This window comes from Thalia democratica, chromosome 7 (assembly GCF_965202585.1).
Source record: "Thalia democratica chromosome 7, ktThaDemo2.hap1.1, whole genome shotgun sequence".
In the NCBI taxonomy this organism is placed as follows: Eukaryota; Metazoa; Chordata; class Thaliacea; order Salpida; family Salpidae; genus Thalia; species Thalia democratica.
This window is the reverse complement of record NC_139171.1, coordinates 62,707,212-62,779,300: the sequence shown is the minus strand read 5'-3', so window position 1 is coordinate 62,779,300 and position 72,089 is coordinate 62,707,212. Positions and strand designations below refer to the sequence as shown.

Below are 72,089 nucleotides of genomic sequence, written 5' to 3'. Positions count from 1 at the left end.
AAGTCCTTTAAAGTCAGAAAAAATTCCAAAATTTTTCTAGAAATTGACAAAAATATTTAATTTTATTTCCAATGCCTTCATCTGGTATAAATTAAAAAAATATCCTTTATAAAACTGCAATAATTTTCTATTAACATATTAAACAAGTACCCTACTTGAACAAGTAGATTTTGTAAGCTTTTTAGTATTGATGGATTGTAGCAAGGACACTTCCATAGTGAAACTTTGGTATATACACAAAAGTTTATCTAGCATAATTTTAGAATCAAAGTGTTTTTTGTTTAAGTAAATAATTGAGTTTTTTATAACTAAGCATTTAGTTTAGTATTTTATGTAACAAGTTAATGTGTATACTTTACATTTATATATGTTTTCAAAATTGTTTTAATTTATAAAAAAAAGTTATAAGAGAGGTATATGCCAAGATTAAGTTTATTTATTATTTGTATTTTTTGTAGAGTTACTTAGGTTTTTAAAGTAAATAAGAGTATATTTATTTGTTACAAATTTTATACTAAATGATAAGAGGAAATATTTTATACAACAGATATATAGTTTACTTTTCTATGTCTATTTTTTACAGTTACTTAAGTATATTCTTTTTTAATTGATTTTTAATTTAAGGACCTTTTATATTAAATAGTTTGGGTAGTATTTTATTAAACTAAGTAAACAATTTATATAAGTAAAACATGTTTCAAGTAAATACTTTTTATTACTAGATATTTAAAACTTCTAGGTTGTTTTACAACTTATATGCTAAGTCTGATTAAAGTTTACTTTTTTAGTTAGATAAATAGCTTATTACTGGTAGAGAGTAAATTTATTTTTCGTATTAAGGTGTTAGATTAGAATTATTTGTACAGAATACTATTACTTGTATTGGGTTTTCAAACTCTGACTAACCATTGTTTTTTTTCAGATCAGTATTTCATAGTTTTTTTATATTTTAATTATGCCAAAGTTTACATATTCTAAAAATATGTGTTCTTTATTTTTTAAGGTTCAAATGTAAAAGTTTGTTATTTTTTCTAAGATTTTAGTTGTGAAAGTTTGTTATTAATTCAAGGTTTTAATTGTAAAAGCTCCTTATATGTCGTTAGTTTATCTAGATACATTCATGCTAGTAAATGCTAAAAAGTTGTGTCTTTTTTCAGACAAGCTGTGTTTTTAAGGTAATAACACAAGTATTTTGCTGATAGAGCTGTTTATTACAAACATCAATCATACACAGATGGTTTAAGTGATGTACTGGAAGTTTGATGATAGAATTCAGCAAAAAACTGTTGTTTTTAACCTGTATTAAAATTAAATTGAAAGCTTTATATAGTTTCAAGTTTAGATTATGTATTTTAGAATAAGTTTAATTTAAGAGTTTGATTTAGAAAAGTCAGGAAAATTTTGGTAAAAAGTCAGGAAATTTTTCTCAGCTTGATGAGTGGCAACCATGCAAGCACCTGGTGCACAGAGTAAACTAAATCTGAAATTGTATTTAAAATATACATATTTAGTAAGAAATACTTGATACTTTGAGATTTCCTTTAGAAACTAATATTAATTTTTGTAAAAAAATGTTTGATAATCCTCACACATGCCTTTGCAATATTTTTAGTTGTACTAGCTGATTAATTGTAAAAATTTCAAGTCAAAAACTGTTTCTTTGAATCATTGACATAAATTAGTCATCAAAAAATTCATTAAAAATAAAATTATAACTTTAATCAAGGTTAGTTACTTATCATTGTAGCATTTTAACAAAATAACTCTCAAAGTCTCATATAGTATTTTTTAATCCTGGAAGTCAATCCAAAACTTAAGAGCTAAGTACCTTAAGGGGGAACGGGTCAAAATTGCACTAAGACAAAATTTCACCAAGGGTCAGTTTTGCATAAGTTACACTTATGCACAAGAGTAAAATAAAACAAAAAAATCTATAAGATAAATTAATATAAAAACAAACAGAAAAAAAAGTTACTGACCAAGGGTAAAGGTTAGGGGTAACAGTGATAGTAAAAATAGAAATAAATAAGTTAAGAGAAAAAGTAAAATTTAACGGTGCAAAATTTACCATTTGTGAAAAAGTGTCTTTGTGCAATTTTATACCCTTGTGCAAAAGTATCTTTGTGCAATTTTGACAGCTACCCCCTGATAGAATTTTGTTTAAATTTTTTTGTCTATCCATATTATGATTTTAGTTTCTTTAGAAACCTTAAATTGTATGATTAAACAAAACAATTACCTAAGCAACATACAATTTATTTAAAAAAATTACATCAATATTTTTCTTTAACTGATCAAACTTTCACCTTTTTTTAATCAGCCACATATCTTTTTATTTATTAGAATTTAAATTTTATAACAAATATTTATCTTTAGTAAAGTTTTTAAAATTAACAAATTAATGAAGCCAAAAAATATTAGAAACTTAATAGAAATAAATCTCACAAAATCATAGTTTTAAATCCTTTAACGTTTTTAAGTAAAAAATGTGTGATTGTTGTTTTTAATGTGCTTAAAATATTATGCTGATGTGTAGAACATTATTTTCAAAACTTGTTTGAATTGTAACCGACCTAATTGTGTTAAAGCAATAGTGAGCTATGAGCGATTCAGCATTTTAATTCCAAGAACAAAAGTTTGCTCTTATCTAAAAGCTTAAATTACTTAAGGTGCTTTTTATGCAGTAAAAAAAATAGATTAAGTTTTGAGATATAATCCGTTTTGTAAACAAATTTCAATACAAACATAAATAATAATAAAATTTCATAACCAGTTTTTTTGTAAGTATTTAAAAAAATACAATTTTTAAACAACTAACCCCATATTTTCATAAATGTTCTTGCACTATTCTAGAACATCCTGTATGAAATAGTTTTTGTTTTATGTCAAAAAAAAGGCTTTAATTTGACAATTTGTATATTGTTTTACAATAACTAGACTAAAAATTTTTAAAATTATTGCTCAGAAAAAGTAGTTTTTGTTTAAAAAAAAATATATATATTCCTAGTGTCTACTTAAGGGCATAAGGGCGGTCTACTTTGATTTTTACATGTTGATATTATTTTATAAAGCTTTATCTGAGCTATCAGACATTTCTAGCTGCTTGAAAAAATTCAAAGTAATTTTTGAGATATGAGCGATCAAAGTCAGTGACCTCAATAGGTTCTTAATGAAAGGCGCCAACTAAAAATGCAAAAAGATACCATTTCACTAAAAATCTATCTCCTCCTTCATTTTTAAGCAATCTTCTTCAAGTTTTCACAGACTGTTTATTATTAAGTTTAAAAAAAATTGAATGTAAGAATTTTTTTAATTTTGAAAAATAAAATTTTTAACAATAAAAAACCATCTTTTTTTATTTGTTTTTTTAACCTAAAATTTTTATTTGTAATATTTTCAAAATTCTAACATTCAAAGTCTTTTAAATTATAAAAGGAACATTTCCTGAAAGTTTGAAGCCTCTAGCTCAAAAACTGAAGGAGAAGATAGATTTTTAGTAACTTTTTTAATTTCCAAGAAAATTAACCCCAAAAAATGTGCAGTCCGTATATTGTATCAGAAACTTTTTATAAAAATTACAATGTCTCAAAAGTTAAATAAGATTTTTTAGTTCTATAAAAACTGGCTTTTAGTTTGTACTTTAAGTTTCATTTAAGATCCAATTTAATTTTTATTAAAAAATGTTGGAACCCCCCACCTATTCCCTTAAATTTACCACCATACTGTTATAACTATAGCATAAGCTGAAATTCTCTAGAAATGTATTAATTTATTCCACACCTTTGTATTGTTTTTGTCTGCAATTTCTCTTTTGTTTAAAAGTTTTTGAAAACTCTTAATGAAAACAACAAAAAGCTGAAACCATCCCCAAAAAACTTATTTTTTTTAATGAGTAGTTTATAGTCTTAGAATATTTTATCTTTAAGTGTGTTGCTTAAGATTGTGTTTTCTGTCAATACTTTATAACACAGTATTTTTTTATTATAGTTATTGATTTTGAATTTAATGCAAATTTATTTCACTTCCTATTAATAATTAAAAGTTTGATATGCCAAAATTAAAATAATATCAAATTAGATTACCAGTTATTAGGTTTTATGAAACTCAAAATCTTTTTAGTTATAAAAGGAATCTTTCCTGAAAAACTTAGGCTCCATTAAATTAAAAAGAAGATTATTTTGATTAATATTTAAGTATCAAAAAAAATATATTTATTCTACTATGTATCTAAAAGATTTATTTCAAAAAATACTTCATCTCAAAAGTTAAATAAATTTTTTAATTTTTATAAACTGGCATATAGTTTTCATTTTAAGCTTTCATGTGATAGCTGGTTACATGACAATTCAAATCATTAAAAAAATTAAGAGGTTGTATCTCAAAAAATAAAACATCATTAAAAAGAATAAAAAAGTTTTTATAGATTTAGTTAATAAGATTCTGATAGCAAAGCAAAACTTACAATATAAGGGCATAGGGGGGGGGTAAACACCCTTTTTTGGTTTTTGATCTTATTTCATATAGTTTTTACTAAGCTACAAGATGCTTTTTACAGATTTAAAAAATTCAAAATAATTTTTGAGATATAGCAGGCCAAAGCCGGAGCCAACAATAGGATCCTTATGGGAAGCGCAAACTAAAACGGCAAATAACTAGAAATCACTAAAAATTTATCTCCTCCTACGTTTTTTGAGATAACTGCCTCAAATTTTCAGGAAATGTTCCTTGATATATTTAGAAAATTCTGTCTGAACAGATTTTTAAAAAATTAAAAAATAAAAACTTTATAACTAAAAAAATAAAAAAAAAACTGTTTTTTTTTGTTTATTTTTTATATAAAATTTTTATTTTTAATTTTTTTCAAAATTCCTTCCGACAGAATTTTCTAAATATACCAAGGAACATTTCCTGAAAGTTTGAAGTAGTTATCTCAAAAAACGTAGGAGAAGATAGATTTTTAGTAAAATAGTCAAATTTTGCCGTTTTAGTTTGCGCCTCCCATAAGGAACCTATTGTTGGCTCCGACTTTGACCGGCTCTATCTCAAAAATTATTTTGAATTTTTTAAATCTGTAAAAAGCATCTTGTAGCTTAGTAAAAACTATATAAAATAAGATCAAAAACCAAAAAAGGGTGTTTACCCCCCCTATGCCCATAATATTTATTAAAAAACTACTGAAAATTAGTATATATAACACTTATTTAACCCATATTTCATTGAATAACAAAATTTCTGCATAAAATTTTTTTGTAGGTAATTATTAAAGTTACTATTTTTTGAGATATGGTCTGTTAAATAACTTTAGGAACTTAAATAGTTGTGCAGCCTTAATAACCATTATTAAATATTCTTAAAATTTCCTTACCACCCCCACAACCCTTAACTATATATATATATTTTTTAATCTGACACAGAAAAACATTTATTTTCATTAACCAATTAACAGAACCTTCCTTGTTGATTGGAAGTACAGATGGGCTTATCTTTGTGGACATCGGAGACAAGCAGCTATCATCAACAAAGTAGCCACATCCAAGTTCGTGTTGAGTACGCTGGAGTGTGGAGTACACTAGAGGGGTGACAATCTACAACAATCATGTTGAACAAGTGCTAAGATGAGAACCACTTCAAATTAATATTTAAGTTTTATTTGTTTTTACAGCAAGAAGCTCTAACCTTTTATTTGAGTAAATTTAAAGTTATTTTGTATGATTACTAGTACATAGCTTGAAGTAAAAATTATTTATTTCCCCTCTTAATAATTTTAAAATGGTAGAAATTTACTATATAATAAATTCTACTAAATAATTTTGATTAAATTATTTTAATGATATTAGAATTTAGATAATGTGTAATTTAATACATATTTTTTGTAACTATTAACTATTTTTTACTGACCTATAAAATTTAAACTACAAGTACACATTGTGATAGTATTAACACGACTCATTTTTATGTATAATTTAAACAGCTTTTTTATGTCTCTTTTGTAGTATACTTTAAAAGGGAAGTATAATAAATTTTAGGTCCAGAGGATAATGTTGAAATGTTTCAAAAAATCTTAATATGGAAATAATCATCATAAATTTCAATTCCCTTTCACAGATATCAATTAAAATACTTTCCTGTATATAAGTGATATAAGTTATAAGTTTTGCTTATTATATTTTAGAATAGATCTATGATAATTTGTTTCTCTCATCTCCTGTAAAATATTTAATGTTGTCAGCTGTAAAACCTAGGATCTTCTGATTGACTTAAATTAAATTTCTCATTATTATGAATTTTAATTAATAAAACTTACTTTTTGTTTTACTTGTTATATATTAAAGAAAGGTGGTTTAGAAGTGATGGTAAAGATTAAAATTTTTGGTAAAATACATAGGGGTAAGATTTTAGATATCATTTATGTACTGCTGTATTATCTCCTTATTTCATTTGCATAATAATGTATAAAAAATAAACAAAAATTTACCACTGCAGCCGACCCGTTAAATACTGTAAATTATGTTTAACGTTTTAATATCTTTCTTAGAATAGCAAACAACTTCTTAATTACATTTTATAAATAATTACCCACGTTTAAAATTGTTTTAAACAAAACTGACCCTATTTAACCCATTATATTTTATCATATGACACTTAAACCTTGAAACATATTTGTTTAAAAGAATTTTAAACATGAGTAATTTCTTATAAAATGCAAACAAGAAGTTTTTAGCTGTTCTAAATGTAACTTTAAACATTTTAGTTAAAATTTCGTACAAAATTTACAGTATTGACTCATAAAATTATTATATAAAATAAAAACATTAGTAAGCAATTCACTTTGTAAAACTTATCTTGGAGTGAAAATTTTGTATACTCTTCAAACTTGATTAAATTTACTATTTAAATAAATTGTTAACTAAAGTATTTATTTATCTTACACATTTATTAGAACCATTCTTTGAATGTTTTTAAGTGTTTTGTTTGATTATAAATTCTTTAGAAAATATATTGGTTTAAGGCCATAAGTAGGGTCTTTTTTTACAAAACTAGCATTAGTTTTTATATGAATGCTTAAAGTAGAAACTATAAGACAGTTTTTAACTAATATACAAAAAACTATTTAGCGATCAGAAACTTTTTAGCCATTACTGACAAACATTACTGTACAAGAAACTTAAGACTTTTAATATTTTAAGGCCATGGTGGTCATCCTGTATTTCAAGTTGATCTTTGTAGATTTTTATTTTATCAATAAAAACTTTTTAGCGCTTAACAAAACCAAAGAAATTTTCGAAGTATAATAGATCTTGTAATAAGTCTCTTATGATATTTATTTAAGTTTGCGCATTTTATTAATAACTTATTAAATTAACAAACATTAATCTCGAAATTTTTTTGAGTTTTGTTAAGCGCTAAAATGTTTTTATTGCTAAGATAAAAATCTACAAAAGATCAACTTGTAAAAACAGGATGACCACCATGGCCTTAAAACATTAAAAGTCTTAAGTTTCTTGTACAGCAATGTTGTCAATATCATTTAAATTGAATAACATCATAATAAGCAATCAAAATCTGCTATTGTCGAAACTTTGTATTATCAAGTGTAATAAAATAAATTAAATTTTACAATCTGCCATCCAAAATGCATTATACTATTGACCCTTTCTAAAACTAAACTAAAAATGAGTAGTGTTAATAACTAAAACAAACTTACTTTTATACTCAACTTAAAGTATTTATATAAAAATAGCATTAAAAATTAATAATATATAACTGTCAATTTGTTTAAAAAAGTAATATTTTTGAATAGAAATGCAATTTAAATAAGTATTAATTATCAACTTGTCTATTAACTTTGTCTATTAACTTGTCTATTAAATGACTTACTAAGTAAACTTATTATTTTAGTTGTTGGTAGTTTATGAGAATAATCAGGGAGATAACTTGTTTTTTTTTAATTGAAATTTCACTATATAGTTTAAAGTATTCATAGATTAGCCATGCTATAACTTCAATTTATATTTAAAAAAAACAATATTATTATTTTTCAAGCTTCTTTTAAGCTTTTATCATTTTATACTTGTTTTTACATTGTAGCATACTGATAATTATTTTTTAGATACTAAAGTTTTAACTGTAAAAAAGTGTATTTATCCCTCATTAAATTTTAATCGTTTATAGATACATAAAATTAGTTACTATTATTTTCTAAAGCTTAATCAATAGGTATATTGTTTTAGCTACTTGCTGTAAATAACAAACAATCATTATTGTGTTTTTTTTTCGTTTTCGCTGTTTATGTTTTGTTTATCCGCCTGAGTTTGCTATATATACTAAATTAATCACTTATAAGGTTTAGTTAGTAGTATCCTGGGTATTTGTTAGGATGTAGGATTTAGCTAAGTTATCATAAGTTGAAAAAAATTAATCAATTTTGCAGTGTGCAGTATCATACAAATTGTAGTTACTAAATACTAAAGAAAAATATTTTTTTTTTACCCATTTCAAAACTACCCAAAAATCAAAGCTAAAATGACTAAATTTTATATTATGCTTTACAGTATACTGCAAGTAACAACTGTTTATTTATTGCCAATACCTTGAAATTTGCTTTTTTTAATTAACCTGAAAATTATTTAATTAAAATGATTTTTTTTACTTATTTGCTTAAATTTGATTCAAATATTTCTTCTTTGAACCCCTACCTTTTATCTTTTACCAAAGTGACTCTCAAACGAATGTAAATTTTTGGTTTTTATCATTAGATAGACTTCTCTAACCCTGCATTTGTGTTTATTTAAGCACCAATGACAAATTAACCCAGTGTCATTTCTGTTGGTAACATGAAATGACACTTACTATCCCCTCATTTGTGAACTAGCATATATTCATCACAGTTTTTCAGCTGAATGATGCTCTTTATGTTAGCGCAAGTGTTATATTCTCCTTAGAGTCTCGGGTACTTTTTTTAAATCTTCTAATTTGTATCCACTAAAAAATTTCGCTATTTATAAAGCTTCTAAAAGATATGCATAGAGTTTTCAGCAGTTTTTATTGGCAATTTAAACTTTTTCCAAAGTTTATTCTTATTGTGAAGCAATCGTTGAGAATCAAGTAACATTATTTACAAAATTTAAACCATTCTGAAGTATATATTTGCAGTATATCGTAAAGCATAAAGATTTGTGTTGAGACCTTCGGTTCAAGTAGAGGTACCTACAGATAATGAGTACAGAATTTTTTTTTTAACTTAAACAATATATATCATAACAAAACTTTTACATTCAAAGTTTGAGCAATTAGTAATTTTAAGTTGCCCCATATAAGGTTATTAGATTATATAACTCTTAAATCATTGATTAAAAGCAAAAGAAGTACATGTAAATGAATCAACTAGTACGTTTTATTAAACGACCATTTGAATTATAATAGGCAATATAAATTAAAATGATAAAGTGCTATTAGTAACTAAATAAACTCTTTCATTAATTTTTTCTTGTGAAAAAATTTAATTTCACCTCATAGAGAAAGAAAAGCATTTAAAACTTATTAGTATTAAAATAGTAACCACAGCTAAAAATATCAAGAGTACTAAAATTGATATGACTATACAACTTGTATAAATGAATTTTACTTAACAAACAACAGATAATTCAAAAGGTTTGCCCTGTTGTACATAGTTATAGTCATCTGCGCACCACTTTTTACTACGTAAACTGTGCATTAAACTACAAAGTTTCTCATCAGCGATTCACGTACTCCCAGCTTGTTATGGGTGCACAGCTATTCTAATTCTTGAAAAAAATTGAAAGGGTCACTACTAAAAGAGTAACGTATATTTGTACAACACATGTAGGTCCTTGTAATATCTGCAAGCTATTTTTTCTTTTTGCAGAACATTAATATATATTGAGATTTGGCTTCAGTAAAAACATAATTTTTTTAGTAATTTTGAAATTTATTGAAAAATATTTAACCTTTTGCGAAAAAGTAGCTTGTATATATAAATAAGTCTACCTATGTATTTTTTTTCAAATTTATATAATTTATTGAGATAGAGTCTTTTAAATATTTTTTTAAGAATTTGAGTTGTCCGAATTTGAACTATCATGTAACAGCTTGTTATAAACATGTAAAGCTACAGCATAAGGATGGGGAAACCAACATTTATAGCAGGTGGACCATATTTACAATCACTGCTTTGCGGACCGATACAGTAAAATAAGTTTAGTATTATAAAATAGAATATCTATTTATAAATAAAAATATTGTATTACCTAAATAAACATTTATAAACAATGAACTTTATCGCAAGATTAACAATAACAGCATCCGAGACAATCCTTGCTGTTGTTGTTGATCTTGCGATAAAATTCATTGTTTATTATCGATGGCATCTAACATCTCAACTTTGTTGATGATGGCCGAAATAAATACTAGCTAATTATACAAGTGATTTTTAACTTAAATTTTAATGCTGGTTGGTATTTCCTAGTCTAAACAGTAAGAAATATAAGTAACTTTGATACATAGGAATTGCTCACCGCACATTTTTTAACCGTACCTGCAATTTTGAGGTCTAAACTAGTTTCTTTGATTAAAGAAAACAGACTTACTTTTTAATTATTAACAATGTTAGCTAGTAATTAGGTGGACTAGATCAGGTTTTCCGGAACTTATTTGCAAATGGCTCTTCAACAAGATTACTCCAAAACTACCATTGAAAACACCTAAGACCTTTTTTTTTGCTTCATCTGCAACTCTGAAATTTTAAAATTATGATTTCATGGCCCCCCAGTGGCTCCTTTGCTGCTCGTTGCCCTTAAGTATCTGTCATGGCCCACTTTGGGAAACCTTCATCTGATAAATGATTATTTTAAGTTAATTTTATTGCAAGTTGTTGTCTTACGCTAGACTCAGGCCTTGGTCACTTAAACGGAATTACAAATGCCCTAAAACTTTTTTTACAAATTCATAGTTTTGCAGATTAGATACCGAAAATTTTATTAAATACCAGTACGTTTTATTAAACGACCATTTGAATTATTATAATAGGCAACATAAATCAAAATGATAAGGTTCGGTTAGTAACTATATAAAACTTTTTCATTAATTTTTCATGCTGAAAAATTTAATTTTATCTCAAAGAGGTAAAGGAGCATTTAAAACTTATTAGTATTATTATAGTAACCACAGCTAAAAATTTCAAGGGTTACGTTATGATCTAAATAGTCTGTAAATACTAAAATTGATATGAATAAACAACTTTGTACAAATGAAATGAATGTTACTTATTAAACAACAGATAATTTAGAAGGTTTGCCCTGTTGTACATAGTTAAAATCTTCTTTAAAATAAATGAATCGTTTTACTTAGAAAAAGATACTGAGCTAATGTTATCAATTTATGACCAACTGCGCACCACTTTTTACTACGTAAACTGCTGCATTATACTATAAAGTTTCTTATCAGCATAACACTACCAGCCTGTTATGGGTGAACGACTATTCAATTTCTTGATAAAAAGTTGAAAGGGCCACTACTAAAAGAGTAATGTATATTTCTACAACACAATGTAAGATCTTTGTAATATCTGCAAGCTAGTTTTTTTTTTCGTTTTGCCAACCAATAAATATTTGTTGAGATTTGGCTAAAGTAAAAAATATTATTATTTTTAAAATATCTTGAAAAATATTTAAGATTTTGCAAAATAGTGGCTTGTATATATTAATAAGTCTACCTATGTATTTTTTTTTCAAATTTATATAACTTATTGAGATAGAGTCTTTTGGATATTTTTTCAAGAATTTGAGTTGTCCGAATTTGAATTATCATGTAACAGCTTGTTATAATCATGTAAAGCTACAACATAAAGAATAAGCAATCAATGTTTATAGTTGGTCGACCATATTTACAATCACTGCTTTGTGGACCAATATTGTAAAATAGGTTCAGTATTATGAATTAGAATGTTTATTCATGAGGAAAAAACTTTTATTACCTAAATACACAAGTGATATGTAACTTAAATTTTAATGCGGGTTGGATTTTTCTAGTCTAAACAGTAAGAAATATAAATAACTTTGATACATAGGAATTGCTTACCGAATATTTTTTAACCGTACCTGCAATTTTGAGGTCTATACTAGTTTCTTTGATTAAAAAAAAACAGACTTACTTTTTTATTATTAACAATGTTAGCTAGTAATTAGGTGGACTAGATCAGGGTTTACGAACTTTTTTACAAATGGCCCTTCAACAAGATTACTCCAAAACTACCATTGAAAACACCTAAGACCTTTTTTTTTTGCTTCATCTGCAACTCTGAAATATCTAGTGTAATTTTAAAATTATGATTTCATGGTCCCCCGGTGGCTCCTTTACTGCCCCTTTTACCCCTTTGCTGCTCGTGACCCTTTAAGTGTCTGTCATGGTCCACTTTGGGAAACCCTCATCTGATAAATGATTATTTTAAGTTAATTTTATTGCAAGTTGTTGTCTTACGCTAGACTCAGGCCTTGGTCACTTAAACAGAATTACAAATGCCCTAAAACTTTTTTTACAAATTCATAGTTTTACAAATTAGACACCGAAAATTTTACTATGTACTGTACAACCGAGTTTAAAACCTAGTGTATTTTATTAACCAGGTCATAAAGTTGTTATTAAGGACCGAAAATATTTAAAGTTTGAAGTGGTGTAAGGTGTGGATTGTGGAACAGTTAACTTATTAGTATTATTCATCATAACTTAATCCTACCTTAATTAATTACTATCTTATAAATTTTCTATTTGAGACTACTTTATATAAATTACACAAGACAGTTTCAGTAATGTAATTATTATATAAATAGCCACAAACACTATTACAAAATATCTATTTTAAAAATATAAGTTACTTATATAAATAACTTGGCAAAAGTGAAACTTAATAATAAATATAGTTTTAGTGCAGTAAACTATAAAATACTTAAAGAACTATCAAATGTATAAATTTTTTAAAATATTTAACTATTGTTTAAATGAAAATTTTTTGTGAACAATAATATAAAAGCTTTATAATCTCTTAAACATTTAAATCTAACTCAAACTATTTAATGCAATTAACATACAATTTAAATATTAACTCTACATTTAAGCAATACCTACAATAACATGCACAAATAAGTTATAAACAAGATTTCTTTCAGTAGATTTTTCACCAGCTAACACAATAACAACTAACTGCATACATCAAAATGTATTTTTTATATTTTTTGTGAAATTTCTTATTATTAATTATCCTATGTTTTTCGTTGGATCATTTGGGTGCTTCAAGAATTAAGTCCACGTATGGTCATTGTTGACTAGCTGCAAGTAATAGCAGCAAGCTCTGAATGTTCTCTTAATATTCAACGTTCAAACAATGAATAATGCAATTAATAGCAGCAGTTCATTACAGCGGCACTTTGTTCACAAATCTTATAATTTAGATTAATTGTAATAATCATTTATCTGGATCCAAACTTATCGGACTCGGTAAAAATTCGTATAAAATTATCATCATATATCACTTACGTTGTTGAGATACGTTACTTAATATTGCTAACTTAGACGTATTTACTATCAATGACACAAGATTAAGCTGTTAAGTTTTCGACTATTTTTAATGAAATGTATTACAATACTGTTTTAATTTGCAAATATGACAAACTAGTTTATTAAGTTTTCACAATTTAACACAAATAAAAAAGACTAGTTGTAATGTTGAATTTATTACAAGAATAATACTTAATTTGTTTATAATATAATTTTAAAATACACGCTGTATTATATAGCATTAAACTACAAGTTATAGTTAACTAATTTTACTATTTAACCATTGTCATTTATACTTAAATTTTTTTTGCTGCTTTGCCCTGAGCCTTTTACTAGCTTGCAGTGGGTTTCAAATTTTTCTTGTACATGAGGAAGGAATCGTTACTCTGTCTTACAAAATATATAGACACAAAAGTAGTTATTAGGTAGAATTAAAAAAAAACTAACAAAATATAACTCCTAAATGTGAAAAAAACTTCTTAAATAACTTTTAGTTGGTAAACTGTAAGAACATAGCTAAATAAAAACATAAAACCTAAAAATTTTGGCTGATTTATTGTTGGAAATTTGTTGGTTTTCTGTTTTAAAAAAACATTTTTAGCAGCAAAAAGGGCACTAGTTTGCTTAGGCTTATATCAAACTTTCTAATAAAAATTTTCTGTAACCTGAAAACTTACATGTTAATACGTTTTCAAATAGAGCTAACTTGAGCAGTAAAATAATACTGTGATTAGTCAAAACGTAACAGCAATAAATCAACTAAGTACGACTTCTTGTAAAAATCTTAGTTGAACAAAGTTTTAAGGTTGTAGAAGCCATAATTTTCAAAACTATTAATGTACGGAACGTATACATTTCGAATGATCAGGCTTTAACTGTTTATGTATTATATATATTAAGATGTTAAAATTTTCTAGTACCTTGACAATATAATGATGAAAATTGCTTTTGTTTATATTTTATCTAACTATAAACTTGATAAAAACATTGTTCATCGGCCTAACAAAGAAAATAAAACTTAATTATAAGTTCTGAATTACTTAACCAAAATATTAATTTACATATCATTAAAAAATAAGGTAAAAAACTTAAAGAAATTAGTTAATTATAAAATTAACTCGTAGCTAACGTTAAATTTATTTGTTTTTTTAAGACATATTTTGGCCTTTTCTTTTTACACTGCAACAAAAATAAGCAAAGCTTATGGATGAAAACATTGATATCTTGGCTAGTTTTTGAATTTTTTGTATATGATTTGAAGTTTAAAACTTACTAAAAGATTTAAAGTCAAACGCACTATAACCCTTATTAATCTTCTCGGGCACACTTTTGGTTTAAATAAGAATGTTGGAAAATTTATGGTATACTAATTTTATCTTTTTCAATGTATATCATTAAATTTTTAAAAATTTATCAAAAAAGTTTTCAATAGTTTTGTAAGGTTAAAAAAAAAATAATTTTAAATACAAAAGGTAATTTATTAATAAAAACACTTGCAAACACTATGTTCGTTTTATTTTATAAATTTAGCTTATTTAATAACTGATAGTTTTCAATACAGCAAGTCCAATACACTGTATGTTGACAAGCAACTCAGCTGTTTTAGATTAACAATATTTCTTTAAAAAAGTTTTAAAACACCTTACCTGAAGCAAGAATACTTTTTTTTAGTGACTAAATGAGAATAATTCAGATAACTTTTTAAAATCGACATTATAACACGAGCTTAAATTACGAATCTTGCATATATAACTTATACAAACTAAATACATCAATAGCTACAAAATTGCTTAAAAATATTTTTATTGACGACATCTACTTTTACTTTATTTACCTTTTTATTAGTTTTAATGATTTTTTTTTTCAAACATTTGTTCATTTTGAGTGTTCAGGTTGTTAAGCTACTTAACTTTATATAGTTAATAAACTAAAAGTCTACTTGAATAAACTTACTTTTATTTAGTCAGTTTTACGACAGTCTAAACTTTATAAACTTTGTTTTGTCAAAGTTTTAAACAAAAACTAACCATTTATATTAAACTAAAAAATAACAATTAAGATTTTCGTTCAAAACAACTTGAAAATCCTTAGTTTATATTAAAAATATTTGATAAAATAAACACAAACGATGACTTACTGACTACAAATATTTATTTTATTAGAAATATTTACACTGCTAATATCAGATGTTAAGGAATTTAAAAATTTTGTAACAAATCGTAATATAGCGTGTTTACAAAACATCTAGTAGAAGTTTATATTCGTTTGAAATTGATTAAATAAAAACTAAAATTGCTTTAAAAAGGTAATACAAAGCAAATCAATATACAAACTTTTTTAAATTTATTGTTTAGCAATTTAAAAAATAGTTTTTGAAACACACTATCTTTTCAAAAAGTCTAATATTTTTTACTATTTGCTTGTAGAACATTAGAAAAAACTAAGAGCTTAAGTATTTATAAAGTAACTGTTACATTACGTTATGCAGTTAATTTCTTTTTATTTTAGTTAAATCAAATCAAATAATTTAAAGAATACATTCATTTGTTTTTGTTAATCCAAAGTGACGTCACTCACAAACGCTTCCATTTTCACTCTATATATATAATGAGTTTGCAACACTAGTGCGTGGTGCTCCTGTAATTTCCTTGAAAGAATCTACTCGAGTACCAATGATAACTTACTTAGGAAAAAAGAACATTTTTTTATTATCAGCCTAGTTAGTCACTAAATAAATTTAGATAGTCTAATATTTAGTGTTCTTATATTTAGATGATTATTGGTCTCGATACTTTTGGTATAAATTGCTGTTGGTGCCTTCGGCGCTTTTGATCCTGACTGTCTTGATCTATCCCACCCACACCTCCCTGAACTTCTTCATTTAATTTATTTTTATTATGTAGTTTAGTGTTTGTGGGTTTGTCACTAAAAAATGTCACCAGCTCATTCTATACTCCACTGTTGTACACTAGACTAAAAACGACTACCACAGTAAAAAAAAACCTGTGTCTCACGTGCAGCATTATTTTTTCAAACATCTCTGAAGCATAATTCTTCATTTAAATATAAATTTTGTCTGTATGCCAACGTTTGTGAGTAACGTCAGCGTATTTTTTATTTATTTCTGATTTGTGCTTTCAAATTTAATTATCATGGTGAGTCGTTTTGTATGAAAATTTTATTTTTATTTATTATTTACAGAATCAGTATGTATAAGAATGTAAATATCAGTGTTTACATTGCTTTGACAGAAAGGTAGTAAAATCATTTTGCACTATATGTAAGTAGTAAGTTTCTATACTCTAAAAAAATTACTTTTACTTTTTTTTTCAATTTTTGTCAGAAATATGTTTTACAACTTGCTAAAAAATACCTTAAAAAGAGTTTTTAAAACTTAATGGTCACCGATATATGTTTTTTCAAAACTTTATTCTACTATCTGTGTTTATATGGTTAATAAGTTTCTGATTTTACTACTTTGAAAAACATTGGGTTTCAATTTTTAAATGGTAGAGTTTTAAATGTTTTTTTTACTCTAGTTAAAATCGTGTCGCAATTACGAGTTAATTCCAACTACATACTTTTTGAACTAGATGATTGGTCTAATGTTTTAATTGGATTATAACTTTGACACCTTTGACTTTGATTTAAACCACTCTCGATTCCAAAGTTACTTAGTTTAATTTATCTTTATTATGTAGGCTAGTGTTTGTTTATGCGTCACTAAAATGTTTTACTAACTTATCAGCAAAGCTTTTAGTAAAGTTGAACAAAACGCGCATAAAGTCAATATAAAGGTAAATTATTTTGTTTTTACATGCATTGTTGTTTTAACAAGCTTCTTTTGTATAGTTTCTCCAGTTTTTTATTGAGTGGTTATACCAAACTTTCATGAGCTTTTGACGTTTTTAAACGACTGTAAGATTGTTTTACATATAAAGTAAGTTTACTTCATAATACTTTATGGTATTAAATTATTTTGTTGCCCTTTTTTACTACGGATTAAGTTAGTATTGGTTACAAAACTATCACAATAAACCAAATAAAATAAGCTTAGTAAATACTAGGTAAATAGCTTACATTGTTTCATATAAAAATACTTAGTGTTAAATTGTTGTTTTTTATTTAAATTATGTTAAAAAATCAAAAAAAAAAATTGAAAATGAAATAATTTTAGTTTTTATCTACCTTTACTTATTAATATATTAAATCAAGGCTAGTTAATTTCTTTCTTTACTACATTAAAAATACATCTGGATATAGTAAAAGATTTCCTTGTTTAAGAGTTTAAAATATCTTAAAAGTATATTTGTTCAACTATGGTTCTTATATATTTAAAAAAACAAGAGTTTCTATAAAGAGTCACTAAACTAGATTTCTATTTTATCTTAAGAAACTTAAACTATTTAACTCTCGTTGAAATAAAAACATGTATTTTTTTTTTACAAATTGCTTTAGAAATCCTTAAGTCTTGTATTAGTATATTCAAATAATCAACTTCAGTCAAGTATGAAAAGTATTTATCTATCTAATTCAACTACTTTGTGAGTAACGTCTATTATTTCTAGTAATCTAATTCAAACACTGTATTGAAGTCTTTCTTAAAGTTATACATTATAGTGTTAATTAGAAGTACAGTTTCTCAATAATAATAATTATTATACTCTATTTGTACCTGTAATTTGTAAAACTGAGTTTGTAAATCATTATACAACAAAATTCTTACTGTATATAAAAATCTCTCGGTTGTAATTACTCAAAACCTTATAGTATATAATAAAGTCTTTTGTTTATTGTAAACATCATTTTTTAACTTGACCCTTATATGAATATATAAGGTTCTAACTAATGCATGATTAAACATTAGTTTTTACTGATTAAATAATGTATGGTTTACTTAACTTTCTAATTTAAACAAATATTATGAAAAATCAGCATTGTTAGATTGATCTACAAACTTTAAAACAATAGTTGTAATTTATAATATGTAAATAAATATGATTGACTAGAGAAGTCTCTAACTGGATAATAATAAAGTTGTGAAACACAAATGTGATCGATAATAACAAGACGTTCAGATACCAAACGTCAAGCTTTTTGCCACTAGTAGTGCTACAAATCTGGATAACACTTTTCAAGATTCTCTACTCCCAGTTTTCAAAATTTTCCAGTCAGTTTGTATCTTAATCTTCTGTTCCATTTTATTATTGTGGTTTTTATATTTGATATTTGTGTGTATATGAAAGTTTAATATTATTGTAATTTGTTGAAAGGGCCAAACTGGTCGGTACAGCAGGATTTACGTTCACCCGGCATCCAGGTAGGCACTACTTGCAGTTGTTTGCGCGATCTATTGTGATGTTCTCGTCACTAATTTTATAAATTGAACTCCCCATCTTAAGTTTGGTATCAAATATGTGCTTTATTTTAAATTTTAACACTAAAATAAAACTATGGTCTGTGTAATAAAACGCTGAAAAGCATATTTTATAAATCAAATCTATTTACGTTGAATAAATTATAATTTGTGTTTAAACTGGTCCCAGTTAAAGTGTGTTGATTCGTTGACAGACAGAAACATATGTTGGTACAATAAAGGAAGATTACTGTACAACTTGTTTTTATTTATAAATAAAGTTATAAACCTTGTTTTTTATTTAAGTTAAGTAATTATTTAAATTTTCAACTGATCTTAGTTTCTGATAATTGGTCTTCAGCAATGTTAAGCCAATTTAGTATATATTTAGTTTAGATAAGATAAGTATATTAAGTTTACTATTTTGTAATTTTAGTTTTTGTTTTTTTGACAACCAAATCCGACTACTTATTCTAAATAATAAAGGCCTTATTTTCCTGGTATGCATCTGTTTTTATCAACAAGCTACCATGGGCATGTGCAATTTTTAATAAATGAAAAGTAATGAAAACTTATATGAAATAAACTAAAATTAAAACGATTGAGTGCTAAAATTTACACTTGGTAAATATATTTTGCTTCAGAATTGTTTTAATTACGTTGTTACAAGTTAAATTAATAAAAAATTGCAATTTATTTACATTAGAGACATACATATAATACAAACAATACCAAAAATACACGAATAAATTTGCAATCAAAAATAAATCGAGCAAAAATAAATGAACTGTACTTTTATAACGAAAAATTTATAACATAATAACAATAAAAAAGTTAAAGTTTCAATGCTGAAATAATTTAAAAACAATTGTCATATTTGGTTTTATGAAAGAACTTTTATTACATATTTTAAAAATTAAACTCTCGTTCACAAATTTTAAAAGCATTTTGTAAGTTTTTAAGCATTGCTAAATACTAATAAACAAAATAGAGAAAAAAATAACCTAGATAAGTGTGTAATAGGAAAAATGACTTTATATTAAATAACATTATAAGAATAATGATAAAATTTTCAAATTTTATGATGTAGATTAAGTATAATTGAATATTTAGCACTTGATTCAAAAATATGTACTAGCAACGAATTGATTCAAACTAGATTGTGCAAATAAATAATAACTGCAACTTAATTGGAAAAATGCAACAATTTACTTGATAGAACAATAAGTTAAATTTTTTTGGTATTTCGTTTCACAATTGGCTATTTTTTAACAGGTGAACTTTTTTTTGGCAAATTCAAGAAAGGTACTTAAATTTTATAAATCGTAAACAGCATACTTTTTTTTAATATTACATTGGGTCTGTTTCAATAAGTTTTTATAGGTATTTAATATAAAAGTGTTTTCAGCCTTTTCAAATCCATTTATTCTTAATATTTAGTTTGTTTTAATTTCTGCTTCAAATAGCTTCAGACACAAAAAGAAAACAAAACAAAAACACTTTAAACATTAGAACGCTATATTCATATTCGGACGAAAATAAACGTTTTTCAATTAAAAACAAATTTTTGTACAGGGCAATTTGAAATCTGCATGAAAAGCGCGCGAAATGCAAAAATTGGCGGGAAATATCTAATCACGTGATTTTGACAAATACAACTTGGGAAGCACGGAAATAAAAAAAAAATTTTTACAAAAAACTAATTTTTTGTAAGCTCATTTGAATACATCTCAACTTATTTTCCAAAACCTGTTTTTTTTATCAACAATCCTGTTTTAGGGATCAACTCGTTTTAATTATAAGAAAAATACAGATTAATTCTACTGCAGAACGTAGTTGCCATGTTAAAGTCTAGTGTTTGTATATTCTATGACTTTAAAAGCTTAAGAAAAACATCATAAATTTCAGAGCCACTAGTTTTATACAGGATCCACTTCAAAAATAAAAACTCAACTTGCCATTATAATGCGACCAAGCGGCAACTACGAGATGTTAGAATAAAATACGCAACACGTCATCGAACTTAAACGTATTATGACGTCACGTCGACCGGTGTTGCTTCATTGCGACTCCTCACATGTAGTATGACGTCATAATTAACTCATGCTGCTGCAGGGTATGTGCGGGGCTCCCATCTGCTGGAGGACTTTGTCGAGCCACTGTAGCGGTCCGTTGAGATGGAGTTCCACCCAGCAAGGAGTAGATGTTACGTGTTGTCTCCTTCAAAACATATAATAAAAATATTATCAAAATATAACTGAAATTGATATAAATATTATCAAGATGTAGTTCTACCCAACAAGGAGTTGATGTAACATGTTGCCTCTTATAAAAATTTAATAAAATATTATTAAAGCTAAGATAAATACTATCAGAAAAAATAATAAAAGTATAATTAAGACGGATTAATGACATTGAAAACAACGTGAAAGTATTATTTTATTTGTTTAGAACAGGGTTTCCTAAAGAAACTCCTTAGGGACCATGAGCAGCAAAGGGTCCACAGGGGGCCATGAGGTCATAATTTAAAACTAGACATACTGGAGTTAGATGATAAGAAAAAAAAAGTCTCAGGTGTTTTTAATGGTAGTTTTGAAACTTACACTATTTATTTTTGAGTTGCTGATGAAGAGCGAAAAATGTCTTAGGAGGTTTTTGAGTAATCTTATTGGAGGGGGCAATAGCTTTTTTATTTTTTTTTTTAAGGGGGCCATTTGAAAAAAAGTTTTGGAAACCCTGGTTTAGAAGTTATAAAAATTAAATTAAAAACAAAATGAAAACATTATTACATGTTGTTAAAAATATTACTAAAATAAAATTTAAAAAGGTGGTTAAGTGAAATTATATTTGCATGAATCATTTAAGATATAGAACTTTTTTAAAGTAATAATATACTGCTTAATAAAAGTGCTCATTTCTTTAAATTTAGGCTATTCTCACATGTATTACTTATTTATAATAAATTTAGTTGTAAGATTTTAAAATAAACAGGTCGTTATTATTATTCAAGTTTTTAAATTTATATTTATCAAACCTGTATTCAGCGCCCCACCCTTTAACGAAGCTCATTCTAATCGTGCACATTCTAGTTAGTTGGTAGACTGCGTCGAATCCTTGGTTTACTGATTGTGATAAAAGTGCTGCGAATTCCTGAGGATTTTGTATTTTTGTTACAACATTTATACTGTTAATATAATAATAAGAAATTATACTGTATCATTCTTTTAATACACTGCCATATGTTTCTGTGTGTTACCGGATTAACACACTTCAACTGACCTATGAAAATAAAGGAAGTACTTCATCTTAAGAAACGTTTAAATTTATATTTTTAATAATGATACTGCTGATGTATTGATTATTATTATTATTTTATTGAAACTGTACCAAATGGTACCAAATGATATCAAGGCTGCAAATTCCTGTTTATATACATATACACATAATATCTATTGAGATTGTTACTGTGTATATAAAAGTAAACTAAAAACTCTTGCAGCCGACAATAAAATATTAAACGTATCGCATTTTAATACGGTTGCCACTTGTAAATGTAAAAAAAGTGACTTAAGCGACCAAAAACTAGCTTTGGTTTATGATATTATAATTTTAAAAACTTTTTACTGGCCTGAGTGTTTAACTACTTTTTTTTAACATAATATATTGTTAATAGTTTAACATTTTAATAACTTAAAATATTTTTAACTGATCGTTAAAAATTTTAAATAAATTATCTTTGAAAATAAATTTTCATTACAATTTATAATTATAAAATATTTTCTGCATTAAAATAAATTAAGAACTTTTTTGTTACCTGATTATTAAATATTTTCAAATGACATCCTGTTACTATTTATTTAATATTATTACCTGATTATTAAATATTTTCAAATGACATTATGTTACTAATTATTTAATATTATTACCTGTTTATTAAATATTTTCAAATGACATCCCGGTGGAATCTTAACAACTGTTGCTGAGTGCCATCCGTATCTGTATATAAATAAATACTCATAAAAAAAATAATCGAATCTATTTAAAATAAATAATCATAAAAATAAAAATCCGTAAATGTTTAGTAAATAATTAAAAACGAATAATAACAACCCATAAATATGAAAAAAAAAGTCAAATTAATAGTCTGTATCTCTTTATAAATTAATTATAAATATAAGTATGTGTTGAACATAAACGAAACAATTATCAGTGTCTGTTGAAATATAATTAAAAATAATAATTAGTATCTGTGGTGAACAATATTGTAATTATTTATAACAATGTTGAAATTATGTTGGTAACACTGCTGAAAAAAGTCTTGTTGACATTTTTAATAAACTGAACTGCTGAAAATTTATTGTAACTGAAATAATGATAGATTGATATAAAGGAAATTTATAATTTCATATTTATAAAATGCTATAAATATTACATACACTAAATCATGAATATAAACACGTAAAATTAAAAACAAGCTAATTTTATATGGTATATGTACAAGCAATCCTAGTTAGATACATACATACAACTAGGATTTCTTGTACAAATATCATATAAATTTAATACATACAAATAAAATTAAAAACTTTCCATTGTAATTAGGACTTTCTACAAGTATATCTGATAAACATTATAATAAATAAAAACATAGTTACCTTCTATTACAATTAGGACTTTGTACAAATATATCTGATAAACATTATAATAAATAAAAATATAGTTACCTTCTATAACAATAAGTTGTACAAATATATCTGATAAACATTATAATAAATAAAAACATAATTACTTTCTATTACAATTAGGACTTTGTACAATATATCTGATAAACATTATAATAAATAAAAACATAATTACCTTCTATTACAATTAGGACTTTGTACAAATATAGCAGAATCTGATAAACACTCAGCAAAAATCTCTCCAGCTATGTAGTACAAGCGAACACCTGTAAAGAATTGTATTATTATTTGTATATTTTTACAGTTTCAGTATAACATATAATATATTTTATAGTTCAACTACAGTATATTAATTACAACTAATTGTTTAATTTTTATTACTGTAATTAACAAGTTTGTTATGCTATATTTATTCAAAAATATTTTATCACTTCAAACAAACAAAAAAAGAGTAACTTTACTATTGTAAATATGAACACTGATGATGAAACTTTAATCGTGTCTCTTCGTGCTACAGTTTTGTAAGCTATTGTGATTGGCTGCTTGGAAAGTCACTGTAGATCAGGATTTTCCAAAGCCGTAAAGGTTACAACTAGATACTATTGAGTTTATGGTAAAAATGGAAAAAGGTTTTAGGTACTGTTAAGTTAGTTTTTTGAGAAATGTAATTGGAGGAAGCCATTGTTTTTATTTTTATTTCTCGAAAAGTTTGCAAACCCTGCTCTTAGAATCGAAATAAAACAGTTAATTTGTTTGTCAGCGGTCAAGCGGTGATAACGACAAAATTTTAACCAAAAGAACCATCAATTAAATTTTACTAATATTATAATATGTTCTAGTGCTGATATGATGTTCAATTAAACTGCTAAATAAAACCACTGCAACACAATTATAAGTTTATTTGAAAATAATGTTTTATTTAGCAAATAACTAAGAACTAACAACAATTTTTATTGTTTAACACAATTAAAACACAATTAGTAGTTAATAAATAGGGTGATCATAATCCAAATTTTAGAATAAACCAATAGGAAATAAATTACAAAATAAAAATGTCAAGCACTTTGGAAGAAAGTATTAAAAAACAAAAGTTAGACTAAAACTAAAAAAAGACGTAAACTTCTGATTACAAAACATGTTTTTAGAATCTGGCTAAAATATTTTCTTAACTTACAAAATTGTTAGTAGTATTAATAATTACGAATTTTTCTTTCAATTTTAAAAAGTAAAAACCACCAAGATAATTTTGTTTTAATCTGGTGCGCAAAAACATTCTTGGTAAATCTGACATGCTCCTCGTAAAAGACAGATAAACCTTGCAATAAAAAAAAAACTATAACTTTTTAAATTAAAACTAATTCATCAATAAAGTTCAAAGCATCTTAAGTGCAACAGCGACATTGCAATGTGCATATTTTCAGAAATATTGATTAATTTAGCATTAACTGCATTTGGCAAAATTACATTGCCAGCAGTTTTCAAATTGTAGTAGTTAAAAACAAATTGTTTGCTATTGGAAGTTGATTTTCTGTTTACTACGGCTGTTAAAGTATACCTTATTTGAGTACAACGTTTGTTAGGTAATACAAATGACGTCATAAAATGATACAAATAATGAAAAAGATACGAAGAGGTGTTGGTTAAACGATGAATAGAAAATTATATACAAGTGTTTTTAACCATCTCGAAATACAATTTAAAAGAGTTTCCCGAAATCTTTTTGTCAAATTGCCCCCTTTGAAGAAATTAAAAAAGCTATTGCCTACTCAGACTACACAAAAAACTACATTTAAAACACCTAAGACCTTTTTTTTTGCTCTTCATCTGCAACTCAAGAATTTCTAGTTTAAGTTTCAAAATTACTAATAAATAAACCTAAGACCTTTTTTTCGCCTCATTTGGCACGAAAATCGCCCAAAGTTTTAAAACTGCCCCCCCCCCCCTAACTAATTTTCGCCTCCCAACTTACTAAAATCGCCCCCAGAGGAGCGATATTGCCCACTTTGGGAAACCCTGATTTAAATCGACAACTTTAACTGTTTAATCAGAAATGAAAAGTTTATCAGAGAGGAATCAATACTCTGCTTTGAAGAAAGAACTGTAAAAACATTCATTAAGACTTTAACTTCAGTGCTACACAACTATGCATGCATGAAAAGAACTAAAATAAAAACTAAATATAGTTTAAACTATTTATATAAACACGGTTGCTAAATGTTTTTGGCAAATTTTCTCCAGGTTTTCAAAATTTCCTCACGGTTTTTAAAAATACACATCTTTAGGTCTTTTTTTTAGTTAAAAGTTAACTCTGAGGTAAGAAACTGTGTTAAATAGTATAAAAACATTGAAAAGATACTGTAAAGCTGCTTGAAATGTTTTTTAATAAAAAAATGATAATGACAAAGCCGTTTTTATCTTATGATAGAATTTTTGTATCAAGTTGAAATTTTACTACTTAACATGTAAAAATTCCAGATTTTTTAGTAATTTTTGTTGAAAACTCAGGTTTTTCGGCAGCCCTGTATGTAACACAGGGGTCAGTATAATATATCAAAAAATTCTGGATTGAGACTTAACTTTTTATTTAAGGAACAGTCAATGTAGAAGCAGCAAGTTCAAGACTATTTATGATTACAGTTTACAAATATGCTCTTTCTCTATTTGATGCAAAGCTTTACTGTCTATTTTAAATTTATATATTTACACTTGGTGTTGGTCACATGACTTCAGAATTCAAATTCAAATTTGGAATATCAAATTCTTAAAAAAGGCCACAGCTCAAAAGTAATATACATTTGTTTAAAACAAAAAATGCGTATGTAGGTCAAACTAATAAAATTATGACAGTAAAAAATAGGATTAAAAATATTTATTAAAAAAAAAATATTTAAGAACTTCTTTTTGCCATATATCATAAAAGTGTTTAAAAATTTTACAACATAAAAGATCGGGAGATGTTTAAAATTTTAAAAATTTAATGTAAAAGTTCCAGTTTTTTGTTTTTTTGCCTAAATAGTCAAATTCAAGGATTCCAGGTTTTGTGGCCACCCTGCATAAGTTAGCCTGAGTTTAACAACAATTTTTCACTACCCTGAGTTATCCTGAGTGTGGAGCAAACCTGACAACAAAAAAGATGATTTAAATTATTGAATTAAATAAAAGTTTAACTTAGATAGACTGTGAATTATAACTGAATTAAAATTTATCTTTATTTAAAAAAATAATTGTAACATTTTTAGAATAAGCGCTGAAATTTGTAATAAAACTATCAAAGTTTAGTGTAAAGAAAACTAACTATCATACAAAAAAATATCTATTGACTTTATTACATTATCACTATAAAAACTTAAGAAGGGTTAGTGTAGTTAAATGGTAGCTTCAAGTTTAAAAATAAAATATTTAAATCATAAAAAAAATACCTTAAAATAAGTTCCACAAATAAAACATTTACCTTTTTAGGAACCTACAAACAAACACTAAATTATTTTAATTTTTTAATAATTTCAATTACAATTTTAATATTTGTAAATAAATCTACATTTCTAAAATTAAAATAAAAGTAGAATGACATAAACAAACATTTAAAAAATAATTTACGCATAAAACAATATTAACCTTTAAATCATAATGTTTGTCAGTTTACTTATATGTTATAAATAAATAACAATTAAAGATAACAAAAACACAAAAAAAAAGTATTACTTAACCCCTTATTTGCTAGCCACTAATTAATAATATTTTGTAACTTTCAAATTTCTTATTTGTTACTAGTTTAATCTTAACATATTTTTGGATCTATTTTCATTATAAAATTAATTTTAAGGTAAAAAAAAAACTGTGTTAACAAGTATAAAATCATTGATAGATACTGTAAAGCTATTTCAAATATGTTTTTAAGTAAAATATAATTGATGATGACCGTTTGTTTTTGTTATATGATAGATATTTTAAGTCAAATCGAAATTTTACAGCTTATTATATTAAATTGTTAAAATCGAGGTCTTTCAAGGTTTTCCAGGTTTCCAATTCAAGTCGCAACCCTGTACGTCTTAAAATACATTTTGTGTAGTCAAAACTTTTACAGAAGAATTAAATTTAACAGGATTATACTTTAAGATTTTTTTTCTACTTGGAATTTAATCAAAACATTATTTGAATAATAATTGACATTCTTTAGATAAGAACTTTACAAAAAACAATGTAACAAATAATTAAGTTTAATTCTGAAACTACATCTGAAAGATCTTGGCTAGAATATCTCCTGCAAAGAAACTTTGGTTGGTTAATATGGCTATGTGTAAAAAATGTAACTTTTCAAGAGATTAAATTGCTTTCTGGTTGACTGATTTTGTAATATATAGGATATTCAACTAAATGGAACAGCAGTGTAAATAGTATTCATCAGTGAAAGAGCACTTAATATAAAAAAGTTAAAAATTAACGTACTAAAAGTTAAATTGTCTCGATACTATATAAAGAGGAAATGTTTGAGTAGATAGCAATAAGAAAATAGACTTTATTAGTAAATCGCAAAACAAAAACTCCTGCGTGAAATTCACAATAAGAATTAAAATTTTTTATTTAGTCTTCAGTGCTGTTTATTTGTTAAATTCTGACACTTCTGATTTAGAGTAGTTTTGTTGAACTTTATTGTTCTAATTTCCAACCAAGAAAGCATTTAAAACTTACCTAATCATATCATAGTTAAAAGCCTATTTATAATGTTAATATATTACTGTGAAGATCTTAAACTACACTAATATATTTTAAAATTTTTGAGACTTTTGAAATCATTATTTAAGTAAATAAATTTTACATAAAGATTCTTAAAAAAAACTTTTCTAAATAACTGTACTATAGAAAAATTGTAAAGTGTTTTTCATTGAAAAGTTGAGTTGAGTTGTTACTTTATACTTTGCTTAAGGTTGATTTCAATTTAAGTAGAAAAATCTGAACTCAGAATTTCTACTTAACTTGAAAGTTTTAGTATTGATGTAGTAAAAAGAATACTTGTTTCACTTAAATTGCAATTTAGTTTAATATTGAATAATATAAATCAGTCAACCAGAAAGCAAGTTTTTCTGGAATAAAATTAAAGAAAATTGAGTACAGAGCTATATAAACCAGCAATAAACAGTTTGTAGAGAGATTTATGTCAAGGCATTCAAGATTAGTTCTAAAAATAAACTTTGTTTATTGTAAAGGTTTTTTTTTAATAGTTTCTATAAAATTTAACTGTCCCTAAAAACAGTTCAAAATGTTCTAAAAAGCTAATAAAGTATTAAGGAATAAAAAAACCAATAGTATAAAACCTTTTAACATTCACGTATCATAAATACTTTTTACCTAATTTATATTGTAGTTAATTGCTTTGGTTGTTCTGAGATTTTTTTTTGAAAATCTCAGGCTAGTTAAGTTTGTTTTATGTAACAAAATATTGTGATCTTTTAAACATTTTTCTTTAAAGTTATCTATAATTTTTAAGCTATTTATTATTTTTGTTGAAAAAAAACTAAAGGAGTTTATCTATTTAAAGGAGTTAATCAAGTGTATATTTTCCATTTTTTTTAATTTTTTTCTATTATTTCTCTTTTTTTTTCAAAAATTTATGTTAGATTCTGGCTAGATTTAAATAACTCAGAATAATACTTTTAATCTAAAAAATGGCAACTCTGTTTGTTTTCACTTCTAGGTTTTATCATGAGTTAGGGTTGTTAAAATTTTTCATAAAAATACATTTTGACTGAGTATTTTTTTTGACAAACTTAAGTAGTTATGATATTGTAGTCAAATCTCCAGATAATTTTTAAAGTCTGTTTTCAATTATAGGTCTAATTTATCTGATTATAATAATGATAATGTTTGTTTTCAGGATTGAATAGCTTTATAATTTTTCAGCTTTTTCAAAAATTTAAGATAACCCACGCTAGTTTGGTGTAATTCATGCTAGGTTGTCACACACTCAGGATAACTTAGGTTAGTTAAAGTTTTTTGAAAATTTAAGGATGATTATTTTATTTCAGGTTAACTTATATTATTTTAAAATCAAAATGACCACTCAAAATAACTGACAGTTTGATTTTTAAAATAAAAAATCTCAGCATACTTTCAAAAATGTAAGAAAATTTCAGTCAAGTGTATTTCTAGATCATAAATGAGATCTTTTTTACTTGTTTCAATTTTGTTATTTTTATAGCAAACTTTGTTTTAATGATTGTTTTAAAAACTATATTTAAAAGAAATATATATAAATGGTCATTAAAGGATTTAAACTCAGGGTTAAATAGGACATTTTAAAATCATTTAAGATAGTATTTTAGACTTAAAAAGTAGCAATCCTGCTCATGCTTTTTATTGCTTCTCAGACTGATTCTGTTTTAGTTTTAAATAAGGCAAAGCTACTATTAAAATCTAAAAAAAAATAATTAAATAATAAGAGTTCAAGTTGAACTACTAACTAAGAATCTCAATTTTATTCTATGCAAGTTAATATGTTAACTCTAAAAAAAGCAACTATGTTAATTTTCAGTTTTAGATTTAATTATGAGTCAGGGTTGCCTTTACTTATGCTAATTTAAGTTTTTTTATAAGTAAAATCTGACTAAGGAAGTCATTTTTTTATGTAAAACTAAAGCGTTTTTTGATATATTAGTTAAACATCTAGATGCTTTTATAATTCAGACTTCAAAATTTATTCTACTTCTAAAGGATTATTTAATATATTATATTGATGGTAAATTTTGGCAGTTAAGAATGATAAGCTTTTTACTATTACAGTTGTTGACTTTCTCTTTATTCAAATACTTAAGATGCACCTTGCTAGTTTTATGTTAGGATTGTCACAGAATATTCAGAATAACAAAAGTAACTTAAATTTTTTGAAAATGTAAGGATGACTTGGTATATTTTAGGCTTTTTAAAAATTAAAAAGAACACTAATAATACATCAGGTCAGTTTGATTTTTTTAATAAATAAATTCCGCATGTTTTCAATGTTTCCAAAAATTTCTATCAAGGGTTTATCTTGATATTAGAAAAAAAGTTCTGATTTAGTTTCAATATTGTGATATTTCTAGAATGTTTGCAAAATATAATAAACAAATACTTTTCAACTCTCTAATTATAAATCTTCAGATAAAATTTTTTAAATAAGCAAACCTATTTGATGTTTAATGAAAAGAATTTCATTTGTAAATATTTGTCTTTAATAATCTTTAAAAGGATTAAAACTCAGAATGAGTCAAAACAGTTTAAAGTAATTTTTAATAGTTCTTCCAGCACAAAAAGTAGCAACCATACTCATGCTTGATATTAGCTACTCAGTCTGATTTTGTTTTAGTTTTCAGAAAAGCACATCTAATATCAAGATTGCCACTAGTTTAAAAAAATATTTTCAGGTTTCCTCCACGATTTTAAAAGTATACAGTTTTGGGTCTATTTTTAGTTTAAAGTTAAGTTTAAGGTAAAAAACTGTGATAAACAGTATAAAAAAATAAAAAGATACTGTAAAGCTACTTCAAGTGTGTTTATAAAAAAAAAGTTTTTGGTAATGACAAAATTTTTTAATTATATTGTAGATTTTTTTTAAATCAAAATTTTTCTACTGTATATGAAAACATTATTTAAAATTCTAAGTTATTTAGTGATTTTTGTTCAAAATTTTAGTTTTTTTTGCCTAAAATGTCAAATTCCAGATTTCCAGGTAAATAGGCAACCCTGTAATAATTATTCTATCTAAAGAAAAAACATTTAATCATTTGGTTTTAACTTAGACTACTAAATAATAGTCTTACATTTTATTCTAATAGCTTTAATTTAAACAATTTTATCAGAAGATTTATATTATGAGAGTTGGAAAAATATTTCTTCCTTTTCTTTTAAAAGATCTTTATGCTTTGTATATAGCAATATGTAATTTGGAATAACAAGTAAAACTTTATATTCTATAAAATGTATAATTTATTTTCAAATAAAATAATTTTTAAGATAATGAAAAGAATTTTTTTTCAAATGATTTTCAAAATTGCCTTAAATAATTTATTTATCAAGTTTTTTATCTGTTTTATTTAACTATGATATTTAAGGTGTTCAAACTTTATTTACAAAGTATTATTCAGTGTATAGCTCATACTATTATTTCAAAAAAAGATCTTTTGTTATAAAGTTGATTATTTCTGTTATTAGTACAATACTTTGTTTTGTATAAATATGTACTGCAATATCATTTTACTTAATTGTTTTTATGCATATAACACAGCTTTTACTTACTATAACTAGTATTGTATTAAATAAACTGAGCCAGATTTAAAAAATAATTAGAAACAATATAAAGCTTTAAACAATTATAGTGAAACCTTAACTTTTGTGAATTTAACCTATCTAAAATTACTAATTAAATATAAATTTGATCATTTGTATTATTTTAAGAAAACTTAAAAGATTAATTACACGAAAAATTCAGCACCATTTCTTTTACCTAAGTATGTAACTTTTTATACAGTTTCAATAAGCATAAAAGCAGATTAAGGAATTTAGGTGTTTAAAAAAACAGGTTTGTTATTTGAAAAATAAAAAGTTTGATAAAATAATAATCATTACAGTATTAAACTGCTAAAAACAAAAAAGTTAAGTTAATGGAATAAAAATTAAAAAATAGTTTTCTATCAAAAACTTATAAAAAAACTGACTAAATTTTGTATACTACCTTATATTATGAAACTAGAAGTCATGTTTGTGTAATCTAACTGTTTTTAATACAAACATTAATATATCAAAAAAGTATATACAAGAATTTAATAACTTTATTTCATACTTTTTTAAAGCTTTTTGTGCATTTATACTGTATTATACGAAATTTTATTTATTGAAAATTGACATTTTTAGATTATTAAAATTAGTATGAAAAGAACTGCGGTTAAACAACATAAAGTCAACTTAACTGAAAACAATCAGAATGAAGTTGATTTTAAGAAAATAAAACTTGAAGAAACATCACTACCATTAAGCAGTAGTGTAAAATTTCTAACATTTTGCAAGAAAACTGCAAAGAAAAAGTTACATGGTTTCGATAAATTTGGTAAGTAAGGATTAAAATAATTATTTATAAAACTTGCACTAGTTTTATACCACTACTTTAAACTATTTATTAATTAATCAATAGTAATAATAGTTAATTAAAATACCTAGTCAGTAAATGTGCCTTATCATTAGAAATATCTGAGTTATATTTAAAAATACATTAATTACAAACAAAAATTTATTTGCGTTATTAAAAGAAATAACACATTTTGTTGTGTCACCAATAAACAACTTTTTATCTGTAATAAATAGTTAAAAAATACACTACAGTAACCTCTCGCATCTTTACGCACTCGTGACGTTATGCACTCTCGTTTAGTTACGCATTTTAGAATTCTAAAAAATTCAAAAACATTTTTTTTTTAATTATTCACAAAATAGGTTTATTGTATATTTTTAATTTAAAATATGCTTTTAAATGTTAACTCACCTCTCTATATCTTTAGACCTTGAAAACTAATGTTTCTTGACTTATTGATAAACATTTTGTTAATACATCTTTAATACGATGCATGACAAGTTTATCTTTGTGTGGGCAAAGGTCAAATTAAAAAATGTTTTAGTAACATAAACAACTTTTATTGAACATTTTTCTTATATTTCATATATTTTTGTTCAAAAGAAGAAATCCAGTTCAGCACCAAATGCATATTTTTGTAAAAGATTATAGAAACAAATTTTAATATAGACACCACACCATTTCTTAATTGTAAACAAATGCTTAATTATTAATTGAATTTGCTAAGTAGAATAGGATATAAATGTTAAGTGTCAAATAAGTCACATATAATTAAAGATAAAGCGAAAATCTACTTGCTATTTAAATTAGTAAAATTTTTCTACAAGTATTATTATTTTACATAAAATAAAAATGTATGTATAGTATTATCCTTTGTTTTCATTTTTATAAATAAAGTAAATAAACTATTAAAAGTGGGAAAGTCCCAAGTCTGTTTTTAACCAGAAGCATTATCAAAAAACAGCAATTGTAGTAAATATATTTGATAACTCTCGTATCTTTACGATCTCTCATATCTTTACGCACTTTTTCTGTGGACACAATGTGCGTAAATAAGCGAGAGATTACTGTATTTAGATTATTTTGAAAATATACTTCTAAACTTACTACTGTAAAAAATATTTTTAAAATTAATAAGTTCATAACTAAAATGAATTTATTTTGTGTAAATTAAAGGCCGACATTATTTTAATTACAATTATAAAGTGGAATTTATTGTTTTTGTAAGTTTTATACCAGACCTAAAAAAAAATATGATCCGGCCGGATCCGAATCTGCATTTTATTTTAAATTAAGGGTCCGATCTCATTTAAAAATTAGGATCTAGCCGGATCAAGATACTTGTTTTATATTAAAATTTAGATCTGGCCGAGTCCTGTTAATCTTTCAAAATTTTCCGAAGTATCTTTTGTTTGTTTAACACTATTCTAATATACGCAAAATACATTTTTTTGCCTTTTATCATAAATTCTAAAATGTTCTTTTATTTACATGTTTTCTTGTAATATCTATTGTGTTTTTTTTTACGTAGTGCCTAGTGTAAATTTTTGAACTACCGTAAAATAAGCCAAAACCTTTTTTTTTGCTTTACATCATGGAGTCCAGAATATGAAGTACAAATTTATACAGTCAAAAAAATTGTCTCACCTTTTTTCAAATAAATAAATTGAATAGAGTAAATTTAGTCACCTACCGGATATATAACAATACGATTAAGTCGGATTCATTTAAAATTTGATCCTGCTGGATCCGCATAATTATTCTTATAAATAGTTAGCCATATCCTAACATACTTAATAATAGACATCCAGCCGGACCTGAATCCGAATACTAGGATCCGGCAGATCATAAATTTTTGTTTCAAAACACGACTAAAGTATTCATAGTTGTTAAATAAAAAATAAAATACGAAACCAAATGTGTATATAACATAAATTAAAATTATCTTAGGTAAAATGAAGAATGATTACTCGGAACATATTTCGATAATTGAATCAAATTCATTGTTGTTAAAAGAAGAAAATATCAGTAACGTATGCATGGTTATTAATAAAAAAAAAAAAATTCATAATGCTGCAACTTATTATCAGTTGTCTGGACTGTTCTACTTACCAAGTATTTATAAAACAATGTTTAGTTATATCGAACGTTGTTTTGTTATGGTAATTGAAACTAAAAACTTTTAAGAACTAGAAAAATCTTTAGTCTTGAAAATACTTGCAAGTTCTAATTTACAAATTGATTCAGAAGTTGAAGTTTATAGTGCTGCAAATAAATGGTTAAACCATAACATACAAGAAAACAGAAAATTTGCAAAACAATTGTTATCAAAAGTTCGTCTTAATCTTTTATCAGAACAAATACTTAAATATCTCCAAAATGAGTCTTCGTGTATTTCTGAAAACAATGAATGTGTCAAAATGTTGAATAATAAAGATAGTCAGAATGTTTCTGGTTCTTCTAATAAGAGTAGACAATGTAACCAAAAAATGTTCAATATTCTAATTTGTGGAGGTTATTGTTCAAGACAAAAACAATATTTAAACCAAGTAAAAGAGATATGTGGAAGTAGTTTAAAAGAACTCCAGGAATCTTCTTTAATGTTACAAAAACGACATTTCTCAAAAGCAGTTTATTTTAAAGGAGAAGTGTATGTATTTGGTGGGTTTGGTGGGAATCGTTTGAAGTCGGTTGAAAAATATTCACCTGTTAGAAAAACTTGGAATTATGTTTGTGATATGCCAGAGGAACGTCAATACTTTTGTGCTTGTTCATTTATGGATAAATTTTATCTTTTTGGTGGTCATAATTATGGTTGTTTAAATTCTTGTCTTGAGTTTGATTCTAAAACATTGAAATGGAAAGAAGTTGCAAAAATGAACGAAGCAAAATTACGTGCAGCTTGTGCAATATTAGAAGAAAATATTGTAGTTTCGGGTGGATATAACAATGGATCGGATTTAAGCACTGTAGAATCATATGATGTTTTTGCTGATACTTGGACACCAATGCCAAGTATGATTGAAAGAAGGAGTACTCACAGTTTGGTTCGTTTTAAAAGCAAACTGTTTGCAATTGGTGGCGGTGCTGGATTAAACACAGATTGTGAAGTTTTTGATAAAATTAGCAATATGTTTGTAACACTTGAAACACCTAATTTTCGTTCATTTATCGTTAACTCTGTTTTGGTTGGAAGTAAAATATTTGTCTTTCAAAGTTTTACAAAAGTTGTATTATGTTATGATGTTAATAAAGATGATTGGTCTGAAGAATCTTGTGAAGCAACTAAAAATATTTCAGGTTATTCAACTGTAAAAGCGCCTTTGTAATAATATAACAATTTTTACTATGTGATTATTTTTATGGCGATATGTGATAACTTTATATTTATTTAAAATTTAGGAGTCTAGTTAGTAATATTAAAAAATTAATAACTATTGATCTTTATTATATTTTTTACAATATTATAGAGGTTTTTCGGACTATAAATTTGTCATCTTTATAATCATTAAAAATAAATAAAAAACGTGTTCTTTAGACCAACATAAACAAGGGCTTTTAGAAGTATAAGCTTATCTTTTGAACACATTTTATATTTTACGTTTAAAGTGATATTTATTGTTGAGAATATTTTTTTTTAAAGTTAGTACTTTGTATGAAAATATGTTTAATTTTATACTCAAATAGATGTGCTTAGTTTAAAGTTTTATAAATTAGAAGACAAGTTGTTTTATAAACACTATCATATGTCTATAACGTTTATACAAAAGTTTTGTTATAAAGATGAATTATCAAAAAAAAAAAACAAAAAAAGTTTTCTTTATAAAAACAATTTATCTCAAAATTTTACTTTTTTAATAAGTTAATTTTTTTATAAAAATGCTTCTAATGTTAATGAATAATAAAGAATTTTGTTTTTTCATTTATAGTTAATAAACTGTTGTTATTTTCCACGGGTATAATTTAAAATAGACCGATACTACTAAAATATGTGTTTTATTTATTATAATCTGTCGCTGTTTCAAACAGTAATAAAAGTTAACACTTAATTTGAAAAAAGACACAACATACCAAGTAAGTATAAAGTGTAAGATTTTATTTTCTTTAATCTACATATAAACAGCTGATACTTATGATAAGCAATTAAGGTCATTTGAACTACAATAGTTGATTTTGTTTAGTGTGTATATTAAGAGCTTGTTTGCTTGTTTAAGCAGTATCAAATTTATTTATTTTATAGGCAGAATAAATTGTTGATAAACACAAAGTGTCATTATTAAACAATTGAGTAGTCTATAATTCTTTCTGACTGGCTTTTAACTTAAAAAAGAGTTGAAGATGAAAACCGTTAGACTTTTAGATCAATAAGGTGTTCAAACAGATAACCACCAGATCTGGGTAAGGTGGTTGCCCAACCCGGTATTAGACTTAAATAGTAGTTCGCTTCCGCCAGCTCCACATAAGAGTAGTGTAGTAGCACTTTGCGATCGTGACGTTAGTTTTAAAATATTTGCGTAATGAAAGTAAAAAGTATACTAAATATTTTTTATACATAATAAAAAACTAAATCAAAACAATTTGTTATTTAGCAACTTTATTTGCTCTTAGTACATTTCTGTTAAATACGTAATACGAACAACTGATATGTCATTAAAAAAATGAATCTAAATCACCAATTTATCGATAAAAACATATTTTTTGTAATATTAAAATCAGAAAATAAAATTAGTAGACATAAAACAAAACCAAAAAAAAAAAACGATGACAAATTTTCTATGTTAAGGTTTTGAAACTAATTAACATAAACGCCCTTTTTTGAGAAATTTTATAAATATTTGCCCCTACTTATTGCAATCCCTAGAACATCTAATGCATGTTTTTAATTTTCTGCAAAATTAAGTATCCCCTTTTGGCTTTTTTACTAGTCATGATTACCATTTAGCCCTTTTGCAGTCAATCGCCTCCCGACTTGCTAAGATGGCCCTAGAAGGGGTCATATAGAGTATAGACCATATTAAGAAACTCTATTCTAGCGAAACATTTAAAAAAATATTTTCAAAAATACAAGACTTGTTTTAGCATAGTTTGAATTTATAGAAGTATTTTGGATACTAACACTTTATTACTTTTTCTTTTAATATTAACAAACAGGTGAAACATGTTTAAGTGGTTATTTTTTCTATTAACATGGAAGTATAGTTGTTATGTTATAGCAACTTGAGAAAGTGTTGCATTACTATGCTTTCTTAAACCAAGATCGTTATGGAATATTTTAGATATAAGTAATATGATTACTGAAAAATTGACTTTTTTAACAGTTAGACATACGGATGCTTTATTGTTACGGTTTTGTTTAAAAATCAAATTTATAACTTACTTGTAGCTAAATTTTATTTGTTCTTTATATTAATTTTTATTAATTGTGCTCATACCACCATACAAAGCTAAATGACTATCGACAAGAGTTCAGCGTTTGTTTAAACATTTAATAGTGTAAAAATGAAAATATTTAACTATAATTCAAACTGAAATTGCAACTGAAAATATCAACATAACTATTTGTTTTTACGAATGCACTTTTTAATTAGAATTAAAAAGCATCTTATTGTAATTTTATCTTACTGATGAGCCCTAATTAGGAGAAAAAAAAAGTTTCATACTGCCTAATTAACTGTGGTTGATGGTTAGTGCTAAGGTAAGATACACACTACAAGTTATAAATTGTTTATAACTAATAGCAATTAGTACTGAACCAATTTAATAAAACAAGTTGTAATCAATTAGTTAAAGCCTGATTAAAAAAATTATATTGTTGTTCATTTATTATAAAGCAAAACAAAGAGATATTAAAAATAAGTTTGAAAATTTTAATCACTCTTACTGACATAGTTAAAATAGAACGGTTATTAATTGTGTATAAGAAATTTACCTTAGATTTTATACTTATTTATACCTGTATCATTTATAACCAACTAAATAATAATAACTTATTAATAGTTGTTCGGAAACTCAAAATACGTTTTTGTGCATTCAACATTAGTAAAATCTGTTTTAATGTTGTGAATCTAATTTACCTTTATTAAAAGTTTAAGTTAAAAAATTTGTACAAATGACTTTAAATCGATAGTGTTTTTTTCAACTTGAGTCTTTTTCAAATTTTTGTTATTTTTAATTTAATTATCAGTTTTATTGAGTATAACAAACTTATATTTTTTTACTTTTAGAAAACCATTTTAACTAAACAGATAGTATAAGAAAAAAAAATTACTTGTTTTTTCATAAAAGAAGTTTAAAACTCCTGTAATTGCAGAGTAATGTATTATTAAAAATGTTTTGATCATTGCTAAAACGAAACTGTATTTTCGCCACTAGTAGCAAATACAATTATTATAAGAACTGATGCTTGTTTAATCAAGCTACGGTGGATTTTTATTCAGCTTTTAATTAAATAAATCACATACTTTAAGTGAATGTAGTAAACTAACTAAAAGGCAAGCAGATTGAATAAACACATTTTTTAAAACTAAATACTGTACACACATTTTTTTTTCCCCAAAAATACATTTAAAAAATTACTTTTATATGTTGGTGCCTTTCTTTTTTTTATTATATGTTGTTTTCTTCGTCATAATACTGGAAATAGTTTTAGTAGTTTTGCAAATCATGTTTAATATTAATTTTGAAATTAAAAATTCTAGCAATTACACTAAAACTTTCGAGTATTAATCATAAAAGATTGTTTACAACTTTAAATCCATTATTTAATTTCCTTGTTTTGTTTTTTAGATTTTTGTTTTATATTGGAAAAGGAAGGTACAAATCATCTTCCAACAAAACGGCAGGAACACGTAGTGTAAACATGCTCTTCAGAAACGGCAGGAAAAAGAAATAAGACAAATTACATATTGATAGCCGTTTGTTGCAATGAAAAAAATTGAGAAAAATGTTCTACCAAGCGTTAATGAGTAGCGCAATTCATATTGACTTGAGGTTGCGTCATAACACATGTCGTATTGTAAGATCAAGAAACAAACCTATAAGATACTGCTTGTTCAGATAGTTTTCCTCCGCATAAACACTATATATGCGAGAACTAAACAAACAAGGGTTTTGAGATAGTAAGATTAAAGCAACTATACGCTGTCTCTACACTAGTGGACAATCTATTTATTATTTTAATAGTTTAATATGAAAGTTCTTTTTAAACGATATAAAGGTTTTAATTAAGCATTGACAACATTTTTATAATTGCATTTTTCATTTACTTGATATCTATTGCTTAGTATAAAGTATTTTGTTCACAAAAGTTACACCTGCTTATAGCTACCTTCTTAAAATACTTATTTTTAATATATGAAGCATTGATTTTTTTAGAGATTTAAGTAATTTATACATCAGAATTCTAAAGTTTATTTATATTTCTTCAGTTATTTCTTTAAATAGAGTTATTCTCCCATACACCTGTGCCTAGTTTTTAAATAGATGTTTGAGTAACTCCTGCATTTATAAGATTCGTATTAGTAAGTAACTATTAGATATTAAGTTATACAAAATTATGAAGATTAAACCCTAATAGTTAAAATAAGATATTTCCTGCAGTGAGCCCAAATGTAAACACCCTAAAGCGTTCTTAACCTTTTTTTACCCCATTTCGAAAAGTTATTACCAAATTACCCTACTTTGAATAGTAATGACCAAACTTACACCCAACATCCAAAACATTGTTTAATTTCGAAGAATAACAATTAAACTTTTAGAACTATAAGCTTATTAAATCTAAAAATTGGTTAAGATAAAAGAGTTTATTCAATCTTTTGAAATTACATTTAAACAATAAATTATAATTTAAATTCAATAAATTTGCAGAGCTTGTAATAATGAAAATTTACCCCTTTTGACAAGGGAATATACTCCCAGGGATAAGTTTACCCCAGTTTAAGATCACTTTCTAAAGTATCACTTAGCTTGCAGGCACAGTTTATACAACAAGGTCTGGTTTACAATCTGCCCACAGGTAACCAGCCAAACAAATCTGAACTTTTTAATATTGGGTCACTAACAGCTTCTTGTTTAAGGTCCAATATAAGTTAAGTTTTCCACATTTTTTAATTTATCATATATGAAGACCTTAATGCAAGAAAGGGTTATAATGCCACGGGTTTTCAAATTGTAATACTATTGTAACTATACTACTAAAATCAAAAGTTTATAATAAATGCATTTTCCAGACATAAACACTTATATTTTTTCTCCACAAATGTTTAAAACTATTCACTGTAACCAAGTTAATGTTAAAAAAGTACCAGCATTCGAAAATAATAACTCTATGAAATAACTATGTTAGAAATAAATAGCTGTTTTAGAATGAAAATGTTTATGCATATAATTTAATTAATTAAGTTTTAAATATTTAAAAAATTGAAACTCTGCGGCTTTCAAACGTTTTAAGTCCTATACATTTTAATAAACTATTAAATAGTTCATAACTAAACACTTTACAAAACAAAGTTATACCATACCAACTTCGTTACAAATGTTAATCGTGATTAAGTATTCGTGATGAATTCTTTGGTTCTAAAATATACTAAAAGCTTAATCCCTAACCCACAGCTTCAATTCATATATAAATTATAGTTTAGTCATTGTAGTAACAAAATACGAAAAAAGTAAATACATACTTTTGTTAGGTTTTTACTAACAATTTTTGGGTTTTACTATTTATAACAACTATAAAAGGTATAAGTTATAGTATAACGATAAATTTGATTAGCTTTAAAAAGATATTTAAGTTTTATTAACATTTACGATAGCCCTAGATTGTATCAAATAATACCTAAAATTATAGTGACTGTAAATTTATTGTAAGTCTGTCCAAGCACAACAAAAATTTTTAATAACTCTAAAACATTTAAAAAGTTCAACACCTTGTATACTTTATAAGTTTTTTTTTTAACATAATCTAATGCTAAAATAAGGGTTTTAATATTTTTATCAAAGCAATATACATCAACTTTATTATATTTTAGTTATTGTTACAATTTATTATAAGTTCACTTTTTGTACAAATTGTAGACATGTGATAATATTAATAAAACAAATTAACTAGCTTTATCTAAATGTGTATTTTCTGAAATTTTTACATACAAAATCGTAAATTTTTTTTAAACAAAAAATATTTTAGAAGGGATACATAATAGTTTTACAACAAAAATGTAAATAATTAAAAGTTTATACGTTTTATTTTCTAATTGATATTTTTTTTCGTCTGGATCTGAAGAAAACATCATTAGCATATTTAAAATTCTATTTAGTGTTAGCAAAAATGATAAACTTAACAACTAAAAAGCTTAATTAGAATAATGTCAATGCAAACTTTAAAAAAAACTATTACTCCAATTTTTATACTTATAATCTTAAATTTCAAAGCTTTAAACATTTACAAAGTTTTCACATATCAGTATGATGATAATCATCAAGTTTATGACACAAAGGGACTTTGACAGTTGAGTAATTAATAATATTTTCTGTAGCTTCAAAATACTCTTCTGACCATTCATCTTCATCAACATCATAACATAATATACATTTTGTATAGTTTTGAAAAACAAATATTTCACTTCCAATTGAAACAGCTTCCACGCTAGATGAATTATACTTTGGTGTTTCAAGTGTGACAAACATATTACTAGTTTTATCAAATACTTCACAATTTGTGCTAAATCCTGCACCACCAATAGCAAATAATTTGCTTTTAACACAAATTAAACTATGATCACGTCTTCTTTCAATCATATTTGGCATTGCTGTCCAAGTATCACCATAAATATCATAAGATGCAAATGAGTTCAAATTATAGTTACTAAAACATCCACCAGAAACTACAATATTATCTTTAAATACTGAACAAGCTGCAAAATATTTTTGCTCGTTCATTTTTGCAACTTGTTTCCATTTCATTGTTTTAGCATCAAACTGAAGACATGATTTTAAAGAACCATAATTATAACCACCAAAAAGATAAATTTTATCCATAAAAGAACAAGCACAAAAGTGTTGACGTTCATCAGGCAAGTCACAAACATAATTCCAAGTTTTACTAACAGGTGAATATTTTTCAACTGACTTTAAAACACTTCCTATAGGACAAAATCCACCAAATACAAAGGCTTCTCCTTTAAAACAAATTGCTTTTGAATAATGACGTTTATCTAACATTGAAGGTGGGTCCTTAAGTTCTTCTAAATTATTTCCATAAAACTCTTTAACTTGGTTAATAGATTTATTTTGTCCTGTACCAAAACCTCCACAAATAAGAATATTAAACATATTTTGGTTACATTGTCTAATCTTGATAAAAGAACTAAACACATTCGTACTAACACTGTTTTTCAACAATTCAACACACTCGTTGTTTTCAGAGATACACGAAGACTCATTTTGGAGATACTTTAGTATCTGTTCTGATAAAAGATTAAGACGAACTTTCAATAACAACTGTTTTGCAAACTTGCTACGTTCTTCAATATTGTAATTTAACCATGTATTTGCAGCATTAAAAACTTCAACTTCTGAATCAATTTGTAAACTAGAACTTGCAAATATTTTCAATACTAAAAATTTTTCTAGCTCTAAAAAGTTTTTAGTTTCAATTACAATAACAAAACAACGTTCTATATAACTAAACACTGTTTTATAAAGACTTGGTAAGCAGAAAAGTCTAGACAACTGATAATAAGTTGCAGCATTATGATTATCTAGTTTCTTATTAATAACTTTGGATACTTTACCCATATTTTCCTTTTCTAAAAACAATGAACTTGACAAAACTTTCGAAACAAATTCTGAATTTTCATTCTTCATTTTACCTAAAAAAAGTTTATTTCAAGTTATTTCATATTAAATTTTTATTTTATTTTCATTCAATAACTATAAGAACTTTGCTCGTCTTATAAAATAAAAATCTTATGATCTGCTGGATCCTAGTATTCGGTTTCAGGTCTAGCCGGATATTTATTTTAAAATACATTTGGATCCGACCGGATTTTTATTTTAAAATATTTTCGGATACGGCAGTAATTTAATAAGAATAATTATGTGGATTAGGTACGATTCTCATCTTAAAATATTAACTGGATTCGGTTGAATCCTAATATTGTGTATCCGGTAGGTCACTAAATTTACTTCATTTCTTTTTTCTTTTTGAAAAAAAGGTAAAAGACGTTTTATTAACTTTAGAGATTGTGCGAGATAAACTGGAGTTCATGATGAAAATGAAACGAATGAAAAGAGTCCGTTAGAATCCTTACAACAACAACGAACTTGACTTAATAAACGTAACTAAAAAATATCAGCCTTTAAATTGAATAAAATAAATTTAGTTAAAGTTAACTCATTTAATTAAAAAAAATTTTTTTTTCTAATTATTTCAAAAGTATATTTTCTACCTTTTTTCAAAGATTAAAAGTTTCTCGGTAACACAAGAAATTTTTTATTTTTTTTCAGTAAAGCAAATAGTTTTTGTTTTTGATTAATGTAATTTCAAAATAAAATTCAAGTATTTTCAATGATAAAGCACATTTCCTGAGTAGGTATTTTAAATACGTTTATAGATTTGTTAATAAATAGTTTAAACTACTGGTATAAGACTAGTGCAGGTTTTATAAATATTTATTTTAATCCCTACTTACCAGATTTATTGAAACCTTGTAACTTTTTCTTTGCAGTTTGCTTGCAAATTGTTAGAAATTTCACACAGCTGTTAAATGGTAGTGATGTTTTTTTAACATTTATATTCTTTAAACCAACTTCACTCTGATTGTTTACAGTTAAGTTGGTTTCGTGTTGTTTAACTGCAATGCTTTTCATATTAACTTTAAATAATCTAAAACATTGTCAATTTTCAATAAATTAAATTTTGTATAATACAATATAAACTTTTAAAATGCTTAAAGAAAGTTTAAAATAAAGTTATTAAGGTTTTGTATATAACTTCTCAATATATTAATATGTGTACTAAAAACAGTTAGATCAGACAAACATGACTTCTAGCTTCATAATATTAGGTACTATACAAAATTATAACAAATCATAAATTTATAATATAGTTAACTTTTATAAACAGTTGATATAAAAATATTTATTTATATTAGTTCTATTGTTTTACCTTTTTATAGTTAGCAATTAAAAAACTGTAATGTTTATTATTTTATCATTTAAGTATATAAGCATGAACAAACTAAAAAAACTTTCTTTACTTTAATTAATGTAGTACATAGTTACGAATAAATAATTTCTAAACATTTTCATAACACATTGCCTTAGTTCAAATCTGTTCTATAATACAATTGAGAAACTAAAATATCGATCATGTTATTAACACTAATAATAAGTATGTTGGACTTTTATTTTTAATCAACACAAGTTATTATAAAATAAGTAGTTAAAAAAGATTATCTAATAAGGAATTACTAGTTCTATAGCAATTAAAAATCTGTACAGAAAATAATTTATAAAGAAGCTTGTAACAATTTAATCAGTGGTCGTCTAGTTAATCAAATTCTATGCACGATAAACTGCAAAATAAAATTCTATCTGCTAAGATCTAATTTTAAAAAGCATCTAATGGCAGAAACACAGAATATCTTTTAATTAACTTCATTAAATAATTTATATTCTTATGAATAACTTTTTTACTTATGTAAACATTTAACTCTTATATTAAGTATAACTTACTAATAGTTTCAATTTATCTGTTAGTACACTAAAAAGTAAGTTTTTTTTTGACTTTTTCTCCGCAATATTTTTATCATTTTACTCTTAGATACAAATTTATGCAAGTATATCTCCGCTATCCCTACTAAGCACCCAATTTTCTTAAAATACTTCATTATAAAACTACATATTTAAGTTAGTTTATCATATTTCTATCAAACTATTTTTATTTATTGTATATAATTAAAATGTTAAATTAAAAGTAAAGGATAAAACAGTCAATATTAGCTAAATAATACATATGTAGAGATTTCGTATATTAAATATTGTCACACCTAAACAGAAATTTTAGAACCTAAGATCTGTGTATTTGAAGCTGATATGTTCGTTTCATATACTAAACTTTTATACTCTGTGAAGTTCAGGACAGTGAAAGATTGTCATTTACTTCTTTTTAATCAAAACGAATGTTGAAAGTTAATCTTTTGTCAACATAAACATATTATAATATTGTTTTTTAGATTTATCATAAACAAATTTTTTTCGTGTTTGTAACAAATTTACACTGTTGTCACTTTTTGGAGTGAAAAAAATTATCTAGATTGACTTTAAACTGTTCTAACTTCTTTTTAAGTATTAGTAAAGATTATAAAAAAAGAATTTATTAAAAAACAATATGCAATAACGAAATGTTGAAACTTAATCAATTAAATGTCATTTAAAATATAAAATTTTTTTAAAATTTTGAAATATCTCAGACTGTTAGGAGTTGGTGATTAAAAAAGAACATCCCTAGTAGGCCTGAATGAAAATTGAAATTTTACGAGTATGTGGAAACCTTAATATAGCAATTTAGTTTAGAGATTGTTATAGAGTTGTCATTCTTAGAAGTAAAAAAAGTTAGTCTGAGTGACAAAAGACCAGTCTGATATTGACTAAGTAAAAAAATTCTGAAATAAAACTTTAGCAAAAAACTTAAAAATTATCTAGTTATGATATAAAATATTTGCTGCTCATAATACTTCAACATTTAATAAATTAATAACTAAAAAAGGGTTCGAAGTTTTGTAATTTTTTTGTGATTTATAAAAAATATAAAAACGAACATGTGTCAGTGTATAAATCTTCAAAGAATTCTGAAAGTTATCCTGAGCTGAGTAGACTAAATATGTGACAAACCTGTTTTTAAACATTTAAATAACTTAACCTGCTTTTAATCTGATTGAAACTGTATAAAAAATAACATACTTATTAGTAGAAAAATGGTGCTGAATTTTATGTTTTATTAACCTTTAAAGCTTTTTTTTAAATACAAGTAAGCACATTTAAATTTATACAGTAGTTTTAGGTTGGTATTGTTTACTAGATTAAATTTTTACTGTAATTACCTAAAGCTTCTTATTGTTTCTAATAAATTTTTAATTCTAGCTTAGTTTAGTAAAAAAATTATTAGTTATAGTAAGTAAAAGCTGTGTTACATGCAAAAAACAATTCAGTAAAAATGACATTGCAATACATACTTAGCAATAAAATGAAGTATGGTACTAAGAACAGAATTGGTATTTTTGAGACAAAATATACTTTTATTTTTTTAGTAGTATGAGCAAAAGACTGAAAAAAAAGTATTGTTAGTAAAGTTTGAACACCTGAAATATCAAAGTTATAACAAACAGACGAAAAAAATATTTAATATTATTATTTTACGGCAAAAATTTTTTTTTTTTTAAATGGCCTTGAGTTTAGTAGAAAATATTTTAACTGATACGATTATTTAAAATAAATCATTACTATTCATAGTTAACACTTAAAATTCAAACCAACCTTGACTATTCCATTTACAGAATAAAATATACAAAATATTTAAAAGAGATGATAATAAACAATATTTTTTTTTATCCTTAAGCTAAATTGAAATACTGAAGAACTATAAAACATTTGAAAAAAGTCTTTTCACTGTATTTAAATTTATTTAGCTAAAAACTAATTTTACATTTTATAGAATATTAAACTTTTACTTGTTTTTTTAAGTTACATACGGTTATATACAAAACATAAAAAAACTTAAATTCAGTTTCAGGAGTGTTTGCAAAATAAATCAATAAAATATTTTTTCCTTTTACATATTAAAAATTTCCTGATAACTTTTTTTAAATTAAAGCTTTTTAATTCACATAGAATAAAAAGTAAGACTTCTATTTAGTAGTTTAACTTAAAATCAAATGATTAAGTATTATTTTTTAAAATGAATAATTATTACAGGGTTGCCACTTTACCTCGAAAAATCTCAAATTTGACATATCAGGCAAAATAAAATCCGGATTTTGAAAAGTTTTGAATGAAACCTGGAATTTTGAACAAAAATCACTAAAAAATCTAAAATTTTAAAACAATTTTTACATGTAAAGTAGGAAAATTTTTATTTTACACAAAAATGTTACCATCTAAATAAGAAATTTTTTGTCATTTTCATTTTGTTAAAAACATTTGAAGTAGCATTACAGTATCTTTTCTGTTTTTATACTACTTAACACAGTTTAATACCTTAAACTTAACTTTAAACTGAAAATAGACCTAAAATGGTACACTTTTAAGAGTCTGGAGGAAATTGTCAATATCTGGAAAAAATGTTGATAAACCAATTGCAATCCTGTTATTAGCTGTGCCTTTCTGAAAGTCCAAATTAAAAACAGACTATGTAGCCAATAACAAGCATGAGTATGGTTGCTACTTTTTGAATTAGAAATACTATCTTAAATAACTTTACTCTGTCCTAAGTCATCCTGAATTGTAATCCTTTAAAAGAATAGTAAAGACATACATTTTTTTAATTGAAGTTATTTTTTAATAAGATTTTAATCAAAGTTTGCTAATTTAAACAATTTTATCTAAATAATTATAATATAAGAGTTGAAAAAATGTGTGTTTCTTATTTTTTGCAAACATGCTAGAAATATCATTATATTGAAACTAAATCAAAAAAAAAATCTACGAGATTTAGATAAACCCTCGACAGAATTGTTTAAAAACATTTGAAAGCATGCTAAATTTTTTATTAAAAATTTTTTACCTGATTTATTATTAGTGTTTTTTAATTTAAGTATTCTATGATAGCCTGAAATATATCAAAAAAAAATCCAGAAAATTTAAGTTACTTTAGTTATTCTGAATAGGTGACAATCCTAATATAAAACTAGCAAGGCGCATCTTAAGTATTTGAATAAAAAGAAAGTCAACAACTGTAATAGTAAAAAGCTTACCATCCCTAACTGCCAAAAAAATTATTATTAATATAATAAGTTTAGTTAGAACTTTAATAGTAAAACAAACTTTAAAAGTCTAAACTATAAAAGCATCTTGATGTTTAACAAAAATATCAAAACTAGTTTAAGTTTTGCAAAAGACATACTTAGTTAGATTGTACTTATAAAAAAGTTTTAATTAGCTTAAGTGAAAGGCAACCCTGACTCATAATATAATCAATTAACATAGTTGCCATTTTTTAGAGTTAACATTATAACTTGCATAGATTAAAAATCATAATTCCTGATTAGTAGTTTAACTTAAGATCAAATTATGTAATGATTTAATGATTTAATCAGCACAATAAAAGCTTTGCCTTGTTTAAAACCAAAACAAAATCAGTCTGAGAAGCAATAAGAAGCATGAGCAGGGTTGCTACTTTTTAACTCTAAAATACCATCTTAAATGATTATGAACTGTCCTGATTCATCCTGAGTTTTAATCCTTTAACAAGGCTCATTTATATATACTTTTTCAATTTAGATGTAGTTTTAAATAAATAAAAAAAAACAGGTAAAACAAAGCTGGCTACAGAAAATAACAAAATTAAAACAAGTAAAAAAGGTTTCATTTAAGATCTAAAAAAAAAACTTGACTGAAATTTTCAAACATTTTTGAAATTAAGCTGAGTTTTTTATTTAAAAAATTAAGCTGTCCTGAGTTATTTCGATCGGTTTTTTAATTATAAACTAATCTAAATTAGCCTGAAATATACCAAATTATCCTTAAATTTCAAAACACTTTAATTAAAATTAGTTATCCTGAGTGTGTGACAACCTAGCATGAGTTACATCAAACCAGCATGGGTATTTTAAATTTTAGAAAAAGCTGGAAAAGTATAAAGCTAGTCTATTCTGAAAAAAAAAACATTATTATCAATATAATCAGCTAAATTAGACGTAAAATAAAAAAAAGACTTTAAATATCTGAGTCTTAAAAGCATATAGAGACTTGACAAATATATTAAAACTAGTTTAAGCTTTGCAAAAAAAAAGACATCCTAAGCCAGATAGTATTTTAAAGAAAAGTTTTAACAGTCCTTACTCATAATAAAACCTACATTTAATTATAAACAGAATTGCAATTTTTTAGAATAAAATATTAGTCTGAGTTAAGCAAATCTAGCCAGAGTCTGTCATGACATTTTTTCAAAAAAAAAAAAGACAAATAATAGAAGACAAGCTTTATAAAATGGAAAATATACAGTTAATCAAGGGTAAATCCCTTTTTCTTCATATAAAATAAGAACTAATTAGCTATAAAATAGTAGATAACTATAAAAAAAGAAAGTTCAAAATCACAAAATTTTATTTTTTTAAACCGACCTATTTAGCCTGAGATTTGCAAAAAAATCTTCAAAAAACCCTAGCAAGCAACTACAGTATAAATCAGGTATAAAATAATTTTAATACATAAATGTAGAAAGATTTAAAACTACTGTTTTTTTTTTTTTGTCTCATAAGACTTTTTTGGCTTTAAACATTTTGAACTGTTTTTAGGGACATTTAAATTTAAAAAAAAATTAATGAAAAAAATTATTTCACTATCAACTAAATAAACAGCGACTAGGTTAAGTTTATAAATAATCTTGAAGGTCTTGACTTGACTCAAATTTCTTTACGTTTTCTATGGCTGATTTACATAGCTATGTTTTCAATTTTCTTCAGTTTTATACCGAAAAAAAATTGTTTGCTTGACTGATTTTATACTATTCAGTATTAAACCAAATGGAACAGAAAGTGATGCTGGTATTTTATTACATTGAAACTAAAACTTTGAACTTAAAGTAAAAATAAAAAGTTTAGAATTTTGTTTTTAAATTTATAATCAACCTTTAACAAAGTATAAAGAAAAAAAATTACTGAACTTTTAAATGGAAGACACTTAAAGAATATTTTATAGTACGGTACGGTTACTAGAGACGTTTAAATTTTAAAAATCTATTAAAAACTTATATACATAATAGAGACTTCAAAGGAAACAAAGTATTTGGTTAGTTTTTGTTTAGTTTAAGATTTTTCACAGTAATATAAACCGATTTTATAAAAGCTACTAACTATGAATTGAATAGAAAAGCTTTCAAATGCTTTCTTGTTTATAGAATAAAACTTAAATAAAGCTACTCTAGATCAAAAGTATCAGAATTCCACAAATAAACAGCGCGGAAGACAGAAAAAAAATGTTTAACTTTGATTTACATGCTCGAGTTTTTGTGTTGCGACTTCCTATAAGAAATCTAAAAAATTAGCTTTAAAACATATAACTTTCAAGTAAATTTTAATTTAACATTTTAAAAATAATTTTTGAAAAGCACCTAAACAAAATTATTAAGTTGTGAAACTTTCTTACATCTTATTCTATGCAACAAAGTAATTGTATTAATAAAGTGCAAAGAACTTTTATCTCAGATTAATATTTACTAAGTTGCAAACTGTTTTAAAAAGCTTCATTAACTTTTTATTGTAAAAAGTCAAAAATTTATAATCATTTAACAGTGTATTCTGAAACGAATAAATTTTTTTTTATTTACTTTTTGAGAGAATATGTAAAAGTAGTACTTGAGATTTTGAGATGATGTGGTTTTCGATTAACTTGTATGAGTTTCAAAATTCTAAACATTCAATCAAAAATGTTTGTTTTGATTTTAGTTTATTTAGTACAACTAAATTGCACAAATAAAAATAGATCATAAGGTAAAAATAAAAAAGATAAATTTTTAAGCAATATTTATATATAAATTAACAGTACCCAGTTTGGTCATCGTCAATATAGTTTTTGTTTTTTCTGCATCAGTAATAAATTATGAACTCAACCTAACTACCAACAACAACAACGACAACAGAATGCGAGACAATCCACGACCGGCTTCGTCCTAATCACGCTTATCAGAATTTAACATTATACTTGAGAGAAAAACAGCTGTGAGCAACTAACCAAGCAGGATTAAGTAAATTAGCACTGAAGCGACCGTTTGTAATTCGTAAACATTGTTATTAAACATTTTTATTAAAGTCTATTAAGTTTATCAATTATTTTAGTTCAAGCATTGTTTAAACGCGACGCTTTTGTTAAGTGTTGAAATTTACTTAAAAACTATTAGTTTAAAGCTGTTTCAAAAACTTAGAATGTGGATAGTTTAAATTACTGTATCTATTAATACTATAACGTTATATAATGTCAGCAGATTGTGTAAAAAGTTTTTTTTGTACTAAAAAATTAACATTTGTTGTTAAATTTTAATTAAAAGTAGATATATAAAAATATGAAAATAAATTTTATCAACCGATCAGTTGACAATTTAATTAGAAAAGTTTACAAAAGTATTTTGGTGACTACACAAATCTTATAAAGACAGTATTATATAGTAGAATAAAGTTGACGTATGTGTTAGATTTTTTTTACCACACGGAAAAGATGGTGAAATCTTCTAAGGTTCAAAGCAACTACGATTCATTGCTAATAAATGATATCCTGTCTAGTCAACTTGAAAAAATTTATAACGTCACTATAAGAAACGTATTATTGCCTTTTAAGCAAACAGTAAAATTCGAATTGGTTAAAGAAACTGGGAAATACACCAAAAAGTCAATGGTAGAAAAAGCAGTTGAAGTTAAATTTCGCAAAAAATTAAACAAAAAAGAAAAAAGATTAAATGTTGGGACCCAGGAATCATCAAAAATTTAGTAAGTTATTTTTTTATTATGAGACCTATATTTTTATAGAAAAGATTTTTTATAACTTATCATAACTCTAAATATCAAATTGTCTCTTAGAATTTGAAATTAGTGATGCTATTTTCAAACCTTTATTAATTGAAGAGAAAGTATGGTTTTCTTAATTAAAACTTAGATTATACTGAAAGTTAAAGCTGCGTTTTGATTTTTTTGAATTTTGACTAATAAGCTTAGTTGCAAACATTGTTTTTAATAAAATAAAACAAGTAATTTTCCAGTCTAAGATACTTAACTCCTCTTTAAAATTTATTTAGCCTTAATATTCAATCTTATACGAATCTTAACCCTCCAGTACATATTAAAACTAATTAAATGGAAAAAATTGTTCTATTTTTTAAACAAAAATGTTTAAACGTACTAGCTCACTAGAAAGCTAAAATAACAATAAACTATGCTATTTTATCTTTAAAGCAGACAAGGTATTTGAACTAATAATTAAAAAATACTTACAATTATTGTTGTTGTATTGACTTTATTTACGAGTTATAACAATTAGCTGAATGTAAGTAAAACTAATCATATTTTTAAAAAGTTATTTGAATAAATTTGGTAATAATAGTTTTTCTCAATTTTAAGTTCAATTATTCTACTTTTATTAATGTATAAAGTAATCACATACATTAAAAATGAAATACACAATAGTTCTTAACTCAATTTCTGTTCTTTTATGTGTTTAAAATAGCTCAAGATTAAATATATATATACAATAATAAAGTTAAACTAAGTTATCTATAGATACATTTTAGTACAATAACAACAGATTGTTAATTATATGCATTTAAACGAATTATTATTTTTTTACGTTAGAACAACTAACATTTAAATATAAGCATATTAAAAAAATGGGATTCTTAGTGAAGTTTATTTAATCGAACAAAACAACATTAGCTTTACTCTTTTTGGTAATTGAGTCTTAAAAAAAGATATAGAAAATTTGTATACGCTATGTAAAATTTATAAAACAGAAAAACTCTTATTCTATTTTTTATTCACTAGAAACGTTTGTTTGTGTTGAGAACCAGACTTTCTTACATACTAAATCAAATAAAGTTTTATAAAAGAAAATATTTATAACGGATAAATAATCGTTATTCACCAAAAAAAATATCAAGCCTATCAATTAGATAAGTATACATATTTAAAGTTACTTGTTTGTTTCAGCTAGAAAAAAATCATCTTTAGAATTAGAAAAAATTGCTTTATAAAAGAAGGCAAATTTAAATTAAATAAATGTATAGAAAGACTAATAAATATACTTTAGTGACCAAATTTTACTATTCATCCTTTTATGTTATGTATTTAAATACTTAAGTGCAAAATAAATATAAAACTTTCCTAAATCACTACAAAGTTACACATTCTATATACTGTTTATATTAATAGAAAGGTACTTTGACATTCGAATAATGACTAAGATTTTCTGTAGTTTCACAATACTTTTCTAACCATTCATTTTTATCAACATCATAACATAGTACAACTTTAGTATTAAATTGAAATTCAAATATTTTACTTCCAACCTTTACAGCTTTCACGTTTTTTGAAAGAATATTAGGTGTTTTAAATGTTACAAACATATTGCTAATTCTATTAAAAACTTCACAACTTGGGTTTTAACTCGCACCACTACCAATTGCAAACAATTTGTTTTCAACACTAACTAAACTATGATCACTCTTTCTTTCTATCATATTTGGCATTTGTTTCCAATTATCAGCAAAAACATCATATATTTCTATAGTGTTCACATCACTGACATAATAACGTCCATTATTATTATATTTATTATTATTATTATTATTATTATTATTAAATATTATTATGATATTTTCTTCAAATGTTGCACAAGCTGCATGTGATCTTGTTTTGTTCATTTTTGCAACTTTTTTCCATTTTAACATTTTGACATCAAATTGCAAACAAGAACTTAAACAACCAGATTCATTAGTATGACCACCAAAAAGGAAAATGGTACCAATAAATGTACAGGCACAAAAAAGTTGACGGTCATCAGGTATATAAGTTACTTTAACCCATTTTTAAAAACAGATGAATATTTTTCAACTGATTTTACACGACCGTCTATGTTATATCCACAAAAAACATAAACTTCTCCTTTTAGACAAACTGCTTTGGAAAAATATCGTTTTTCTAACATTAGAGGTAGTTCTTGTAAATTAACTCGACCAAATTCTTTTACTTGGTTTAGAGTTTCTCTTAAACTTCTCTCACAACCTCCAAAAAGAAGATTATTAAACATGTTTTGGTTACAGTGTCTACCTTTATCATAAATAGTAGACACATTCTGATAAAAGTTATCTCTATTTTTAACACTTCAAGCCGCATTCAATTCAGAAAATAAACATGCTCGCGGGCCGCAGGTTTACCCTTTGTGGACCGCAGCTGGCCTGCGAGTAGCAGTTTGCCGATCCCTGTTTTAGAGCATAAAGTTATTACTAGCTTAGCTAAATAGCGTCATTATGAACTAAAAATTTTTAGCTTATAAAAGCTAGGAGTTTTTTTTTTAAACGAACGAAAGCGCTATAAAGTACTTTATTTTTTTCCATAATCTTATAGTGTAAAATCACTTATCATTGTAATTTTATAGCTAAAAGCGTATCAATTGCTAACTTCCGGAAAAGCAATTTTTTTACGAAGATTTACGGATTTATAGCTACTTATTGATACTGTGCTCACCAGATTCTAGTAAAAAAGTTTATTTTGTTAGCTACAGCTGTTTAGAAGGACAATACTTGTCGTTCTCTTTAGGCATCAACAAAATAATGACAAGAACGTTTTAGGCAAATAATAAATAAATACAAATTAACTATTCAATCTGGTGTACCTAGCTCTTTACAAAAGTAAACAGAGCAATTTAACATAGTAACGCTACAATATACTAGATAACATTAATTTTCATGTTAATAAATGTAACGATGGAAACTTATCGACTTAAGTATAATAATTATAGTTGCAATTGTTTTATTTTTTGTTCAAAAACTTCTTTAGTGTTACTAAAAAGTAACTTAATTCTGAAAAAATAATTTTGTTATAAGTTTTGTTTTTCTAAGAGCTTAAAATTTATTTTGTTTGTGGAGAGTTTTACCACTATTTTTTTAGAAATGAAGTTAGTTAAAAATTCGATAATGTAATAATTATTGCATGCAACTGAAGTTGGTATAATAGTAATACATGCAAATAACAGTTTTACTATTTTAGATCAAAAAATGTGTTATCTTTAATTTAAAACTTCCATAGATCTGGTTCGTAATAATTTTAGTAAATTATTGCGAAGTAAAACTTATGAATTATTATTGAAAACAAGTTACTAGCCCTTTTGAAATTTATACTTATACTGAAGGGATAAGATTTTTCATAAAAATTGAAATTATAGGTTAAATTTAGTTTTAGAAAAGTAAAACGTGTATAAAAAGATAAAATAAAAAGTTAATTTTTGCAACAAAGTTTAATAGTTGATAATTTAGAAAAATTTCAAAAGCAGTTTACTTTTAAGTGTATTCTGAATTTTCGCCTAAATTTTTACAAATGCTGCGTCGGAACATATTTACTAATTAATCAATATAATTAATATAATAGCATTAACAAGCTGATATTTTTAGTTATCTTAGTTACAGTATCATTATAATATGTTATTATCGTTAAGTCATTAGAGTATTGTGTTATTTTCTTTAAATAAAAAAATAAACTAATTTAAGAATGTTTCTAACACTTAATATTTTCACAAAGTTTGTGGGATATTCTGCGTATTTAATTTACCACTTGCCTGACATTGTATTTTCGACCGATTATTTTCATTCTTGAATTTTAATATTCGCTGTATTTACTAAATGTTGATGCCACTGAGCCATTATAACCACCAGCATGTAAGGGTATTTGGTGGACGAAATAATCATAACAGAGATAAAAAATTCATGATGTAGTTGTCCGCTACTATAACAACAATACTCCAGTGTACAAAAGAATCTTTATCATACATAAATAATTTTTTCTTAATAATTTAATAAAGTCACAGAAAGTTTTTGTTATCTTATAACGTCATGCTCCATGTATAATTTCATAGTCTCCACAACGGTGCGTAGTGAAAACATACTTTTAATGTTTAACACTTACGTCAAGTTTCTTTTAACTATTTAATTTTTCTTAACAAATTTGTGACGTATATTTTTGAAAAGTTTTACATTTAAACTATCAACTTTTTATTCACCATTAAATAACAACAAATAAGTTTTAAGATCGCTTCAACGTAACAACACGCTCCTGTTTATAAGCATTAAAACTTCGTATCTATAATATACAAATTTATTTTTTTTAAATGAAGTTTTACAAACAAATGTTTTATGAAATAAGAGGAGTTATTGCGGTTAATAATTTACTAAAAGTGTATTTAAAAAAAGTATGTAAAAAAGTGTCATTACCTTAACCTTAAAATATCTATAAATAAAATTAAATATAGTGAACAAAAATACTCAAACAAGCACTAACATTTAGTTTTTTAGTATTCAATACAGTGTTTTAAAATAAAAATAAAACTTAGAGAATAAAAAGCTGTTATGTTAAGTTTAATTATTAAACTATTTTTTATAACTTTAGAGGTAAAATTTATTTTTATTTTTGTACATACTCACCTTATATAAAACAAAAGAAAAAATAGTTTAATACTTCTTAAAATAAACAATGATCATTTTAATACTTCGTACATACTTTCCACCCGATAATTTAACATTACATATTAGTAGTACAAAATGTCTATTCTTTTGAGAATTTAATAAGTAAAATAAGTTGGAGACAAAGTTTTCGTCAGTATTTACATAAAAAGTTATTCAAACATTTTTACTTTCTACCAGATACGCTAATAATACTCAACAATAATGTATTGATATTTAATATAACTTAGTTGTCTCGGTAGGTGTCAAATTTGCACTAGTGAACAAATTTGCACGAGGGGACTAAATTAAACGAAGACGTTTTGTGCGGGCAGACAATTTTACACGGAGGCATTTTTGCATAGAATTTTTTCTATTTTCTTATTGGTTTAGTTTTTTTTACCATCACTGTTACCACTAAGCTAATAGTTACTCTGGTAATTCAGCACTGGAGCGTAAAAACGTTGCTTTCTTTTAAATTAGTAATTTCATGCAGGGTAAATAATGCGGTGTCTTTTCCATGTTAACCCCTAACCCTTACCTTTGGTCAGTAAGCGGTTCTCGGATTTGATCGGTGGGAACTCTACAGCTCTAAAACAGTTTTATTTTTTCTAACATTCATAATTAAGCTGATTTCTCATAAACAATTTATCGTACTAACTTCGTAACAAATGGTGATGGTAAATAATAAATATTTATAATTTTCTTTTCTTTTAAATACACTTGAAAAATTATCCCACTTCGTTTTCAATTAATACATAATTTCTAAGTATGTCAGTTTAATAAAAAAATACTAATGTTAAATTTTTATTATCAACTTTAAATTTTTATGAAATACTAAAACTATAATTTTTATAAGTTTTGAGGATCACAACTATCAAGAGAACTTTTTATGAGAGAAAATAGGTAATTTCAACTTTAAATGAATGAACTGTTTCGTCTAATGCTATAGTACTAACTTTAATTACTTTAGTTTATACATACATTTAATAAAAGTATTAATACTAGGAAACGAAAAATTTCTTTAGTCTTTAAAAAGTTCTTTACTTTAACTAATACTTTAAATTGCCATAATTTTTATCAAATAATACACAAATAAATAGTTATTAATGGTTTATTCTAAAAATCATCAACATACAATACAGCCTAAAATCTAAAACATTTTTAAAATTCAACATCTGTGTATAAGCATTTTTAAAAAACTATTTTTGAAATTCAGTTTTTTTTTCGAAAAACAATACATTAACTTTACTTTTCTTAAGTATCTGAAACTTACAAGTAAACAATTTATACGATAATTATCGACATGTGTTAATAACAAAAATTAGAATGTACTCTAATTTTTTATAACTTTCTTTTAATAAACAAGTCTTTTAAAGTGAATTTAATCGATTTCTCTTCATTATTAAAATTCATATAATGCTTTTTTAAACAAAATATATTCTAGATGGGATAGACAAACTTTTACACCAATAAAGTATGAAAGGTATTAAATTAATTCTTTTTATAAATACTTGTTTTTAGTTTTTAATATAAAAACATCTCAACCATTTTTAAGATTATGTTTAGTATAAGTAAACATATAAAACTTCACATCTAAATAGCATAAAGACAGTAATATAAATTTTAAGAAACTTAAAAAAAGATATTGCTCAGATTTTATAACTTGTTATCTTAAATTTCTTAGTTTTAAACAGCTACAATATTTTCACATACCAATATAATAAAAATCATCAAGTGTATGACAGTTATATTAATACAAAGGCACTTTTACAGTTGAATAATTTGAAATATTAAGAGTAGCCTCACAAGATTCTTCAGTCCACTCATCTTTATCAACATCATAACATAACACGTCTCGTGTATAATATTTAAAAACAAATATTTTACTTCCAACTGTAATTGCATTATCACCAGTCGAACGAAGCTTAGGTGCTTCAAGTGTAATAAACACATTGCTAGTTTTATCAAAAACTTCGCAATTTGCGCTAAAATATGGACCACCACCAATTGCAAACAATTTATTTTTAACACAAACTAAACTATGATCATTTCTTGTTTCAACCATACTTGGCATTGATGTCTAGGTATCAGTAAAAACATTATATGATTCTACTGTGTTTAAACGATTGTGATAACTACCTCCACCAGAAACCACAATTTTATCTTGAAATATTGCACAAGCTGCACTTGATCTTGTTTCGTTGATTTCTGCAACTTCTTTCCATTTTAATGATTTAGCATCAAACTGAAGACAAGATTTTAAACAACTACTCGACTCAAAATTAAGACCGCCAAAAAGATAAATTTTATCCATAAATGAACAAGCACAAAAGTGTTGACGTTCATCAGCCATATCACAAACAAAACTCCAAGTTTACTAAAAGATGAGTATTTTTCAACTGACTTTAAAGGATTTTCTAAAGAATCAAAACCACCAAATACATACACTTCTCCTTTAAAACAAACCGCTTTTGAATTATGACGTTTATCTAACATTGAAGGAGGGTCCTTAAGTTCTTCTAAACTAGTTCCACAAAACTCTTTTACTTGGTTAAAATATTTGTTTTGTGTTGTAGAAAAACCTCCACAAATAAGAATATTGAACATTTTTTGGTTACATTGTCTACTATTATTAAAATAACTAGACATATTCTGGCTATCTCTGTTATTCATTATTTCAACACATTCGTTGTTTTCAGAAATACATGAAGACTCATTTTGGAGATATTCTAGTACTTGTTCTGATAAAAGATTAAGACGAACTTTTGATAGCATTTGTTTTGAAAATATTTTGCGTTCTTCTATGTTGTAATTCAGCCATTTATTTGCAGCATTATAAACTTCAACTTCTGAATCAATTTGTAAATTAGAACTTGCAAATATTTTCAAGACTATAACTTTTTCTAACTCTAAAAAGTTTTTAGTTTTAATTACCATTACAAAACTACGTTCGATATAACTAAACATTGTTTTATAAAAACTTGGTAAGTAGAAAGTTTTAGAAAACTGAAAATAAGTTGCAGCATTATGAGTTTCAAGTTTCTTATTGATAACTTTGCATACTTTACTGATATTTTCTTCTTCCAAAATCAATGAACTTGATTTAACTATTGAAATAAGTTCTGAATAATCATTTTTCAATTTACCTGAAAAAAATTTAATTTAAGTCATTTAAACATTTAACTTTGTATGTTATTTTCTAGTTTATAACTATGACTACTTTACTTAGAATCATACATATAAAAACTAATGATCTGCTGGATCCTAGCATTCGAATTCGGTCGGATATTTATTATAAAACTTTTTCGGATCTTACCGAATATTTAAAAAAAAATTATGCAGATCCGACGGATACTATTTTGAAAATATCAAATGTATTCGACTGAATTCTAATACTACGTGTCCGGTAGGTCACTGAATATACTTAATTCGACTTTTTTTCACCAGAAAGGTAAAATATTTTTTGGAGTTTTGAAATTAGTTCTAGATATTATTACAGTACGAGGCGTAATTTAAGGTATTTACACTAGATATTACGTGATAATCTTATAAAGTTACACTAGATATTAGGTGATAATCTTATAAAGTTACACTAGATATTACGTGATAATCTTATAAAGTTACACTAGATATTACGTGATAATCTTATAAAGTTACACTAGATATTACGTGATAATCTTATAAAGTGACACTAGATATTACGTGAAAAACATAAAACTTAGACTAAATATTCTTGAGATCATTAAAAATAAAAATTAAAAAACAAAACAAGAAGGTCTCGTACTTAAGATAAGTTCTGTGACCTACATAAGATTTTACTAAAAAACATAAAAGGTTTACAAATTTCGGACGGGTCCAAACTTCAAACTAAAACAAGGATCTCGATTCGGTCGGATATCAAATTTTTAGGTCTGGTAGATCACTAAAACAATAAAATTGACTTAACAATCATAACTAAAGAAAATATCAGCCTTCATTTTTAAAGAAAACAATTCTTTTAGTAGAAGTTTTACTTTATTTAAAAATGTAATGTATCATTATTTGTAATAAATTCATTTTGAAATAAATTTCAAGTAATTTTATAATGATAAAGTTCATAAGTCAGGTGGAAATTCATAACTATTTATTCTTAATCTTTACTAACCAGATTTATTGAAACCTTCTAACTTTTTCTTTGCTGTTTTCTTGCAAAATGCTAAAAATTTTAAACAGCTGCTTACTGGTAGCAACACTTCTTCAAGTTTTATTTTCATCAGTTCAGTTTCATTCTGATTATTTTCATTTGAAATGACTTCATGTTGTTTTAATTCACTTGCTTTCATAATAACAATTAATAACTTAAAAAAATGTCATATTTAAGTAAATAAATTATTTACAATACAAGATTAATTTACAACAATAAACATCAAAAATTTATAAAAAAAGGTTGGCGGTCTTGTTTACAACTTTTTATTATAATTATGTGTGCACTAAAAACATACAGATAATATCAACTTTTTTACAGTATGCTTTACTTTTCATAATAGTATATGAAAACCTTGGTATTTATATATTTATACATTTTAACTTTTAATTTTTTATGAAATAAATAATGGTGTGCTTAATGTTATATGATATAGGTATATTAGAGATACACTACTAAAATAACTTTTTTACTTTATTCAACATAGTTCATGGTATAATTATAAATAAGTGTGTGACAATTTATATTAAAAAATATTAAAGTTAAATATCATATTAGTAGTTAAAGTCTGAAAGATTAAGGTATTTTCAAGTCTCATTTGTAATTTCTAGTTCCTTATCAGTTACAAAACTATACCGAAACTAATTTATAAAGATACTAAATTATGTAAACACATCTCCACTATACCTACTAAGCACCCATTGTTCTTGAAATACTTCATTAAGTATAAACTAAATAGTTTAAATTATCTTAAATATTTTTTATTATATAAGTTTTAATTTTTCCATATTAAAAGTGTTAGTCAATAATAAAAAGACAAATAAATCAATGTTAGCTACATAAAATGATACTTATGTATAGATATTTTCATTAAATATTTTTGCTCTTTGAACACAAATTTTTGGACCTAAGATCTGTGCATTTCAATCTGATATTGTACATTTCATAAACTAAACTTTTGCACTCCATGAAATTCAGGATATTAAAAGATTGTCATTCTGTTTAAACAAAACAAAAGTTGTTAGCTGTTAAGCTATTGTTGTTAAATTAAGCTGTTGTCAATATAAACATACTCTAATATTATTTTTTTTATGTATTATCAACTGTTTTTTTTTATATTTGTAACAATTTTACACTATTGCCACTTTTAAAAGTCAAAAAAATTGTCCAGAGTTACATTAAACTCCTGAGTTTTTTTCAAATTATAAAAAAGATAAAAATATAAGTAAATAAAATACAGTATGCAATAACGAAATATTGAAACTTAATCAACTTAATTTCATTCAAAATATAAAAAACTTTTTTTTCAGATTTTAAGAAATCTTAAAACTATCAGGAGTTTTTAATAAAAAAATTCTCTAGTAAGCCTGAATAAAAATTAAAATATTCTGAGTGTGTGGAACCCTGATATAGAGATTGTTACAGAGTTGTTACTCTTAGAAGTAAAAAAGCCTGTGTGAGTGACTGAAAACCAGTCTGGTATTTATTAAGTAAAAATATTCTAAATCAATAATGTTAGCCAAAATTTTTAAAATTATATAGCTATGATGTAAAATATCTGAAACTCATAATACTACAACAACTTAATAAATGCACAACTAAAAAAGGGTTTTAAGTTTAGTAATTTCCAAAGACTAAAGTAAAATATGAAACAAACATGTGTCAGTATATGAGTCTTCACAAAAAAAAGTTATCCTGAGCTGAGTAGACTGAATGTGTGACAAACCTGTTTTTAAACATTTAAGTTACTTATCCTGCCTTTAATCTGATTGAATTTATATAAAAATTTTATATAATTTATACTTTGTAGCAGAAAAAAAGGCGCTGAATTTTATGGTTAATTAATCTTTAAGCATTTTCTAAAAAATACATATTAACAAAATTAAATTTATACAACAATTTAATGTTTGTATAAGTCACTAAAATTAGATTTTTACTGTAACTCATAAAATCTTCTTATTGTTTCTAATTATTTTTTAATTCTGGCTTAGTTTAGCTAAATAAAATCCTAGTTATAGTAAGTAAAAGCTGTGTTATATGCAAAAAACAATTAAGTAAAAATGACACTACAATACATATTTAGCTACAAAATGAAGTATTTTACTAATAACAGAAATGGTACTTTTTTAGACCAAAAATAATTTTTTTAAAATAGTAGTATGAGCCAAACATTAAAAAAAAATTAATTGTTAATAAAGTTTGAACACCTTAAATATCATAGTTTTAGCAGACAGACAATTTTTTTTTTATGTTTATTGTTTTAAGGCAAAAAAAAAATAGTTTAAAAATAATGGCCCTGAGTTTAGTAAAGAATATTTTAACTAACAGGATTATTAAAAATAAATCATTACTAGTCACAGTTTACACTTAAATATCAAACCAAACTTGACTATTCTAATTACAGAATAAAATATACAAAATATTTAAAAGAAAAGATAATTAACCTTTATTTTAATGTTGAATTTAATTAAAATTCTTAAGAACTATAAAACATTTGAAAATAAATCTTTTTATTGTATAAAAAATTATTTTATCTGAAAAATAATTTTATATTTTATAGGTTATTAAATTTTTGATTGTTATTTCAAACTACATATTGTTATAAACAAAACAAAAAATCTTCTAAAGTCAATTTAACGATTATAATTATATTATAAATAGCCTGATAAATAATCTAAAAAAAAAATTTATAATTCACATAGATTAAAAATTAATATGTACTTCTATTCTATAATCTAAGTTGAAATGAATTGATTAATTATTTTCAATAGAGAGAAATGTTATTACAGGGTTGCCTCTTTACCTGTACACGTGGAAAAATATAGATTTGACAGTTTAGGCAAAAAAAAATCTGGAATTCGAAAAATTTTGAAAAAAAACCTGGAGTTTTGAACAAAAGTCGCTAAAAAACCTAGAATTTTAAACAATTTTTACATTTTAAGTAGAAACATATTGATTTGATACAAAACATCTATTATATAAATTAAAAAAATTGTCATTATCAAAAATTGATGAAAAAAAAAAAAGAAAAAAAGTTGAAATAGCCTTACAGTATTTTTTATTTAATATGAAAATTTATGATATGAGAGTAAAAAATTATCTATTTCTTATATTTTGCAAACATGCTGGAAATATCACAATACTTAAACTAAATCAAAAAAAAATTTTTCATCAAGATAAACCTTTGAAAGAAAGTTTTGAAAACATTTGAAAGTATGTGGAGTTTTTTATTAAAAGAAATCAAAATGACCTGATGTATTATTAGTGTTTTTAAAATTTTTGAGTAGTCTAAGTAAGCCTGAAATATACCAAGTCATCCTTAGATTTTCCAAAAAATCTGAATTACTTTATTTATCCTTAGTGTGTGACAATCCTAATATAAAACTAGCAAGGCGCATATTAAGTTTTTGAATAAAGAGGAAGTAAAAAAACAGTAAAAGTAAAAAGCTTATCATCGCTGAATGCCAAAACTTTTCATTAACATAATAAGATTAGTTAGACCTTAAATAGCAAAAAAAAACTTTAAAAGTCTGTATTATAAAAGCATCTAGATGTTTAACAAAAATATCAAAACTAGCTTAAGTTTTGCATAAAAATAAGGAAGTCCTTTGTCAGACTTTATCTATAAAAAAGTTTAAACTAGCATAAGTGAAAGGCAACACTCACTCATATAAAATTTTTAAAACTGGATATCAACAGAGTTGACATTTTTTAGAGTAAACATATTAACTTGCATACAAAAAAAAATTGAAATTCCTAGTTAGCAATTCAACCTAAACTCAAATTATTTAATGATTTTATATAGAGTATATTAATAGCGTTGCCTTATTTAAAACCAAAACGAAATCAGTCTGAGAAGCAATAACAAGCATGAGCAGGATTGCCACTATTTAAGTATAAAAATACTGTCTTAAATGACTTAAAAACGATTTAATTGAATGACTTAGATTTAACTGAAATTATATTTTAAATTTTACAGGATATTGAAATGATATGTGTTTTTGTAATTTTCATATAAAACTAAGATTTCTAGTTAGTAGTTTAAGTTAAACTCAAATGAATCAAAGAAAGTATAATTAATAGTTGTTCTATTCTTGAAACCAAAACTAAATCAGTCTGAGAAGCATTAACAAGCATGAGCAGGGTTGCTACTTTTTTAGTATAAAAATACTGTCTTCAATAATCTTAAAACAATTTAACTGAATGGTTTAGACTTAAATGAAATTTTATTTTACAATTTACAGGATATTGAAATTTTATGTGTTTTTGTAATTTTCATATAAAACTAAGATTTCTAGTAAGTAGTTTAAGTTAAACTCAAATGAATCAAAGAAAGTATAATTAATAGTTGTTCTATTCTTGAAACCAAAACTAAATCAGTCTGAGAAGCAATAACAAGCATGAGCGGGGTTGCTACTTTTTTAGTATAAAAATACTGTCTTTAATAATCTTAAAACAATTTAACTGAATGGTTTAGACTTAAATGAAATTTTATTTTACATTTTACAGGATATTGAAATTTTATGTGTTTTTTAATTTACATATAAAACTAAAATTTCTAGTTAGTAGTTTAAGTTAAACTCAAATAAATCAAAAAAAAAAATTAATATTTGTTCTTTTCTTGAAACCTAAACTAAATCAGTCTGAGAAGCCATAAGAAACATGAGCAGGGTTGCCACTATTTGAGTCAAAAATTCTTCTTAAATGATCTTAAAGTGTTCTAGGTCATCCTGAGTTTTAATTATTTTATTTAGTTCAAATTTAATTTTTAAAACAATAAATAAAACAAAGTTGGCTATAAAATATTACAAAAAAGAAACAAAATTAAAAAGATCATATTTTTAAAAGTATGCTGAGTTTTTTATTTAAAAAATAAAACTGACCTGAGTTATTATGAGTAGTTTAAAAACTTAAAACAAACTTAATTTAGCCTGAAATATACCAAATCATCCTTAAATTAAAAAAACTTTAACTAACCCAAGTTATCCTGAGTGTGGAACAACTTAACATAAGTTACATCAAACTAGCCTGGATCATCTTAAATTTTTTTAAAAGCTGAAAAAGTATAGAGCTAATCTATTCTGAAAACAAACTTTATCGTTATCAGAATCAGATAAATTAGAAATAAATTAGACTTAAGTAAAAAACAGACTTTAAAAATTTAAGTCGTAAAAGCATCTGGATATTTGACAAAAATTACAAAACTAACTTAAGTTTTGCAAAAAAAAAGACAATCTTTGTTAGATTGTAATTTAAAGAAAAGTTTTCACAACCCTGACTCATAATAAAACCTAGACGTGGATATAAACAGCGTTACCATTTTTTTAGGGTAAAAATGATAGTCTGAGTAAGCATAACTAGCCGTAATCTATCATAAATTTTTAAAGATCAAGAATAATAACAGAAGACAAGTTCAAAATATGGAAAATATTCAGTCAACCAATGATAAATCCCTTTAGTTTTTTATTAAAACAAAAGGTTTGAAAATTTAGAAATGCATAGATAGCTTTAAAGATTTTTTTTTTCCAAATCACAAACGAAAAGTTTAAAAAGCTAAAATTTTATTTTGTAAAACAAACTTAAGTAGCATGATATTTGCAAAGAATTTTAAGAAAAACCCTAGCCAGCAACTACAATATAAATCAGATATAAAACAAATTTAAGTACATAAATGTCTAAATATTTTATACTACTGTTTTTTTTATATCATAAGACTTTTTTGGCTTTAAATATTTTGAAATATTTTCAGGGATATTTATTTTCATAGAAATTACATTAAAAAAAGCTTAAAACTAAAAAAACAACAATTAAGTTTAACTTGAGAACTGATCTTGAAGGTCTTGACTTAAATCTTTATACATTCTCTATGGCTGATTTATATAGATCTAAGCTCAATTTTATTCAACTTTACACGAGAATTTTTTTTTTAGTTGACTGATTTCAAATTATTTAATATTAAACTACAAAAAAAGTATTTAAAAATTAACACTAAAACTTTCAAGTTTGAGTAAAAATTCAAAGTTCAGAGTTTTCTTGTCGAACTCATAATCAATCTTAAGCAAAGTAAAATGAAAACAACTTTACTGAATTTATGAATGAAAAACACTTTAATTTTTTTCTATAATACTGTTATTAAGAAAAGTTTATATTTTAAAGATTCTTTATGTAAAAGTTATTTACTTAGATAAAGATTTTAAATGTCTAAAATTGTTTAAACAGTTTTTGTTTAGTTTAAGATTTTCATAGTAACATCTACCATTTTTTCATAAGCTTTTAATATTAAATTGAATAGATAAGCTTTCAAATTATTTTTTGGTTGAAAATTAAAACAATAAAGTTTAACAAAGTTACTCTAGATCAGAAGTCTCAAAATTCCACAAATAAACGGCGTTGAAGACTGAATAAAAAATTACATTTCATATTTTGAATTTCCTGCTCTAGTTATTGTGTTGCGATTTACTATAAGAAATATAGAAATTAAGTGTTAGAACATATAACTTTAAATCATTTTTAGATAAATATTGTCTTATTGAATATTTATTTTTGAAAATCACTTACATAAACTTGTTAATTTGTAAAGCTTTCGTACAGCTTATTTAATGCAACAAACTATTTCTGTTAAAAAAGTGCACAGAACATTAAACTTTAATTACATTAACATTTAATAAGTTTTAAACTCTTTTAAAAAGTTTAAATAACTATGTTTTTGTAAATAGGAAAAAGTTTTAATCTTATAAAAAGTTTTTATTTAAACAAATTACTTTTTTAGTTACTTTTGAGAGAATTTCTAAAAGTAGTACACGTGAATTTGAGATGCTAATGGTTTTGGATTAAACTATAACAAGTTTAAAAATTACAAATAATCAATCAAAAACGATTGTATCCACTTAAGTTTATTTACTACAACTAAGTTTCACAATTAAAAAATGATCTTTGGGTACAAATGAGTAGAAAAATAATATAAATATTTTGATTACATAAACAACCAGTGTTTATTTTGGCATTCATCAACTAAGTTGTGATTTTTGACGTCATCAGTAATAAATAACAAAATCCATCACACTATCCACAACAACATAATGCGAGACAACCCACGACCGATTTCGTCCTAATCAGGCTTATCAGAAGTTTACTAGAGAGAAAAACAGCTGTGAACATATAACCAAGCAGGATAAAGTAAATTAGCACTATAGCGTCCACTTGTAGGTAAAGTCGAATACGTTACTGATGGTGCTTCAATATTTTACAAAAGTCAAATAAGTTTATGATTTATATAAGTAGAGCACTTTTCTAACACGACGCTATAGCTAAATATTGCAATTTACTTTTAATCTTTTAATATAAAAACTTATGTCCCAAATTTAGATTAGGCAGATCAAAAATGTAAAACGTAGGAAACTAAAATTACGGTACCTATCAATACTACAATGTTAAATAATGTCAGTAAATTCTGTAAAAAGTGTTTATGCATCATATAAATTAATGATCGTTATTAAGTTATATTAAAAGTAGATATGATAAAAGAATAAAAATAAACTCTAACCATCCATTAATAAATAGTTTAAGTGGGAAAGTTTACTAAATTATTTCAATGACAACACAAATCTTATAGAGACCATAAACGTTTATGGCTTCTTAAGAGAAATGGTGAAATCTTTTAAGGCTCCGAGCAACTACGATGCATTGCTTATGGTTGCTATTCAGTCTAGTCAACTTGAAATACATTATAACGTCACTATAAGTAAATATTATCGCCTTTTAAACGAATAGTATAACTGAAATTGGTTAAAGAAGCTAGGAAATATACCAAAAAGTCAATGGTAGACAAAGCAGTGGAAGTTAAACTTCGCGGAAAATAAAAAAAACAAGAAAAAAAGATAAAATGTTGGGACCCATGAATCATCAAAAGAATAGTAAGTTATTTTTTTAGAAAAAACTATATTTTTATTGAAAGTATATATTTGAATATAATATATCTCTCAATATTAATTTACTTCTTACAATATAAAATTGTTGATGCTATTTTAAAACGATTATTAATTGAACAGGAGGTATGTTTTTTTTTTTACTTATATAATATTTTGAATAAAAGCAGTGTTGGAAATGTCTTAACTTTCGACTAATAAGCGTAGTTGCAAATTTTATTTTTAGTAATACATAACTAGTATTTTTCCAGTATTTTGAAAAAAAATATAACTCTTTTTTAAACATTGTGCAACCGACATTTTCTAATCTTATTCGAATCTCAAGCCTACACTATAAGTAGTATTTACGTAAATGCTGAAAAATAACTTAAATTTTTAAGCTAAAACGTTAGCACCTACTCACTAGACTAAACCATTATAATAAACGTTGCTCTTTCTTTATTTAAAGCAAACAAGATATTTGAACTCATAAATAAAAATACTTGCAATCAGTATTGTTGCACTGACTTTATTTAAGAGTGATAACAATTAGCTGTTTGTAAGTAAAATTAAACATATATTTTAAAAATTATTTAAAAAAACTTAGTAATTATAGTTTTCCTTAATTTTAAATTCAATTCATACTACTTTTATTAATGTATAAAGTAATCACATATATTAATAAATAATACAGAAAAGGTCTTAACACAATTTATATTCTTTTTTGTGTTTAAATTAGCCACAAATTACTATATTTACATAATAGTACAGTTGCTCTAACTTATTTCAAAATACATACTAGTACAATAACAACATTTGTTAATTCTATGCATTAAAAGAAATTAATATTTTCTTTACGTTACAACAATTAGTATTTAAATATAAACATATTACAAAAATGGGAGTTTGATTTAAGTGTATTTTATCAAAGAAAACAACATTAGATTCAATCTTTTTGGTAATTGAACCTTATAAGGAAAAATTTTATAGAAAAATGTTAGACATTTTATAATATTAATGAAACAAAAAAAAACTCTTATTCTATTTCTCATTCACTAGAAACGTTTGTTTGTATTTAGAATCAGACTTCCCTTCATACTAAATCAAATAAAGTTTTATAAGAAAAACATTATTACCAACGGATAAATAATCGTTATTCACCAAAAAAAAATATAAAGCCTATCAAATAGACTAGTGTACATATATAAAGTTACTTGTTTGTTTGAGCTAGAAAAAAATCATCTTTAGAATTTTAAAAAAGTTGCCTTATTAAATAAAAATTAATATCTTAGGGCATAAAAAGACTAATTAGTTTATTTTTATGATCGAATTATATTGTTCAACCTTTTATGTTACGTATTGAAATTCTTAAGTGTAAAACAATTATAACATTTTAAGAAATCACTAAAAAGTTACACTTTATTATAAAATAGTTCAGGGGTTGGCAGGCAGTTGTTGCTCGTGGGCCACAGTTTTAGTTTTAGTGATCTTTAATTAGTCTGTTGGTTTTAGTTGAACTATAGAAAGTTTTACTTTTATTCATTTTATTATTTCAAGTGACTTTTAGATACACATAAAACACCTATTAAAATTATACATATTCATTGGAATGAAATTTAAATTGACTAATATGCTTAAGTCTTAACAAACTACGTACTGTTTCAAACACTTAATTATTTTATAGCAAACGTGCAATGTGAAAGTATAATGGGTGTTGGTTTAAGTTTTTGTAAACAATGTTGTTACTGCAATTATTGCTAGATACATGATGGTAATATTATTTTGTATAAAACCAGATCTTGGACATATGTTGTTTATCAATTAATTTTATTTAGTTATAAACCAGAAAGCATTATGTGCGAAGACAACAAGCTTAAGAAAGTTATGAAATTAACAGTAAATAAATTAAGTAGTGATCACAATTTTGTCAAACAAACTGTACCACCGACAGTTTCTAAAAGTAGTAGAAAAACGAAAAAACAATACGTTGACCTAGTTTACTTTTTGATTCTTCTTTGGTTACGTGTTTGTTTGATGTTATAAAGAGTCTATGAGTTAAGAAATGAAATTGAATCTTTTCTTAAAAGTAAAGATATAAATACTACTGCATATAAACAGAAAAACTTGATACTATGTTTAGCATTTCTGGTATGTCTTACATCGCAATTTAAAAACCTAACTTGGTATTCAAAGAAAACAAAAATTTATTTTATGAGATATAGTACAATATTATGACTTTTGAAACAAAGTTAAGACTTTGGGGGTTTCAGATAAAGGAAAAAAAAATATACAAAACTCCACAACTTTTTAAAAATATAATACTGAAATCAGATATTTACTTTTTAGATGCAACTAAAAAGTTATCAGACGAATTTTCCACACGACTTTCTGACCATCAATTTAAGGAAATAAATTCAAATCCTATAAAATTTCCACAAAAAAAAGTTTTGGTAAAGTGTAGCGCACATTTACAACAAAAGTTTAACACGTGAGATAGCCTGATTGAAACTGTTTTCTTTTTGTAATTCAAGTATTATTATAATTTATTAAAAAACGCGAATAAATAACAAAAACAACTAAAATTTGCCGAAAAATTATTATTTTAGAAATGAAAATATATACCTAAAAAAAACTCTTTTAATTGATGTCATTTATTTTATTTAAAGTGTGTTTGTACACACTTAGATGTAACTAATAGAAACAATAATAATGAAATACTATTTTAAACTTAACGTAAGCTAATTAAGTATTAAATGAAAAAGCGATTCAAAAAACGATCATCTGTAAACATTTGTGTGCATAGGAATCAATTTAAAGTGCACAGAAAACTTCTATAAATCAAAATGTGTCGAAACCAAAATAAAATAAACCTACACTTTTGTTATC

General features: G+C 24.8%; 1 protein-coding gene across 1 annotated transcript; it reads right to left on the bottom strand.

The window, feature by feature from the left end:
* Window positions 1-21,021: 21,021 nt before the first annotated feature.
* Window positions 21,022-61,438, bottom strand: LOC145841690 (SMAD family member 3-like). The gene is made up of 6 exons (XM_082949042.1): window positions 61,337-61,438; window positions 59,256-59,361; window positions 23,783-23,873; window positions 22,852-22,921; window positions 21,960-22,075; window positions 21,022-21,145 (listed from the first exon to the last, which is right to left on the bottom strand). The coding sequence occupies exons 1-6, from the start codon at window positions 61,436-61,438 to the stop codon at window positions 21,022-21,024; spliced, it is 609 nt and encodes a 202-aa protein (XP_082805168.1).
* Between the last annotated feature and the right edge of the window lie 10,651 nt (window positions 61,439-72,089).

Coding starts and splice junctions, on each gene's coding strand:
- LOC145841690 (XM_082949042.1), bottom strand. CDS start 61,438: ATGAAAGCAAGTGAATTAAAACAACATGAAGTCATTTCAAATGAAAAT. Junction 22,922..23,782: donor AGTCCTAATTGTAATAGAAG/GTAATTATGTTT, acceptor ATTTATATACAG/ATACGGATGGCACTCAGCAA. Junction 21,146..21,959: donor GGGTGGGGCGCTGAATACAG/GTTTGATAAATA, acceptor TATGTTTTGAAG/GAGACAACACGTAACATCTA.